This window comes from Haplochromis burtoni, unplaced genomic scaffold (genome assembly GCF_018398535.1).
Source record: "Haplochromis burtoni strain Fernald_Lab_line unplaced genomic scaffold, NCSU_Asbu1 Contig_337, whole genome shotgun sequence".
In the NCBI taxonomy this organism is placed as follows: Eukaryota; Metazoa; Chordata; class Actinopteri; order Cichliformes; family Cichlidae; genus Haplochromis; species Haplochromis burtoni.
This window is the reverse complement of record NW_024582698.1, coordinates 499,412-571,500: the sequence shown is the minus strand read 5'-3', so window position 1 is coordinate 571,500 and position 72,089 is coordinate 499,412. Positions and strand designations below refer to the sequence as shown.

At 40.4% G+C, this 72,089-nt stretch overlaps 1 protein-coding gene and 1 non-coding gene across 4 annotated transcripts; both read right to left on the bottom strand.

Moving 5' to 3' along the window:
* Positions 1–20,347: 20,347 nt before the first annotated feature.
* On the bottom strand, positions 20,348–70,730 carry LOC102294324 (SH3 domain-binding protein 4). 3 transcript variants are annotated; one of them, XM_005942348.3, is made up of 5 exons: positions 70,463–70,730; positions 46,131–46,352; positions 41,609–43,965; positions 23,479–23,667; positions 20,348–23,063 (listed from the first exon to the last, which is right to left on the bottom strand). In XM_005942348.3, exons 2-5 carry the CDS (start codon positions 46,252–46,254, stop codon positions 22,839–22,841), a joined length of 2,895 nt encoding a protein of 964 aa, XP_005942410.1. In that variant the 5' UTR covers positions 46,255–46,352; positions 70,463–70,730; the 3' UTR covers positions 20,348–22,838. The 3 variants fall into 3 exon arrangements, with proteins under 3 accessions (XP_005942410.1, XP_042084574.1, XP_005942412.1); XM_042228640.1 differs by lacking the exon at positions 70,463–70,730 and adding an exon at positions 64,529–66,086; XM_005942350.3 differs by lacking the exons at positions 20,348–23,063; positions 23,479–23,667 and adding an exon at positions 37,860–41,378 and having other exon boundaries at positions 70,463–70,729.
* On the bottom strand, positions 59,507–59,608 carry LOC121815866. The gene has a single exon (XR_006055429.1). It is a non-coding gene; the product is annotated as a U6 spliceosomal RNA (small nuclear RNA).
* Positions 70,731–72,089: the final 1,359 nt, after the last annotated feature.

The window sequence follows — 72,089 nt, the reverse complement described above, 5'->3', positions numbered from 1 at the left end:
TGAAAATCTGAATGAGCGCATACATTTTGGACGTTTAACTGTATGTGCATTGGGTTTTTAAAGCTTTTTGTATTGAATAGCTGGGTCCAGAGTGAGCTTTAGAGCTGTTGGTACGTGGGCTTTAAAGCCAATTACCTCCTGTCTCCTGCTGTAAGTGGATTTTCTCTGTGTAAGGGGGGGGAGGGGGTATGTTTATTTATGAATGCATTACATAATGTTTTACAAGAAAAAATTAAATCACCAAAAAATGTAAACTTTTATCAGGGATCTTTACCTTACAATGTAAAGTGATTTGAAGCAACTGTTGTTGTGGTTTGGCACTAGATAAATAAAGCTGAATTAAATGTTAGATTTTACTGATTAAAGACTAGAGCCTCTGAGTATTGTTCCTGAACAATGGAGAGTTTTCAGATCCAGGCTCTTTATTGTGCTGTTCGAGCCATTCCTTAGCAATTTTGTGGTTTTGATGTGGCAAAATGTTCTCCTAAGATAAGGTGCTGCTGTCAGTGAGTGTGGTTAGTAAAATGGGCTGTACTTACGTAGCACTTTTCTACTCTAATTTAACACTCAACGCGCTTTTTACCACAAGCATCACTGACCCAGTCACACGGTGCTTTAGTCTAAAAGTACTTTGCCTAACATTCATGCATATACTGGGGACAATTGGAGTTCACCGTTCTGCCCAAGGGCAAATGAACCTGCTTTGCCAAGCTGTGCTTGGTCTGCAGTGTTTAAGTAAGTAATGGTGACCAGTGTCAATAAATGTCATCATTCATAATTAAAACTGTCACATCCACACATTTATTAATTCTGTTTCAGTCACAAATATTCAGATTTCTACTGGTAGTTGTTTTCCTTATGCCAATTTAGGCTACTTTGTCACTATACATAAAAATAAGAAAAGCTAGTGTACTGTTCTGGCAGACTGAGGGAAATAGCTTCCTCCCTGCAGATATTTCCTACACAGTGTATATGTAGTAATGACAAGATTGCATTTAATCAAATAAGCTGCTGTGGGCAGGTCATTATCATCAATCAACCACCATTTCTAACTATGTAAAATGACCACATAAATCTGATTTTATCTAGTGGACATGTGCAGTATATTTCCTCTCCATCCATTACTGACTGAAGCCACACACTTGTTTCCTCAGTTAATTTTTAACAGAGTGAGAGGCAACAAGCAGGAAAACAGGTAAATGGATCTTTGTTCCTAGTTTTCCATCTGTGATAAGAGTACAAGACCTTGTGGTGCAAATGTACAAGTATATTTTTGTACCAGGCAGGCAGACTGCTGCTCAAACTCAGACAAGCCTACACTCGTTCATTTTAATGTTCTCTGTTTTGTTTCATTTAAAGATTGTTGATACATTTAATTGTTGCCAATTTGATTCATTTATCTGCTTTATCCACTTTCTACTTGCTTAATATAATTTAGAGGATATTATCTAATTCCTTCACTGTATGCCTCTCTGCTTTAATAAAAGTGCACAGCAAAATCTCCAGTGTTAAATTAACACTGGAGAGTGTTTATATGGGTCCACACCTCTGAGTCTTAAATACAACACTGTTGAGTGTTAAATTAACACTTTTGACAGTGTTATATGTTTAAAAGTAACCTAGTCAGTTTTGAAGATTAACAATGGCTAACACTGAGCAGTGCTGATTTTCTAACACTGGAATATTTCTAACATTTTGAGTTATTTTCCAGTGTTAGAAAATGTTTGCCTTTAGACAACAATTCTGATGACAAAAGAGCCAAACGGGACAGGCAAAGAAAAAAAAAGAAAAAAAAGCAGGAAGTTGGTGATGTTTTTTCCACAGTGAATGAATCATTTGGTAGTGAATATCTGGGGGGAAACGAAGGTGTCTTTGGGATTGGGTCAAAATATATTTATGTATATTTGGGTGTTTGGGCTAATAAAGGAACAGTCACCACATCCACTCAAATTATCCAGAGAAAGTAGGGCTGCTTAAACATCCATCTATCCATTTTCTTACTTATCCATTTCAGGGTGGAGGTGGCCTATCCCAGCTGTCAACTTAAACAAGTTAAACATAAATGAATAACAGATTTCAAAATATTATGAGAAAAATATATTTTAAAAATTGGAAGAATTTAGTATTACCTTTTATATTACTTAGCAAAAAGTTATGCATTACTGTCCAAAACTTTGGATGAACTCACAATTTGCACTGGCTTAGAGTAACATTTGCATTTCCTCTTACTCATGGAGAAGTGTCAGCGACAGCAGACGGTGGCTGGTTGTAACTACAGCAAGTGTCAGTGCACCCAAGTTGTGGTTCAACATGAATAGGTCTGCACCATCTCATTAAAGAAGAAATTTAGACCACAGGTACCGGTCAGTGAGTTGTTTGGTACTGCGAGAGTTGAGGCTCAGGTGTGAAATTTATGGTTTTCAGGGACTTCAAGGTTCCCTGGGTCTTTTCCCATGTGTCATGAATAAATCCTTCCTTTTTTGGTTGCTGTACTTGTTTTATTTTGTTGTATTTTTCTGCAGCACCTTAAAAAAGGCCGGTCCGTGAAAATATTGTCAGATATGGCGCCAAAAAGGTTAGGGGACTGCTGATCTAGAGGAACTAACTCTGAGAACTGGTGAGCTAGTTAATTCAAGACTACTTTTCATATATTAAAATAATTAGTTTCTTCTTTGTTTCTTCTTTTAAAACAGAAATGATATTGTACATTTCACTGCCCTTTCTGTGGTGTAGTGGGAGGAGAAACTGCCAAGAAGGTGTTGTGTATCATCTGGACAGAGGAAATAGGACAAGGAGACTTGGTGGTGGAATGACAAAATGCAGGAAAGCATTCAAAGGAGAAGGAGGCTAGGCTTGGAAGCTGGGCATACAACAAAGATAGAGGTGGCAAATCTAAAGAAAAAGACATAATGAATTACATGGGAGGCTAGATACTTAAGACAAAGAAAGGTACTTGTATCAATTTGTCAAATAGAGATATTAAGCTGGAAAGGATGTGCAACAGGTTAGGGTGATTTAGGAGTTGGAAATATGTAAACAAGTGAAGAGAGCGTACTGGGAAGATGAAAGGAGTATTTTGAGGAGTTCATGAGTGAATGAGGGAGAAAGGAGGACAGATGGAGGAAAGTTAGTGAATCATGAAATACCGAGGATTGTGGAAAGGCAGATGGTTCAGATGACATACCTGAGATGTCCAGGAGAGAGGGCAGTGGACTTTTTGGTCAGACTGTTTAACACAATCTTGTAGAGTCAGAGGATCCCTGAGAATTAGTATACTGACACCAATTTTTAAGGACAAAGATGATGTGCAGAACTGTAGTAACTATATGACATGAAGATTAAAAAAAAAAAAAGAGTTGTTGAAGCCAAGCTAAGAAGAGAGGTGGTGATCAGCGAGCAGCAGTATGGTTTCATGCTGAGAAAGAGAACTACAGATGCAGTATTTACTTTCAGTTTGTTAATAGAGAAGTATAGAGAACAGGTTGAACTGTGTTACAGAGATAATACAAGGTATAGTAACAAGAGAGGAACTGTGATAGTGCATGATGAAGTTCAGTGGCAGAGAAGTATGTCAGGGTGAGGACAGAGACAGTGGTGAGGTGCACAGCAAGATAACAGATGGAAGACAATGTGATGTGTATTTAGAGCAGGTAGAAGGGAGCCTGGAGAGGTGGAGATGGAGTCAGAGAGACTGGGGTATTGTGAGAGCGATTTCACACCTGTACTTTGTTTCCTCTGGTCCAAATCAGTTGATGAGTTTGTAAACTTGCAGCTTTTTCCCATGATTTGGTTTCTTTTCACACAGAGAAAAATCCAAGTGAACATTTTTTAATCCGTTGACTCTGTGAAGGCAACTTCTGTGACAATAATTAAGTCCACAACAAATTTTCCAAAGGGGACAATGAAGTATATTTATCATATCCAAGCGAACCAAAATGTGTCGCTACAAACCACGACGTGGGAATATTCAATCTGCTTATTAGCCAGGCAAAAGTAAATACAGGAAGAAGGAGCTGTTTTATGGACTATTGGAGAACACAGAGAATTTATGGCTAGTAGCCCATACAGACCTTTGCACATATATATAGTACCTTGCTGCATCCCAGAAGACAAAGCATAACTGACTACACAAAGTTATTTAGCTCTAATTTGCAACATTTTTCAGAATATTAAGCAGCATCCCAGGTCATAACCAAAAAAACCTTTAATATTTTCTTACAACTAGATTACCTATTGTGATCCGGGCATCCGATTCCATTCGATCTTTTAAATCACGGTTAAAAACCTATTTGTTTAATCTCGCCTTTCCTGCTTGTTAATGCTCGCACCTGACTCTTAGACTTACTCTATTTTTCCTTATACATATTTTTTATGGCTTGTGCTTTTATGATTTTATTTTAATATGCATTTTATATTACCCCTGTGTATTAGTGGCATTGACCTGTGAGTATATTTGATACTTTGCTAAGGCCTTATAATACTCGTGTTACTTCTCTGTCTCTTATGTTAAGCACTTTGGTATACCGCTGGTTTTTAAATGTGCTCTATAACTAAAGATTGTTGTTGTTGATTGTAGATTACAACAACATGGTACAGAAGCAGCTCCCTGATCTTGATCCAATTCCAGGCATTCCCACTGAAAAGAAAGAAAATAGGCCCAGCAAATTTTGAATTTCTTTTGGCATTAACAAGAAAGTGTCAATCACTGTCATCAGTCACCATGTGACTGTTAGGTGTGGCTGTGTGCAGACAGGAATAGGACCCAAGGTGCAGACTCCGGAGACAGTCGTGAACTCAAAAAGGCTTTAATTTGGTACTCAAAATACAACATAACTGAAAAAACTCAAAACAAACTTAAACTGAAGGAATGCCAGAACACACAGCTAGGAAAACGGTAGATCGCGACACAGACACAGAGAAACACTGGGCTTAAATACACAGAGGGAGCAATCAGGGAATGGGTAACAGGAGGGAAACACAGCTGGGGCAAATCAGGCCTAACGAGACAAGAGGAAGCAAAACCAGACACATTAACATCAGACATGGACTTTCAAAGTAAAACAGGAAACACATAACACAGACTGAACAAAGACACAGGCTCATATGCAGGCACTACAAAGGGAACAGAGACGTGGGAACAGGGCAGACACAAACACTGACTGAACACGGGTATATAGGAACTTAGGATACACATAGACGCGAACTAGACAAGGGGATGCAGGTGATAGGGGAGACAGAGCAACTAAAGAAGACAGAGACATAAGCCATAAGACAGAACTCAAAGAAACCAAAAACTAGAAAGTATAAATAATATCATAAACTCAAAAACCCTGGGTCGACGACCCAGGCATCCTAACAGTGACGGACCAATGCAAGCAATAAACCAGTGATTTGCAGATGCAACCTTCAGATTCTATCCAGCATGATTTCCTCCCAAAATAATTACTCGAACTTTCCCCCAGACAATGTTCAGTTTCCAAACCAGTCTAATTATAGACTGGTTCTCAAAAAGCACCAAGGAAGAACTGGCTCTGCAGAGGCGCCAGTGTTCTGAATCCGACCCTGGCTGTGCCCACTCAAGGCAATACTTGAGATTCTGCATCTCAGAGGCAGGGTGCTAAGAATAGTGTTGGGCTATATTTTTAAGAATACCGCAAAATGCTGCACAGAGCAGATGAGGGGGGCTAGAAGTCAGACATAGGAAGAGAATCTAGTAAAAGAACCCACACAGACTAATCTGTCTTCACAATGAAGACTTTGGGAGAACTCTCAAATTAAATACACACACCAAGGGCGATAGATAGTAAGGTCCAGGTGAATCAGGAAAATAATGGGGACGGGGAAAAGGAACAAAAGTGGGAAGTAAAAACACAGAAGGCTGCAGGAGGAGATAACGTTAACTACAAGATGGTCTAAGAACAGATCCAGATACATGATACAGAGAACAACAGGAAAAGACTATGGAACTGATGGCAATACCAAAAACACTGGCAGCCATCAGTGCTACCCCACAGTCTTCTAGTAGATCCTTCTCTCAACCCATCTGGTCACGGCAGATAGCCGCCCCTCCATGAGCCTGGTTCTGTCAAGGTTACTTCCTGTTAAAAGGGAGTTTTTCCTTCCCACTGTCCCAGAGTGCTTGTTCTTCGGGGGACATATGATTCAATTCAATTCAATTTTATTTATACTTTATACAGCACCAAATCACAACCACAGTCACATTAAGGCTATTGTAAGGTCTACCTTACAACAACAGTGAATAAAACTGAAATGAGTTGAATAGATGCACTAATGGTATAAGTGTGAAAATCCTAGGTGGCTTTCTTCTTGATTTCACAAAGAGTCACAAGATACTAGACCTCTGACCTTAACCATGATTTAAATCGTCTGAGACTTTTTGTAGATGCACCTATAATTTGAAAATCCAACATCATCATGTTCAAAAAGTTGGGTATCCACACCACCCACCTGTCAGGGTGATGACAAAAGCCTATCAGCCTTTCATGGCTGATAGGTAAAAAGTAAAGTTTAATTTCTTCAGTCATTTTCCTATGAAGCATAAAGTCCTTACGAAATTGAGTTCTATGCTTTGGCTGTAGTCCTTTATTACCTCGTAAACCTCACAGTGGATGAAAAGTGATGCGGCGATTAGATCTGTCAGAGATGTTTTCCATCAGGGAATTGTGTTGTGGTTGTTGTTTACCCCTCGTTGCCCTGAGGTTCTCACATTATTCATCTCCTGGATATTGCAGTCAGAGTTGTAGCATTAGCACATTGATAAATATATTTTCTGTTTGCTGACAATATAATCATTCGTCTTGAGGTCTTTCAATCATTGACTCCATTTCCCCCTTGCACACACACAAAGGTTGCCATGGAGATTTGCGTCCTGCGCTCTGGAGGTTGCCATGGCACCAATGTTTACCGGTGTTTTGTTGGCACGGTGATCTCTCTGCCTCCACCAGAATGAAGCAGTTTAAGTTTGCGGCTGTTGAACACTGCTGGATGTTTACAAACTCCTGAAATGGATCGCAATGACTGACATCGAAAGAGAGGAGGACGCGGGTGAGACTGATAGTGAGGGGAGAAAGGCGTGGGTTTATGGATATGATCTGCCTGTTGAAAGCATCATTGAAGTGGCTATGAGCGCCAATGAGGATACTCAAAGGAAAAGAGCAGCATTGTGCTGAGCTATAGCTGCATAATAAGGAATATATGATTTTTCAGTTTTATCACAACATCTTACCATTGGTCTCCCTTTTCAAAGCTGTATATTAAAAATTCTGCCCTCTGTGGTGCACATTAAAGGAGAGTCTGAAGAAGGGACACAGAGAACAGGCTAGTCATTCGAATCTATTTTAACACTCAACATGACTTCACATTTTTAGATAATAGCACCAAAAGATTTCCTCCCTGTTTTGGTGTAAGTTCAAAGAATAGTTTATTCTGTTTGCCGAGAGCCTGACTGTTCTTCATCCTGGTTTAAATACAAACAATCAGATACTAGAAACACACTCCCGACTCAAAGACTGGAGGGAAAAATAAGGTTAATATATGAAGACTGAAATGTTCAGCTCAGTTGCTGTCTGCTGATAAAAGGCAGTTTCTTGAACCTGGTCTCCGGTGCAATGTGATGAAATGCCTTTATCTCTGGCAAACGTATCCTCCTTGAAACCAAGTAGGTTTTTACACAGATGAGGTTTCCTAGGAGACGAGAAAAGAGAAAGTAAATGGCAAGAGAAAAAGGCAGGCTCCACTGAGCTGCTATAGTATACTGTCTGACACAGAGGTGATGCCTTTAACGAGTGATATTCTGACCATTATGTCAGAACTTTGACCTCTTTTACATTTTACCCTCACGAGTTTTAACAGCAAATCCTACCCCAAAAACAACAAGGGTTCAAACCTGTGGGTGAGACCTCCATCCAGTCAATACCCTCCAGCTCCGCAAAGCATTTCATGGACATAATTATCAGAAGTGATGTCAGTGTAATTTAATTAACGTGCTAAAGGCGAGAAGGAATAATAGGAAGACAAGGCATGTAACATAATACAAACTTAACTCATTTTGTATTCTGTTTAAGTCAATTTTTCTGTATGCTGTAGCAGCAAATCACAACAACAGAGCCTTCAGTAATTAAGAGAAAACCCAAAGAATCAGACAAAGCCCTATAAGCAAGCATTTGGTGACAGAGGGAAAGAAAAACTCCCTTTTAACAAGAAGAATTTATTCAACAGCGCCAGGCTCAGCGAGAGGCAGCCATCTAATGTGGGAGGGAGACCAGATAGACTGAAATGAGGTGAATGAAGAAGAAACACTCAGTGCATCGTGGGAATCGTCCAGCATCGTATCTAGGAGAGGCTAGCTGGTTCCACAGAAGAGGTGTCTGAAAGCTGAAGGCTCTGCCTCCCATTCTACCGTTAAACGTTCCCAGGATGTTTAAAAGTAGAATGGGAGGCTGCACTTCACAGCCAGCAGTCTGAGTGAAGTGCTGTATTGGGGTGATACGGTACTATGAGGTGTTTAAGATAAGGTGGTTTTAGTCAAAAGGAGATGGATTTGAAATTTGATTCTGGATTTAACAAGGAGCCAATGTGGGAGAAATATGTTCTGTGTTTCCGATCCCTATCAGTGATCTCATTACATCAACTTTTGAATTACAATAGTCCACCCTAGAAGTCTTAATTCTTCTTCTTATTTTTTTATTTTTTAGAGTGATAAACTGTTTCTATATTAAATGGCTGTTCCTCTGAATACACAGACTTTCAAAGATTTGTAGACTGGAGTAGTTCCAATAAACTTTCTTATGGAAACCAAACCCTGTAAGTGCGGCTGTAAATATATTTATGTTGCTGTAAAGCTGGGCTTAGCATAGCGTTGCCCTGAGGTAACAAACCACATTTTCATGCCTTACACTGGCCCTTCAAAAAAAAAAAACTTTTTTTTTTCAAATAATGCTACCAGACACATCTCTTTCCAATAAAATGATGAGTTGAAGGTGGTGTGCCTTTCATTTTGTGTGTGTGTGTGGGGGGGGGACGGACGACCCCTTTCTGCAAGCTACACTACATGAGGGACATCTCCATTAGGAGGCAAGATAAAGATCACTATTTTACATGTTTATAGTGAAATAAATGTATATTAAAAATACTTGTATGTGCATGAATATGTTAAGAAGCATATTTGATTGTTTGTTCTACTTTTTAAAATTTATTTATACAGTAAAACTGTTCATTTTCATTCGTTGCCTCAAGGCAACACTGCGCAGTTAGCCCAATTTTTTTCAGGCAATATAATGCATTTGCATATGAGTCTAGAGATGTGTTTGTGTGCATTTATATGATCATAGTCAATGTTTTTTACTTTACAATCTACTCATAATTACAGGACATGGATGTAAATACCTTTTATGGAAGGAAACCAAGGGAATGTGCACTTTCTGTCCTCAGAAAGTGAGGACAGTGAGCTTTCAGGGAGTGACAGTGAAGTAAAGGAGTGGATCCCTGAATGAGGTTTGAGGGACACTTAGGAGCTCAGGGGTCAGTTGGTAAAGTAACTGTGTCTGTGTGTGTGTTAGTGCCCACATAGCAAGCAGGTCTGGCCAGGATCTGGTATCAAGTCGGCACTGCTGGCAGACTTCTGGTATGATAAGACGTATGTCATCCAGATATGGGCCAGGCCTGGCATAGATGGCACTGTCTATGTGATGGCATGCCATATCTGGCTTGATTGTGGTTTGGTTTATGTGGCCCAGGCCTACAGAAAACAGGTCTGGCCCAGATCTGGCATCAAGGTGGCACTTCTGACTGACTGGTGTTTTGGCAGAGTGTATGTCAACCAGATGTGTGCCAGGTCTGGCAATGACGGCCACTGTTTATGCGATGGCATGCCATATCTCAGGTGGTAGAGCAGGTTACAAACTGATCGGAAGGTTAGCGGTTCGATCCCTGGCTCCTCCAGTCTGCATGTCAAGGGTGTGAATGTGTATGAATGTAGTTAGGAAGCACTCAGTTAAGCAAAAGTGGCATGTTGTATAGAGCAGTTTGAGTAATCTGGGAGAGTAGAAAAGCGCTATATAAAAATCAGTCCATTCACTGTCTGAACAGAGTTTCGGCATGTTACTTTTGCACTATTATGTTCCGGCGCATGTTGTTATTACATGGCTTGATTAAGGTACACATTAGGCTGACATCTGGGGCCAGAGCTGAAACCGTTCTGGGCCAGCACAGGGCCAGCAGTGTGTCTGCAACTGGCCCGTGGCTGCACACCACCTACAGATGGCCCACATACGGTAATGAATGACGGCCCTTTGGTGGCCTAGATCAGGTTTGCCAGATGTAATCCACACATGGGCCAGCACAGGACCACCAGTGTGTCTGAAACTGGCCTTGTACTGGCCCATGTGTGGGCCACCACTGGCAAACTAGGTCTGGGCCACCAAGGGGCTGTCATTCTTTGCGGTATGCGGGCTATGTGTAAGCACATTGTGTGGGCCAGATCCGTTCCATACCAGTTTTGCTGTGTGTGTGTGGACGTGTATTACTTATTGTTGTGGGGAAACAAATTTGTTTACACATTCCCATTGTGAGGTCTCGCCTACTTTATAGGGACAAATTGCAAGGTAAATCATTTAATTTTAGGCTGAAGGCTTGAGTCAGGGTTAGGGTAAGGTTCAGGCAGGGACTTGTGATGGGTAGAGTCAGGATAAGTCTCCAGGAAATGAATGTAAGTTAATGTAATGTCCCCAAAAGTGATGGAAACACAACGTGTGTGTGTGTGTGTGTGTGTGTGTGTGTGTGTGTGGTGTGTGTGTGTGCGTGTGTGTGTTGTGTGTGTGTGGGTGCTGTGAGGGGTTAGGGTCAAATGTTGGATGTATTTTGGTGTTTTATTGTTCTGTGAAATGTTTGCATTGTTTATTTGTTGTTTATTTATTTGTTCATCCTTGTTGTACTAATACAACTTATTATAGAATAACTTGGCATTTTACTACCCTTGTCGCACAGTGTTGCCTTGAAGCAACAAACCAATATCTGTTTGTTTGTTTGTTTGTTTGTTTGTTTTTTTGGGGGGACCCTAAAGCTCCCCCAAAATAGGGAGAAATATTTTTTTCTCAAAAAATTTAAAAGTCATGCAGTAGAGGGTTAACAAAGAGCTCAATCTGTTCAAAATCAATAGGTGGACCCCACAATAACAGTACTATATTCAGGGAAGACAATGCTTGGGTTTTGACTTCTGATAAGTAGCAGAGATAGTCACATGAAATTTAAGGGTTGAAGAGCCCATTTAAATTGTTTTAAAACTGCAAACAAATCAGTTTGAGATGTTTCTTGCTTTTGTCCAGCATAATAATTTTCTATAGCAGTACCAGTATTGCAGAATAGTTATATCATAGCTGCACCAATTTAATGTCCATAATGTAGAGTAACAGAAATGATACCCTGTATGTTTTATGTATCACACAGGAATATAATTTTTAAAAACTTACCCAAAATATATTTGGGGCACATAATAAAAAAAACATAAAAAGAAGTGACTTACCTTTAATTCTAAACTCTGATGCAGTCTAATCTGTCAGCATCTTTCTCTTTGCTCTCTTCCCTGTTTGTTGCTGCTCCCAATCTCCCTTCAAACTATAAAACCTGATTGTGTTTAGCGAGCACACACACACACGCACATAAGGATTGGGAGTGAACAGAAGAGGCTTTGGTTTGTGGAAGGGGCTGACGGGTGCCGAGCAAACAGAGCCTCGGCCTCCCTTCCAGGTTTCGATCTTACTCACCTTTCTCATCAGAGAGCTGCTATGAGAACAAACAGACTTCTGTTCTGTTCCTGCTGGCAAAGACACAAACTCCTGCTGCGGTACCGACGCTTGTGAACATGCTGGCCAACCTTTTATTTACGTATGAACCCTGAAATCTCCACCAAAAAACAGGGAAAAGTAGAGCAGGAAAAAGCAGTCCATGAGTGCACAACTTCAAGTCACATTTTGAAATCAGAATACTTTATTAATCCCTAAGGAAGTTATGTAATCAATTTAGTAAATGATTTTTCAGCTGTACTGGATTGTACCACCACAGGCCAGTGCTAATAAAAAGGAAAAATGACTTTTATTTTCCTAAAAAAGCCTTCATCCCTATCTGAGTGATATAAAGGCAGAGCATTAGGTCTCTGAAGTCAGAAATGATTTTCTCTACTTCAAGTTTGCTATCATAATAATAATAACAATCTAACTATGATGATCATAAAATATATCTGAATGGCTTTTCCCTAAATCCTCCTAGACACATTAATCTGGATGAAACTTAATTATATAAACTATTTTGGGTACCAGGACAACATCTGTATAGCTTTTGGGAAATATTTTATAACACTGAAATCCTTTCTTATTAAATATATTATGTCTGGTAAGTGATGTCAGAACGAACAGTGACGTTACATCTAAGTTACGTGTTCATGTGTAAAGAACAAGTCAGGGTGACTACATGTGTAAAAATCACAGTATACTAAATTATTTTTTCTTCTCAGTTTTTCACGTCCAGATAACCAAAATAGGCACGTCATTTTGTGGCATTCAATGTTCATGTCCTGACAACATCATAGATTATAGGTCCTGGTTTACAGAAGTCAAACCACAGAGCATGTCTAAGCTTCTGTGGCATCAAATGTGTTTTCAAATGCTTTTAGATGGAAACAATTTTTTTTGTTTTGTTTTGGTTGAAGGAAAAGAAAATGGATTCATCCTCAGGGCTAAAACGTGGGTACTGAACTGGTTGTGCAGATTTTAGTACTTCTTGCATGTATTTTTGTCAGTGATGGCAGCACGTGAGGAGGAAAAACAGGAGGCCATCATTATAGTTAGATGTAACTTATTCTGAACTAAGCTGACAATTAAAACCTAATTCATTGAATCTATTAGGACCTTGCATAGGCAAACAACCTAAATTTTCAGTAAACATACCTTTTTTGCCATTTTTACCTTTTTTGTACCATTTTTTAATCCATTATGATTTAAAATCTTGATTGATGTTTGCTATAACAGAGTCCCCCATAACCCACCCAGGACCCTAGGCCCGATGGTACAACTTTAATAAATCATGTAAGTAATTTTTTAGTTAAAATGACTGTGACACATCAAAACACTGAAACTAAAGTGGTGAAAGTATCAGTTCTGTACAGTCACTTTCTTGTGTACAGATCTGAGACAGCAGAACGTATCTAATCTCTATTCCCAGTATATTCACACGATTGTCACAATGAAATGCAAGAGGTTATACATCTGTCATTTGCTTTGGTATTTATTGCAAGACGGTAAAGGAAAGCGGAAAATCTAAACAAACAGTCTTTTACTTTGCATTGCGTGAAGGTTTGTCAGTTTAAGAAGCGTAGACAAACTTACCTCTAAAATAAGAGAAGAGAACTGTGGTTCATACAGCAGGACAAAACTAAAAGCTAACTCCTCATTTTCATGACTCAGTATGTAGATACACAAGAACAGAGATCCATCAAGCTTCTGTGAGAGCCTTGTTTGAGTGGCTCATTCAGACCTTGACCTTTCCTTGGTGCTCTTGATAGCTGCCACAGCAAAATGACAGCACAATGATAAAAAATGACTCGAATTACACTGAGCTCCTCTTCAACTGGCAGGAACGTCAAAGCCTTTGTCACAGACTCAGCTGTAGTTAAACTGACATTTGGCCGCTGCTGTTGACAGAAGGAGCCGTCGCACTTTATGGAAAGGCGAGAAAAAAAAAAGCACAATCGCTGTAGTCAGAGATGGCTGGACTCAGTCTTTGACTTCTTTGTTTACATTCAGCTGAGGAAAAAAAATTGTGACCGGTTAGAGAATCTAATGAAAATGTTTCTAAAGATTCAAAGGAAAACCCACCAACTTTCAAGTCTATCAAGAACTAGTAAGTCTCGACTGAGCTGTCTTGGTGCATTAGTAAGGGCAGGGCAGGGACAGCTCAGTAGGTAGAGTGGTGGCCCCATGATCGGAAGGTCGGGGGTTCGATTCCCCTGAGCAAGGTACCGTCCCTACACGCTGCTCCCCGGGCGCCCAATGGCTGCCCACTGCTTCACTGAGTGAATGGGTTAAATGCAGAGAGGGATTTCCCCACGGGGACCAATAAAGTACACTTTCTTTCTTTCTTCTAGTAAATAGGTGTTTCATGCTGTCTGAATTTCAATGTGCATTTTAAGAACATTCTCATTTCTTAAATAAGGCTGCAGTGTAAAGCTTTGGCATTAGGTTCATGTTATTAACTGGCTTTTCTAATGTTATATATGTTCCCTTTAGAAATACTTTGCAGAGAACAATACCTTGTGACAGATAGGCTGTTACATACCACTGAACACTGTATTTGGTATACCTTGCTGGTACTGGGCTGGACCCTCTTTTGCCTCCAACACTGCTTTGTTCTTGGCTTAGTTTCAACAAGGTGCTGGAAACATTGCTCAGAAATTTTGGTCCATATTGACTTGATAGCATCACATTGTTGCTGCACATCCATGAACAATTCTTCCATCACAACCTAAAAGTGCTCTATTTGATCGAGATCTGGTGAGTGTTGAGGCCATTTTGCCATTTTGTCATGTTCACAAAACTAGTTTGAGATGATTTCAGACATGTTATCCTGCTGGAAGAAGCCATCAAAAGATGGGTACACTGTGGTCACAAAGGGATGGACACAGGCTGCAACAATACCCAGGTACTCTGTTGCATTTAAACAATACTCAGCTGGTAATAAGTGGCCCAAAGTGAGCAAAGATAATATGACCAAGAAAGTTACAGCACCACTACCTGACTGAGCAATGGATACAAGGCAGGATGGATCCAGGTTTCCATGTTGTTTGTGCCTAATTCTAACCCTACCACCCAAATTCTGCAGTGGAAATAGAGAGTCATAAGACAAGGCAATGGTTTTCCATCTTCTATTGTCCAGTGTTGGTGAGCCTTTGTGAATTATAGCCTTAGTTTCCTGTTCTTCACGAGAATGGCACATGGTGTGGTCTTCTCCTGTAACACGTGGCTATTTTAAGTTACTGTTGCCTTCCTATCAGCTCAAAGCAGTCTTTCGATTCTCCTCTGACCTCTGACATCAACAAGGCATTTTTGCCTGGAGAACTGCTGCTCTCTGGATATTTTCTCCCTTTCAGACAATTCTCTCTAAATCCTAAGGATGGTTTTGTAAAAAAAAAGGATGTGTAGTAGATCAGCAGTTCTTGAAACACTTGGACCAGCCCATCTGGCACCAACAAACATACCATGTTCAAAGTCACTTAAATCATCTTTCTTCCTTCAGTTTGAACTTCAGGTCATTTTGACCTGCATGGCTAAACTAACTGAGTTGATACCATATGATTTGCTGATTCGATATTTAGGTTAACAATCGGTTGGCCAGGAACAGCTAATAAAATGTCTGAGGAGTGTGGTTTGGATGGACTTGAACTTGTTGGATTCATTCATTGGATTTTTAAATTAGTGTGTATTAGTGTATCATTCCTTTATCTGTGACAAATTCCATAATGTTATAATTATAGTTTTCAGTCTTTATTGTATAAGAAGGGGTTTAGAGATCACAGTTATGTCTTACTTTGTATAGAAGGAATGCATTGCCTGAAACTGAACCTGCCTCTGAATGCTACCAACTGTTCTTTCACATAGTTATGAGGCTGTTTGTCTATTTTCTGCCAATAAGTTGACCTTTAAGACCTTGGTGGACGTACACCAAATTGTAATAGATTGTTAACATGAGCCCACTCTACACAAAGTTTTATCAGTATTATCTCAAAACTTTTTGATCTGTCATGTTTACAGACCGAATGGCATGATCTCATTCCATTCATAGTAGTACACAGGAAACATATCAAATGATTAAGCTGAGAAAACGTACCATTTTAAGAATATTAGAAAGATTTCAAATTATTTAAATCTGCCTGTCTAATATACAAAGTTATACATGGTCTGGCGCCTCCACCAATGAGTGATTTTATTAAACAAAAGTCTAGCAGTGTTGCCGGGTCTCGACTGACTCGAGCCACTGTTAGAGGTGATTGTGAACTGACATTCAGGCGGACCACCTTTTCACAGAATGCTCTGTCATATCAGGGAGTGAGCTTCTGGAATAGTCTCCCACTGTCAGTGAGGGAAAGTACAAGTCTACCCATCTTTAAGAGTCACTTAAAAGGGCGGCTGAGGGACACACCAACATGTAATCATGTTTAATAATCATGTTTTATATTGGACGGGAAAAAGAGTAAGTGTATTACAAAAAGGGAAACAACTGTTAGTGCAATGGGTGAACGCAATATCACGATGGTCAGGGCATGTACAATACTGGGGTTTGTGCAATATAATTGATGTGTTTCCGTTATTGTTATCTATACTGTCCTCTGTGTCCACTCTCCTTGTCATTGTTTGTTCTAGTATAATGTGATCACTAGTTTTGTCCTTGTCACATGACCTGTAAATAGTGTCTCTGTATGTTTTTACTAACTTGTGTTTAACACCAACCTGCCAGAGGGTCTGCAGATGGAAATTAGCCCAAGGCTATAATCTGGCATATTTACATTTGTTAAAATGTTCATTAATATGTATTGCCCCTCTTTCTAAAAAATAAATAAATAAAATAAAAGAATTCTAAAATATTATGTGACTGAAAGATCATTAGCCCATTTTATGAATTTTGTGGCAGCCACGTCTGAATAAAGTTAGGACCAAGAATTGTCCAATTCTTTTCTGATATGGGATTCTAACTGCTTAACAGTTCTGGGTCACCTATGTTATATGTTTGGTGTCATGATGCTCCCAATATTATGATGAGACTCTTCTGCTACGAAGCCATGCTTTTGAAATAGATGCAGTAATCAGTTTAACATGGTCTTGTTGAAATACACAAGACAAAACAAAGTGTGGATAGGAGCACATGCTTCTCTGAAACCTGTACATACCTTTGGCGCTTTTAGACACATGCAAGCCGCCCATTCGAAAAGCTGTATTGAACTGGCAGCTTATAATCAGAGATGCAGGCTTTTGAAATAAGAGCTGATAGCGAGCCGCAAGTTTGTTAAAAGCTTTGCTCTGTAATCCGAAGCGCACAGAATCCATCTAAGTGTCGATTTGTCTGACCACAGAACAATTTTCCAGTTTGCTGCAGTCTATTTTAACTAACTAAGCTTTATCCGAGAGAACACAGCGTTGTTCCTGGATCATGTTCAAATACGGCTTCATCTTCATAGCTTTACGTCTCTGTTCGTGGCCAGTTACTTCAGATTTTTGGAACGTTTCCTGATTCCATGCAGTGATTTCCAATACAGAATCACGTCTGTTTTTAATGCAGTGCTGCCTGAAGACCTAAAAGATCTCAAACATCCACCACTGATTTCAGAAGACAGAGATTTCTCCAGCTTCTCAGAATCTTTTGATGACATTATGTTCTGTAGATCAGCGGTCCCCAACCTTTTTTGTGCCACGGACCGGTTTATGCCCAACAATATTTTCACGAAAAAAAAGAAGATTTATTCATAACACACGTGAAAAGACCCAGGAAAACCGAGTTAACGATAAAAACGATAACAAAATAACGCTGGAAACCGATAAAAACCCTGAAAACCACACATTTCACACCTGAGCCTCAACTCTTGCGGCCCGGTACCAAACGACTCACGGACCGGTACCGGTCCGAGACCCGGTGGTTGGGGACCGCTGCTGTAGATGATGAGATACTCAGTCTTTGTATATTTACATTGCTTTTTTTTTTTTTTTTAAATACCACTAACTTTTCCAGTTGTTTCTTTCCCTGCCTTCCAACCTGCATGAGATGTGTTGCTGGCCATCAAATTCAAAATGAGTTTTTTATGTTCTACTGTGTATAAGTTAATTAAATTTTTCACAGTGTCCCAACTTTTTGGTGGTAAAAAAGGGTTAGAGATTTCTGATTTTAGGCAATGGATGGCTTCTCTACATTTTTAGAGAACGTTGAGTTCCTGCATCATGTGCCACACCACAATGAGTCCAAATTTAGAAGCAGCATTATGGAAATGGAAATATCATTCAGCAAGCATGAGCAGAAAGAGAGGCAAGGACATAAAGACTCAAACCCCAGTGAAAATGTACAAAGTGTGCAAAAATTGAGCAGATCATTGCTTTTAACATGTCTTTTCTGGTTCGTACCTGTGCATACTGTGGAACCTGTAGGCATTTATGAGGCTTAGACTATAATCCACTTATTCAACAGTAGAATGTTTCTCTGGAAACCAAAGCTTTATGCCTATTGAGTGCAATGATTAAAAATGTTAAACCCCAGCGAACGAACATCTCGGACACGTCGGAAAAGACAATAAAAAAAGTCAACATGTCGAGTGAGTCGTCTCTTTGTACAGATTATCCCTGGATTTTGAAGCTAAGTACAGAGCTGTGTGCTGTTCTGTAAGCCCTGTCACCCTGGGGAGCTCATTACTGGCACTCCAGGCAGGGATTTGAAGCCTGTCAGCCCATACCCTACTGTAATTAATTCTACTCCTTTTGGCTCTTTTTTCTCCTCCATTAATTTGTGTATTTAATTAATGTCTGCTTGCTTTTACGGCACAGAGAGTGAGAGACAGAGAAAGGGGTAGAGAAAGGAATGGAAAGAGAAAATGAGATACAAAGTTACAGACCTTTTTTTTATATGGAAATCCTCTCAATTATCTGAGTAAAGAAGCAGAGACACTCATTTTTGCTCAGTCAAGATCTGGTGGCTCTTTGCTTATATGCTCTATAATTAGCTGTCTTAACTCAACATAACACTACTATACTACTATATATGACAAGTGATTAGTAACATATGACCTGTGAATTTTGGAGACACAGAAGCTGGTGGTCTAGAAAAGTATAGTGCCCAAGGCACATGATGTGCTTTGAAACTAAAACTAAAAGGCACTGCTTTATTTCTGTCTAATATTCTGCATAACATTATATTTTTGACAGCACATTTATGGCATCTGGGTCTAGCAAGGCAGCTGCAATTTCTTTGTCACCAATTCACAGAATTGATCAAACACCTTGGCACAATCACTCTTGCTGTTTCTGGGTTAAAGTCCATAAAGTTTCTCTCAAAGGAGATGCCAGTTTCCAAGAGACTCTTTAAGCCCAATCACACAGGCCTAGAGACTGGTTGGCAACTGCCTCGCTACCACCAGTTGCAAGGCAAAATTAAGTATTGCCTGAACAGATGTAGTGGTTGCTGATGGTTGCTATGAAATTAATTGCTAATTGAGTCATGCACCGATCAGTGACACTCCCCATATTCACCACGAGTTGCTAGGGGGGAAAAACTGCATTCCTCCAACTGGTTTGCAAGTGGTTTTGGAGGTTGTGTGCTGTCGCTGAATGAGATTGGTAACACAAAGATCTAGGCCTGACTGACTGAGAACTTAGCTTTGCCATGCACCATTTTAGCATTAGCCATCTTCTCCCAACTTTTTGCACACATGCTGTCAGGCCTGTCAGTTTTCTTCAAGACAAGAATCTTTCCATTCTTGGAAGACTGAGCAGTTTATCAAAATGAGCTTAAGTTTCAGATGTCAAAGAGACGTAAAACAGCAAAAGGCAGAAAAATCAAAAAACGTTACCTTTACCACCAAAGTAACTTTCCAGGAAGTTATACTTATAAAGTCTGTGTCATTCTAAAATTCCAGTATTCTCCAGTACATTTATGTTGAGGAATTTTTGAGTTCTATATGCCTCTCCTTTAAAGTCTCTAGTTAAAATCCTCAGTCCAGATAGTCTTTTATTTGGTGGGGACTACACTTGATTACCAAGACGGGCATGTCACTGCAGACTATGGTCTTTTCACAGATGGCTGCTAAAACTCACTCATCAACTGATGACAAAATTAATTTCATACTGACCCAAGTGGACCCCAGTAAATTTGCAGTTGTGGAAACTATAAAAGCCTTCCTGGTCATCTACACTGGTGATTTGCTCTATGCACGTGATCAAGAACCTCCAGCCCCCATCTTTAAGAAAATGGACAGTATAATGAGAGCAGTTCAACAATGAGAAAAGGGACTGGTACATATCATCGACCCTTTTTCATGCTACCTGAGCCTCCCTTCTAGTTTCTCTTGGTCTTGCAATGTATAGCCAGAAACTACCCAGAATCTCTCCTGCATCCCCACCACCTTCAACTGCACACTTTCTCAGCCATTGTTTTTTTTTCCACAAACAGAGCACTGATAACACCTGAAACATGACGGCCTGTCTCCCATGCTTCAGATAAGGAGTTTCCTGACTGTGGTGATGGTGGTGGGGGTGAGGGGGTTGTTTGCGCAGCCAGCAGCAAGTCAATTCTCACGAATGTCGTGTACAAATATTTACATTTTATTTAGAGTCTCTTCCGTAAAAGTATGCAGTCACAAAAAAGGTTTTCAACTCAACACTGGCTGTGTCACTAGCACATTATACAGTATGCAGCACTGGGACGAAAGCTAGAGAAGCTTTGATAGACAGTGTCATTACAACAGTGGTCTCAACATTGTACATGGTTATTTGTGTAGAGCTCTACTTATTTTTGGCAAGCTTTATAAAAAACACAGAAAGAAAAAAAAAACAGATTTTGCATAACAAAGATGAGAGAGTTCAGAACTACGAGGTGCGAGTTTGGTTACTATATGGAGGTACAGGCTCAAGGTAATCGTTAATCAAGACATAAATCCTTGATGGACCAATCCTAACACTCAGTCAGTGTTCTTGATTGTTTAGTTTACTGTGACCCATATTTCAGCCAGTCAGTTTAAGGTCCGCATTACGCAGGACACAGTGAATCATGCCCCATCTCCACTGTCTCCCTTCCATCTCTCTACTTTGTGCTTTTAGGGCTAAACATGCTTCACTTTTCTCCCCATAATTTCGCCAGTGCTCTTCTCCTCAACTTTACTTTATCCTGAAATAAAATTAGCATCTAAACCCCACTTGCAGAACCACATACTTCATCATGATACTACCGTTTAGTAGAACAAAAGCACTCTCCCAAAGCACAATGCAATGCAGCTCATTAAATCTATTCTGTTTTGAGTCATTCTGGAGCAAAGTTACAAAGTTTGCTCTCACAAACCTAGCAGTTTTTTAAGGTGAACCAATTATACTATTCCCTTTGAAAGTGGTCGTTACTAACAATGAACACGGCCAAGGTTTCAGATAATGAGGTCAGCATATGTAGAAGGGATCCCTGTGTGTCAAAAGCTCAGGCGTCATGCTACTCTAAATACTCTTTCAGACATTTTATTTTTACTTTTGGTGCTTTTTTAATGTCATATGCTCACATCTCAGGCTATGAGGATAGAAGCTCCACCTATCTGCTGTTCATGCTTTCTTTGCGAGGGGCAGCCAATCAGAGGAAAGTTGGCTTAAAGAGGTGAACAGAGAGCAAAAGTAGCTTGTTTCAGACAGAGGAGGAACTGAGGGGCTGCAGAAAGGCCATGTATGAACTCACGAAATGCTACTTGAAATTAAATGAGGTCCACTCTGAAACAGAGATTTTCAGATGCAAGTCACATGCATCCTGTCAAAGTTCCTTTAAAAGAGAGTCTCATAACTTAACAATTCATTTGAAATGCCTCCAGGCACTTATTTGGGTGAGATAGAGGCAAAAGACCTGCTGTGGTGATCCATAAGATTTGAGTGGATTATCTAAATTAACTTAGATTTCAATGATCTGCAGGGAATAAACACTACACTACCCACTTGATTTAAAAAATGATTCTGTCTGATTCTGTCCGAAAATAATGTTTTAAACAGCCCGCCACAGTTTGACTTCTACTACCATCTTGTCTGCTGCACAATTTTTGCACAGATTTTAATTCAGGACTCTTTGAGAGACCTTTCTCTCCCACAGGCGGGCACGATGCATTCACACTCCTCACACAAACTGGACTGTGGCGGGTTAAGCATGCTCAAATTGCCTAACGGGAGTGCATTCTAAGTCAAACATGGACTGTGGATGTCCATGTCTGACATTCTGAGTTTTGGAAAGGTTGGGACAAGTTGAGTGAACTAGAACAAAGTGAGTATGGCTCAGGTCGAGGGTGATTTATCAATTGATGTTTAGAAGGTCAAGTTTGTTACAATAAATTTAATCAGAAAACAATATAACATTTTTTAGGAGGCCAAAACTCATAAGATGATTTAAAACTGACACAAGAGTTTTAAATTTTGCTGAAACTAAATTATCAGTTTAAATCTAATAAATCCATTGATTCATGTTCTACAAAAACACTGCGCGTTTCAGTGTAAAACTGAGTGTACAATCTTCAGTCTCAGATCTTCGAAAATAGAGGACACCAAAATATTTGGATCACTGAAATTTGAAGGACTGCAGTGTGGGAGAAGCTGAAGACAGACCAAAGGTGATGCTTCTTCTTCTTAATGTATAAATAAATAGAACAGATCTGACACGTGAGGATACGAGGATACAATATCTAAAAATGTCTTTTCTTAATAAAAATGTCGGTCTTGGCATTCAATCCACAGATCTTAACCAAATGGTTGCTTAAAAAACTGCTGTGCCATAATAAGAGTACAAAAATACATAACTGTGCAAGACTGAAGCTATTAAAAGAGTCTCTGTGAATACTGCAAGCTCCATAGAGCACTGTATTGTTTGCTGGGGACGTGGGGCCTGTCTGGTGATGTTGCCCTGGGCACGAAGAGCTGAAGGCAACGCTGCAGGAACGACAGCAGTAGTGGCATTCAGAGTGAGCAAACAGCTGATATGCAGCATTTCAAACGTTGCAATTTCAAAAAAAAAAAAATTGCTCCTGAAGAGCAAGGTGTGCTGGTGTGGGGCAATGCTTGGGTTCAGATGGCATAGTCATCCTGAGCAGAGGGGCTGAAGGCGGAGCTCCGCAGGACATCCAAGCAGTTGACCAGGATGAGCGTGCCGGTCAGGTGCTTCCAGCGTTTGGTGATGGGGTTCTTCATCTTGTCCAGGCCCATGTGAAGCTCTTGGATCACATCCCTGTAGCTATCGCCAATCTGAGCTGCCCACGTGACCAGGAAGTCGTATGCCGGCTTCCACATGGCCTGCAGACAAGAAGAGAAACAAACGTGTCATGATCTCCTGGGACACTGACATGTCGGAAAACTGTCACCGGCTAACAGAATGATACAGATGCACTCGGTCCACTTGTGATTTTGACAGAAGGGAAAAGTGAAACATTTGTATTTCTCAAGATGTGTCACTGTTCCTTTAAAACACAATAATCAGGTCAGGAATCACCTACACTTTCAGCTGCTTAGGTCAGCTGATTTCATCCTCTGAGAAACATGAATGTCTTAATGTTACAGATTCAAACAGACAAGCAAATAACTGAGTGTTCAGTCCTAAAACATAATAAAGCTGATCAGGCTTGTACAGAATGGATTTGTTGTTTTTGCCAGTTGCAACTGAAGTTGTTGTTGTGTGAAATCTTTTTTTGGGATGTTAGGACACGCATACCTCGCTGTCCACCACCCCGTTCTTGTCACGGTGTGGTGCCTCGTAAGCATCCATTTGTTGGCGCGAAATCTTGACGAGCCTCTCGGCCATCTCCCTCCAGCGGCCGGCTACCTCCACGGCAGTGGTGAGCAGGACAAAGTCCATCACCAGTCGGGCTACAAGACCCTGACAGTCCATCTTCAACAGGGCCTGCAGAGAAAGGAGAGGGAGAAGATTTCAGATATGGGTTCTAAATAAATTATTCACCTTTGAGTGATGGAGGTCGATTCAGAATCAATTCCTGAATCTGAAGAATTCTGGTTTGGAATCAGTGTTTAATTTCATTTCATTTCATTTCAATTCAATTCAAATTTATTTATATAGTGCCAAATCACAACAACAGTTGCCTTAAGGCGCTTTATATTGTAAGGTAGACCCTACAATAATACACACAACATGAACATACATACAGTGTGTTCACAAAAAGTCTGTTTAAGGTGCAAAGTGACCAGACGCCAGACAGAAGTCACCCTTTACAAAGATACAATTAATAAATAAATGCACATCTAGAGGTTTCAGTTTTTTCCACAGCTGGCCTCTCTAAACCACTGCAAATCTCAGCTTTGTGCATTTTTTACGAACTTCGTGTTGGATGTAGAAGTAAGAACCTTGTGTTGCTTCAGTAGCATATTTATGACATGAGGAATGCAGCAGCTCAACACTGATACACACAGGATCCAATATGAGGTCCAGTACACAACAATGACATGTCTGATGTCCAAAGTGTCCCAACATTTTCTTACAAAATTCCCCAGTCTGGTCAAAAATGTCTCTGGTCTTTTACCACGTTCATGATGTAGTTGGGTCTAAATAAACAGTAATTATCTGACTTTCTTCTAACCAAAAATAGGACAACTGAGGACAGAGAGAATAAAAACTAGGAAAGAAAAATGCATGATGCTAAAGTGACTCCTGTTTGTTTGAATTTAACTGGTTTGGACAGGAGCCCGGCCCCTCCCATCAGCCCCTGCAACCTCTCTGTCTCTGTCAATTCTGCCCAGATGACTGGTGATTGTGGGAAAACTAAAGACTGCGGAGACTCGCTGTGTTCCTACGGCGGAGAGGACCTGCAGCACGTCAGAGCAGATTTGCAAATCAAAATGAATCTCATGCAAATAAGTGCATTTCCACTAATGTGTGCTGACTTTATGAGTACACTTGTGAAGACAGTGTATTCTAGAGGCTTATATCCATTTATGGAGAAATTTTCATAAAATGAGTTGCAAAGTGTTTTTTCAGCTTTAATTTGATAGATACAGTGAAGAAGGGTCAGGAAAACAGGGGAAGACATGTGGTAGAAGGCCACGGGTTGGACTCGAACCCGGGCTGGCTGCTCTCAGCAGTGTGGCATGTGGTCGCCACATGGGGGGGGGGGGGTTACACCTGGAGTGCTAATCTTCAAGCAGTGCAAGTTAAGAACTAAGTCTGAACTAAGTCTGAATCCTGCCCTTTACAGAAGCTAGAAGGCCCAACAGCACTGATATTAACTTTAGGCCCAACAGTTTGATGTTGCCGTGCTGGTTCCAGGTTTGTGCCAACAACACTGATTTCTTTTTGATAGAAATGCATGGAAACTGTTTCAGATTGTATCACCAAATGAGGAACGAAAACTTTCTATTCCGAGTGTCCTCACAAAGACAGAAGTGCCAGCACACACTCGGATGCAGCCTTTGACTTGCAGGCTCAACAGAGCGTAGGTGAGTTTAAAGCTCCACTTTGGACCTCAGCTGGATGTGCAGGAATGTGTGGAACGACAGGATATTGGGGGGGGGGGGGGGGGGAGACTGGGGGAGGGGGTAAGGAATGCAGATGTCATGCTCCAGCAGCCCCTCTCGCTCTGAGAGAAAACCAGAGGATGAGATAGCGGCAGCTGGGGGCCAATCAGACGGCGTTTTGCTGTTCTGCTGGAATGCTGATCTGTCGCCACATTACATCAAAGACAGAGACGCAAACTGAGTCGATCAGACACTTCTGGACAAAATCTGCAGCTGAAGTTTGATTTGGACTTTGAGTGACAGACAGAATCACACAATGTTTGTTTGGTATTTTTCTGGATATCTTTGTGAATGTTAAGGGGAAGAGGATTTTAGCAATACAAGCACCTGTTTCCTTGCTAGATAACAACAGGAAATTCCTGCCAAAATAAAGGAGAACACTTCCTGTCTCAACACAACTTTAAGTCTCTAACAATATTACAATTTGTTTACTGCAGCAGAAACTGTTGGACTGACAAAGTCCAGCAAACATTAGGAAAATAAACACATATTTATTGTATTTCGTAGGTTCAGAGTTTTGGATTTTATTAACAAGGCGAGTTTAACTGAGATGTTATTATTTTGCTGTATACTGGTATTTTAATGTTTAACCCCTTAGCAGTCCTATTAGTCCCCTAAACCATCCAATGTCCCGTGGGCGGTACGTCCGACTGCTAACAGTTTAACTTTTTAACGTATTTCCAATAAAAGAGAATAAGCATTCCCACTCTGGACAAGGAACTTTATGAAAGCACACAAGAACAGAAAAGAAACACATGACACAATAAATATAAAAAGAAGTGAGTGGTCACTATAAAGATAAAAATGCAACAGCACAAAAACCAAGAACAATGAGCTAACACACCACCCTGTGTCCTGCCGCAGAGCACACAGCCATGCGGTGACCAGGGACCGAGGAATTCCAATGAAGGCTCACGAGTTAGACGAATCTCAGCTTTGAGGTTGCAAGCTTGAAGCAACTACCAGTACAACAGGGTCACCAACAGCCACTTTATTACCAAATATAAGCTACACAGTAATGGCTAATAAGAAAATGACTTTACTTGTGGGGAAAGGGTTAAAGGGGCGCTCACACAGGATGACTTGATGCAGTGACGTGGTGACCACACACCATACAAGTCAGCGACATTTAAGCCCCTTTTCAATTAGAACCTACTCAGATCAACTCGCCACGGTTTTCAGGGTTTTCCATTAGGTCACAGTACCTGGGACGAGGTCGTTTTTTTAGTACCTGCTCGGCTAGGGTTCCAAGCAATCCAAATAGGTACTAAATTCTGACGTCGTCAGACTGCATGCCACTGATTGGCTGGTCAGTAGTGTCACTCGATGAGTCTTGAAAATCATGAAAATCAAAACTGCCAATTTTGAAACTCGACAAGGGAAATGGCTACAAAAAACAACGCTGTGGTCCCTGAGTCTGACGAAAAGCAACAGACTGAGCAGCAGGTATATATTCGCTTCGATATCCACCTTTGTTGTAGCGTTCATCTTGCACATTTATTGTGTCGTGGGATGCACAGACAAGCATGCAAACAGGTACTCCTGGGTTGTAATGGAAAACCAGTCGATCCGAGTCGAGTAGGTACTAATGGAAAAGAGGCTTTAGCAACTTCAGGGAATGAAATAACTGCTGTCAGCGCAAAGTGGGCGGCTCCAGAATTAATGTTTTCATAGCTTGAAGTCAAGTAATTGAAGCAACTACCAACAAGAGTAAAGGATAGTCCTGATTGACATATGAAAGGTTGGTATATAGATTAGGGGGTTACCTAGGCTGCTTATAGCTGGATTGTCCCCTAGCAACCACATATCAGCTACAAAGCAATGCTGAGTGAGCTAATCACTTGCTGTTCCACAGGGGCATCTGAACTGAATGTGAATGACTGAAGCAGCCTACCTGCTGGTGCTACCTTCCCTAACATTGGCGACCCAGTATGTGTTAGGGTTGGAGGTAGGGTTTCTTTAACAACCACCCCTTTTTAAAAGTCAGAAACTTCATTGAAAATGCAACATCTTCTAGTTTCTGAAAATGTGCCTATTTAGCATGTTGCTAAAACAAAACCCAATAAAACCCTTAATCTAACACTAGACAGGTTACTGGCCACCTGGTAGACCTTATCACACTTTTCTAGAGTAGTAGCACAGTGGTGTAATAACTGTCGGCTGTAGCAATGGTCCTTATAATGATCACCCGGTCCATTACAGGCATAATGCCTGTAATGGACTGAGAGGTCAGTAATCCTTCAGTCTGTTAGGATTTTCTGCTTTACATTTTAAACATTATTATGTGTTATTTTAAGAATTTTGCTGCTTCAAAGTTTTATGTTGGTAAGCCAAAAACCAGCATTTTAAGTAAACATGCTACAAACCCTATCTTACATGTGATCTGTAATGCTGGAGCAGCTCCAGACACAGTACAGGTTCTATGAATGTTTTTTCCCTGCAGTAATGAGGTCTATTTCACTGTTTGAGTTTAAAGAAGATGTTCTGTGGATCCGCACTTTGGTCTCTTTTTGGAGCGTCTTGGTGGTTGGAAATCTTCTCCTTGCTGTAAATCTTTGATGGCATGTTGTAAAGTATTTATCACAGAGCGTGGCTCCCTCACGAGTCACCGAGTCTGATTCTAAACTAATAATTGCACTGCAGAAGGCCGAGCTGGGCACACTGTCATTATTGCCATTTAAAAAGCTTCTATGCAGTGGGATAATACTCTGCCTCTATAGAGGAATCAACTACTGTGCTGCGTTTTTCCAAAATGTCAGCTGCTTTATGTGTTATAGGACTCTCTGAATGTTTGTGTGTGTGTTTGTTAAATGCCACCGAGTTTGTTTCACTAGCTCAGCAATCAGTGCGCTGAAGCCCTGCAGCTCTCCCTGCTGCATAAATCATCTGCTTGTCAAAATGAGAAGAAAATTCCTCCAGACATATTTTCAGAGATAACGGCGGTGTGGAAACGAACGAAGCGGGTGGTTTCGGTGTCTGTTGTTACACACCAAAACACACACACAAACAGAGAGAGAGAGAGGGTGCCTTTAGACCTGTAGAAAACAACCAAACTAAAGCAATGACAATTTTGATAAATGATTTGTTTCTTCCATTGTCCTGTTGCAGTTCTTTTCCCCTCACCTAGAAAACTGACAGTCAATCTCTCCACTTCAATCTCCTCTTTATTATTTTTCTATCCCATCTTCATTTTCCATCTGACTTCCTCCACCTCACCCATTTGCAGCCTCTGTGCTCTATCTTTGGCACACTTCTTTCTTTCTTGTCTGTTCTTTCTCATCTCTTTACCACTTTGCGAGCAGTGGTATCAGCCTCAAAAACTAAAACATTGGAGAGATTGGAGAGCCCAGGTGCTGGTTTTTACCCTGCATCTGAACTCTCCTAATTCTTAAGTAACTCCCCCAAAAAGGCAGAATCTCCTAAGCGAGCTGTTGTTCAGACAGTTATTCCAGAAGCAGCAACTCACCACACCCAACCACTGAAGGAGGGGGAGGAAGAGGAAGTGGAGGGAGGAAAAAAAAGAGGAAGGAGGCCAGGGATGGGGAAAAAAAAAACCTAGATTGATCTGTGTACAAAAATGGCATAGCAAAGCGCAAATTGCATATAATGGGCCTCGCCATTTTTCAGAGCCTTCCTCCAGAAATAGGATGTTATTATTATTCCCAAGCTCGATTTGCTCCACTGATCTCACTGCAAGTAATTCAGTGGGGTCAGATGTTCAGCTGCAGAGCTGAGTGAGAGCTTTGAAATGAAAATCCCCTTTTAGCTCTGAGATACAACAGAGGTCCCCCGCCCCCCATGTGGTCCCACGCCTCAAGATCTTGTGGAATTTCTACACCGGCATCTGACTGAAAGGAAGAACAGGACGTGGGGTTTCTTTGGTGCTGAACAGAAGACATTCAGCTGAAAGAGCAAAGCTCACAGTCTTTTTTTAAGGGTGACAGAAGGAAATGTGTTTATTACATACTAAACTTAGTGAGCCAATACAAAATTCTCTTTGTATTTGATGCTTTATGTTGAAACAATGGAAATTTTTCTTTTGATTTTCCTGTTGTTGGGTCAGAATTAGAGCTTAAACGATTAAACCTATGACCTCTAAGTGACCGTAACCCTCATGGTCTTCCAAAGTCTGGAAATAAGGGGGCAAGCAAAGTAATCATTCAAACTGACATGCATCATAATTTAATTATTTTACAAAAGTCCTTGTTGCTTTACATAGAGTTTCAGAGATCAGGTTGATCAGTGATTAATTGCACAGCAGACGGTTCATCTAGTCCAGGGATCCCCAACTCCAGGCCTTGAGGGCAGGTGTCCTGCAGTTATTAGATGTGTCTGTGATCCAACACAGCTGATTCAAATGGCTACGTTACCTCCTCAACATGTCTTGCACTTCTCCAGAGGCCTAGTAATGAACTAATCATTTGATTCAGGTGTGTAGACCCAGGGTGAGATCTAAAACCTGCAGGACACCGGCCCTCAAGGCCTGGAGTTGGGGACCCCTGATCTAGTCCTTTGACTTTTTGGGGACTTACCTAAGCTGTACTTGGCCTTTTACCAAGAGTCAGGTGGGATAGACTTCATCCCCACTGGACTAGTTAACAATAGAGACTGATGGATGTTTAGAATATTAATATTATGAGTGACATACTAATAATAATAATAATGGATTGGATTTATATAGCACTTTTCAAGGCACCCAAAGCGCTTTACAATACCACTATTCATTCACTCTCACATTCATACACTGGTGGAGGCAAGCTACGGTTGAAGCCACAGCTGCCCTGGGGCAGACTGACAGAAGCGAGGCTGCCATATCGCGCCATCGGCCCCTCTGGCCAACACATGAAATCATAAAGGACTGATTGTGGTGGGAATTCAGTATTTTTGTGTACTGTGTGAAAGGAATGAAAGCTAGAAGATGTGTGTGGCATCAAAGACCTTTCGCATACCATAAATTGTTTTGAGCAGCCACCTATCCCACATGCTCTCATAAGCCATGAAATTCAGAATCACAATACTTAAATTTTCGACTTTTTGATCATTTCTCCCACCACAGTACGGACGTTGGTTTCTGTTACTCTATGTCAAACAGTAATAGAAACCAGTGTCATGTTTTTGTTATTGAAACTATGATATATCTCTTGACAATGTTGCTGTGAATGGATGTAGAAAAAAAAAGACCTGAAAAAATCTCTAGATTACCGATAATATTACCATATTGTGATACTTGAATTTTTTTCAATACTTGAATTTTTTACTTGAATTCAAAACTTATTTGGTTGTACAGCTTTAATATGTTTTTCAGCCATTATAATTTTACAGTATTAAGAATAACATTTTGCATGGCTTCATTAAATATACTGAAGCCTCTTCACTATAACTGATTCTGAATAGTTTTGTACTCTTTCCATTTTTAGATTTGCCTGAGTTTGTATGGAAGTACCCTACTCATCTATGAGGCATTTATCTTGACCAGACTGATATGGTCCAGAGACCTCAATTACTTTGAGCAGGCACAGAGCAACCCTGAATCCTAATATCAGAGATGCATTTGAAAGTCCTGCATATCCACTGACAAGAAAAGCAAACTAACATCAGTGTTACTGAGGAAGCCAGCACTGACCTGCCACCATCGAGATGGAACCACAGAGATCGAAACACAAAAGCCTAATCAGACTTAAATGATGCTCAGAGGATATCTGGAGAAACCTCAAAAAATGTTACACATCATACTGGGAATACCTCACAAAGTTGCAAGGAGATTATTTTTTTTTCACTCTTTCAATGAAAATGAACAAGCTGCCACAGAAAATCAGAATCAGAATCAGAATCAGAATGGGGTTTATTGCCAGATGTTGAGGTTTACAACATTAGGAAATTGTTGCGGTGCTTCAGTGCAAACAATAAGAATTAAAGTGCTATGTAGAAAGAAAGATATGTGCATGAGATATACATGAGATATATACATGAGAATAAGAATTATGAGTGCTACGTAGAAAGGTATATACATGAGTGCAGGTGGTGATCAGTGCCAAACATGAAATGATGCAGTGACACAGCGTAGGGTCATGTGTTAGTGGTGGGAACAGTCATGTGGTTATTGTTCATGTGTCCAACAGCAGAGGGGAAGAAACTGTTCTTATGGCGAGAGGTTCTGGTGCGAATGGACCGGAGCCTCCTGCCTGAGGGGAGCAGGTCAAACAGACTGTGTCCAGGGTGAGAAGGGTCAGCTGAGATCCGAGCTGCACGCCGCAGTGTCCTGGAGGTGTACAGGTCCTGCAGAGATGGGAGTCTGCAGCCAATCACCTTCTCAGCAGAGCGCACAACACGCTGCAGTCTCTGTTTGTCCCTGATAGTGGCTCCAGCGTACCACACGGTGATGGAGGAGGTGAGGATGGACTCGATGATTGCAGTGTAGAACTGCATCATCGTCCGTGTTGGCAGGTTGAATTTCTTCAGCTGCCTCAGGAAGTACATCCTCTGCTGGGCTTTCTTGATGACGGAGGTGATGGTGGGCTCCCACTTCAGGTCCTGGGTGATGGTGGTACCCAGGAAGCGGAATGAGTCCACAGAGGAGCCACAGCACACTCACATCAGTGTCCACACTGAAAGAGTCTGTGGAGTTGGTCTTTTCAGTCATTTAAAGACCCATTTTAAGAGCACCACAGGAGGTCCATCACACTCCACTACTTTCTTCAAAGTGATCACTGATGATAACGGCATGTAACACTGTTACATTTACTGTTGCATTACTACTGCAAATGACCATCAACAGAAGGTACTTTCAGCTGATCCCCTATTTCCCAAGAGGCCACCACAGTGGATGTATCCACATGTTGACTTGCCACATGTTTTTGCTCTTCCTCACATTTTACTCAGGCTTGGGAGAAGGACTAGGACTACAGCAATGTGAGACCCAGTCAGGCTGGGTTTGTTTGTACCCCTCGGAATCGAGCCAGGGGTCTTTCAGACGTAAGGTTAATGTGTTTAAGTAATAGACTTAGGTGTCTATACATTTCCCTTTAACCATCCAATCCTTGTCATAACATAAAATGACTGCATTTGCAAAAGAATTTTAATAGTTGTAATAATACATGTTTTGTCATTGTCATTTATATTTCTAACACAAATGCTGGCAAATTATCATAAAAATTGGATGTAATCAGTTTCCATCTCTGTGTGCAAGAGAAAGACAGAAAGGTTATGACACTGACTTGTCAGAAAAACATTAAACATTTACAAGTTTATTCCCTGAGACTTTTATGATTTAGCTGCAGAGAGATTTTCCTAATATTTCTACTGCTTTAGCCATTTTCCATTAAAATGAACACTATTACTGCAAAGGCAAATCAATGTTGGCGAGTGAGTAAGCATCTAGCAGGCAGGTTTACAGTTTAGTGTAAAAACCTGAACGTGCCCAAACATCATGTTGAGGTTACAACAGGCCATGAGCAGATAAGGGGAGAGGAATGGAGTGAGTTAAAAAGAAACTTCAGGGGGAGTGCAGGACCGAGAGAGCCTGTTAAAACTTGTCCAGAATTTCTCAATCACACAGCACTCGGTTTAGGGCAACATAGTGTTGAAATCATGTAATTTTCTTATAACATCAATAAATATTGTTCAATTTTTTGACATGGGTGGGTCTCTACTAACCCCTGAGGGAGATGTCTCGCTCTTTGATATAAGTGTACTGTTATCAGGAAACCTTAATGTGTCTGAAGTATGTGAATCCCTTGCAACGCCCTAGAAAAGTAGCATTGCAACTTTAAAAAATAAAATGATTTAGGTTATATGTTAAAACTCAACTTTTCTGCTCTTTTTCTTAGGCTCACAGCAGTAGTATCTCCCAAAACATTAAATCTGAATGCTTGCATGGCATCTACAGCATTTTATTGAACATTAAGAAGTGCTGCTTGATAATAGCTTTGTACAATTTGAAACAAAGCATGAAAAATTAATAGAAACAACTACAGTTTATGACAAGACTGAAACTCTCAAGCTGCTGAAATTCCTTTTTAATCTAATTTCTTCGTGAACAGAATGCAACCAAATGACACTGAATGAATTTGGTGTCCAGCCCGACACTATGAAATCGTCTGCTGAGGTTTTCCTGCTGCTGTGGGTGAAGCACAGGAAAACACCAGCAGAATCAACACTGAGCTGAAAATGAAACCACGTCACATCATTTTCTCTCTTTGCTTTTCCATAACAGTTTCACAGGGAGGGTCTCACATGCTCCGACATGCACACACAGATTAGCTACCAAAACATATAATAAAAAAATCTCAGATTACAACACACACACACACACACACACACACACACACACACACACACACACACACACACACACACAGAGTGACTTCATTCTCTGCTCCTGTATATATTTTCATAGGAAAAAACTATCTGCCGCTACATTATATCAGGCTTCTAATTCTCACTTATAGAACCTTTAACAGAAACTTGATTATACTTGGACCTAATTGCAGATTTCATGAAATAAAATCAGAAAAGTTAGAAATCTGTGATTTTACACTGTGTCAGACATTTTTCATTCTACATCTCAATTTTCCCCCCGACATATCTTTGTCACAAAACCCTTACTGTCACGCTCTCTTGCTCTGGAGAGTGTTCTCGTGTGTGTGCAGGTTGCCGCCCTGGTGCATGGAAGTTAATAAGATTGTGAAGCAGCTGGATGCACACACCTCATGCCCATTCTTTATCACACTTCTGTGCTTTTAAAGGCAGGTTTCTCCCATCCACCTTCCCCAGCAAGTTCAGCTTCAGTAGCTGTAACGTTAGACTCTTCTTTTCATGCTTTGGTTTTTTCACAAATACATACCCGCTGTTTTCATCTTTAGGAAACTCTTAGTGTGTGCTTCATACCCATGTGGCCCCCAAGAAGAATTCACAACTGACTTCCAAGCTAAACTGGAATTGGACTTTGATTATCAACCTACCTGCCTGCTTATCAGTTAGTTACCCTGCTTTCCTGCAGCAGAACAACAGCAGAACTCTGGCTCCTCTAGCTATGCTCACCACACCAACTCTCTCCTTTCTCTGGTCTCCAGAAGCCGATACAGACTTCCAAACCTGTCTATTCCCCCAGGTTTTTAGATTATTGATGTAGATGCCTCCCTTACTCAATCAATCTCCCAGAACATTGGCTCAGATGGTAAGCTACATCCTGTCTATCTTCATCTGAAAAGAACGACGATGTTGCCATTAAGCTAGCCCCAGAGGGAGTGGAAACACTGGTTCCTTCTTATTGGCAAAGCACACCTGATCCAGGTAACCAGCAGCAGGTAGGGCAGGGATATCTCAAAAACAAGCAGGATGCTGGCCTTCAAAGACTGGAGCTTGACACCCCAGCTCTAAGAGGTCGAGTCCTTGTCATGCTGTGTAGGGACTGTTTGTGGGTGTTCTAAATTTCCTTTTACCTATTGCTTGAAATCCAGGGATATAATACCAAATACAGATTCCCAAAGAATGTCCCGATGCTCCTCCGATAAATATGGGTGAACTAACATGGAGAGACTGACATGAAGCCACAGTCAACCAAGACCAGACAACATGATCCAGACATAGGAGGAGGCCCTCCCAACTGTCTTTATGTTCCCTCCTCCATACACTCTCAAGTAATCCAATGGGCTCAATGCTGTGAGATTTGCATGCCAGCCTCGCGTGAGTTGAACCAGAAACTTTATTAAACAAACATTCTGATGGTCTGCTCTGGAAAGGGAGGTTTATTCTTATGTGTCAGCCTGCTCGGTCTATGCCTTAAATAAATCTTTCCTACAACCCCCATCAGATCAATTATAACCTCTGGACCCTACTAGAGCAGGGCAATATGACCAAAAATATTTATTACAATATACATTTGAAAATTTGTGATAACGATATAACTGACGATATAATTGACACTAGACAAAATACTTTACAACTCCACAATTTTATCAATGCAAAAAAAAATCACTGCATTTTCACTTAAACAAGAAGCTGTTTTTTACGTGCATTAAAGTTATATAAAAAATTTAACAGTGCAAATGCAAATTCCTTGCTGACAGTTTAACCAAAAGGCATTTCCAGTGGAAATTAGCCGACATATCCTCAGCATAACCACGTATAATATCCACAAAACTTAAAAATACGGTAATATTATGTTGTATCACTCCGCGAAGTTCCTGCCTACGATAGACTTTCGAGCACCGTGTACCACATAAAATAGTTTCGAGGTCAGTAAACACAACCAGAATTCATACATAAGGCACACGGGATTATAAGGGGCACTGTCTATTTTCAGAAAAATCTAAATATTGATTTTAATAAACAATAAAAGGTGAATCAAATGGACCATTATGGCAAGGCTGGGATGGTCAATTTGGTAAAGTAAATCCGTTGGGCATCTTTCTTTGCCTTTAGACAACAATTTGATGGCAAAAGAGCCAAACGGGACAGGCAAAAAAAAAAAAAAAGATTTTAAGTGTGCCATATTTTCCAAAAAACACGGTAATAACCACGGCCCGCTAGCATGCTCTACCAAAAATAGTGCTTTGTTCTGTATCTGACGGACGAAAGCTAAACCAGTTCCACACCACTGAAGTTGCAGCATTTTTACAAACCAATTCTGGTTCATCCGTTTCATTCAACGATCCTGTCATGGTCCTGGGTCGGTGACCCAGCGCTTTTAGTTTGTTATCATTTTCTAGATGATGATTGTTTAAGTTCTGTGTTATTTTCGATCTGCCTCTGAGTCTGCGTCTGTATCTGTCTGTCTATGGTGTCTCCCCATCTGTTTGTGAATCTGTCTGTTTAGTTCAATGTCTTGTCTGGTTCCATGTATCTGAGTTTCCTGTTTTATTGTGAAGGTCCGTGTCGTATGTGAGTGTGATCAGTTTACGTTTCCCCTGTCCCGTCAGCCCAGATTCCTCCCAGCTGTGTTGCCCTCCTGTCTCTCATCCCCTGATTACTGGTGTGTGTATTTAAGCCCTGTGTGTTCTCCTGCCTGTTGCCGGTTCGTCTGTGTACTCCGTGTCAGTCTGTGTAACTCCGTGTCAGTCTGTGTAACTCCGTGTCAGTCTGTGTAACTCCGTGTCAGTCTGTTACCCTGTGTTCCACGGTGTCCTGTTCCTCGTCTGCGTCTCTCTGCTATTCATCATCCGTTGTCATATGCTCCCAGGTCTGTTATTTTTAGTTCTCCCAGTTTAGGTGTCTTTAGTTGTTTGTTATGCCCCACTGTTTGTTTGCCACTACACCTCTGTAAATAAAACCACCGGTATCTCATCCACTGCCTGCATCTTGGGTCCTCCTTCTAAATCCACACGGCTCGCCTCGGCAGCCGTGACAGATCCGCTTTCGCCCTTCTCATTCTGTGTCGCCGCCATGCTTTTTCCGCCATTTGCGCATGAAAACAAAGGCACTGCGCATGCACGTTTTACCCATATTCTATCGCAATATTTCATTTTATTATCATTGCCCAACATTATACCAGTATTACCATGAACGGTATGATATGGCCCAGCCTCCCTACCAACAAACCCTTACATTGGAATAGGTTTTGTTACTGTCCTTCTGAAGGGAATACAGTAATCCTTGAAGTCTAAGATTTTCTAAATCTTTCCACTTCAAAGCACCTTCTAAATTGCTCACCAGCTTAGAGATAGGTAATTTATTGATCCACCATGATTTTCACCTTCCCAGCATTCCTAATGACACCAATTCAGACTGTGAGGGTCAGTCATTTAAGGTGTGCAAGGATTTTTGTAAAATGCCGGGTGCTTAGGTTAGCCTTTCCTTTTGGTTTCACCCCAAAGAAATATATATATATATATATACATATTAGGGGTGCAAAGATACTCGTATCGATATTGAACCGTTCGATACAGTACTTTCGGTTCGGTACACATTTGTATCGAACAATACAAAATTTTGAATTTATTTTATCAACTGCTGTCTGTGTTGAGAGCTCAGTGGATCTGCGTTCGACTACTCTGCCTAGGCTGCACTGTCGAGCGCGGATCCACTGAGCGCAGTGCAAGCTAGCAAGACAGAAGCTAAGCTCATTACAACATGGCAAATTAAACCTCCCCCACCCGCATTCAGATCTGGCCTTTGGAACTATTTTGGTCTTCATGTGACGTATGACCCTGAAGGTAAGCGCGTCATGGACAAAAGTAAAACAGTATGTCGGATGTGCCACGCAATGCTCAATTACATGGTGGGAACTACTGCGTTAGCGCAGTTAGCTCGTTAACGTGTTGGCCGTCCAGCCCCACGCACGGGGCGATCCGCGGTAGCTCGTTAACGGAGATTTGCCGTGTTGTGGCGTTAACATCATTTCAGATTAATGCTGACAGCACTAGTGGGAACACAACGAATATGATTTCACATTTACACCGACATCATCCTAGTGCAAAGACAAGTGGAAGCAGACAAAAACAACAAGCACGCATGCAACAAACTTTACCCGAGTCATTTAGACAGCCGTTAGCACATGATTCTCCTTATGGGGACCTGATATGTTTAATATGCTTCTGAGAATATAGCCCAGAAGAAGCATATAGTATAGCTTTTATTTTGGAAAGAGCCATTTCTCTGTAATAAACTCTCTTTTCCAAAGATGAGTGATTTCTCATAGTTGCTCATTTTTACTGTTAAAATATCAATCTGTTCATAGACATCATCCACCTGCCTCAGACAAGTTCAAATTGGTCCTATGTGCAGGGTCTGGGTCAAGGAAGACAATGGGGTCGCATGGATTGCAGGCGCCTACTAGTCCACAACTGCATCTTCTGTTTAGTTTGGGAACAATGAGGCAGGAAACATCTGCAGGTTTGAGATCCAACAGACATAACTTGGATCATTTCCATTATCCACAACAACAACAAAACTCTCTTTACATACCAACAAAACTCACATCTGACTGTCCTACAGGGCCAAACTATTACGTGTGCGATGGAAGCTATATTCACACCACTATTTGTATTTACGCACTGAAACAATTCCACAAAAGATGTATTAAATGAAATAACAGTCTAGCACTTTTTAGAATTTAAAACTTCCCTAAAGCTCAAAGCAGCATCTGAAAGGGTGAAATTGAGCATAATAATAAACACACCCCATTAACATCAAGTTTAAGCGTGGTGAGATTTAACCTGTGAGTTTGCCTCATGATGGTGTTTTTACCGTCTACTGGTGGAGTATAAACTGCTCCACAAATAAATGGTTTGTAGACAAGGTAAAGGGAAAGTACATTAATGGTGTAAATGCTTTTCTTTCTTTTTTTTAACATAATGCCACTTTATTTTTCTGTTGCCAACTGAGCTGTCCATAAATCTGAAATCACTCCCCATTTATTACACTGTTTAGGATGCTAAATGTTCATGTAGTCCACAGCATGTCTCCCCTTTACTTCCTTTAAAACATCTACCATCTATGGCTGTGTTATTATGAGAAATAAAATGCTTATTTTGTTTAGATGAGACATTTTTACAGCATTATAACACAGATTTTTTTTTTCATAATGACTGAAAAAAATCACAGACTCCAGTTAGTCACACAGAGACAGCTGAAATAAATCTCCAGCTGTACTCCCAAGGTATCGACAGAGAAGTCAAGCTTGTCCCTGCCTGTTGATATAAACAAACCTTATGGAAAAAAAAACACTAGAATGCACTGTATTGCTCTTTGAAAATCACTCTCAGCAAACCAAAAAAAATTCACTTTAATCCTAGTTTAGTATTCTGACTACTGTTAAAAAAAACAAAAACAACAAAAAACGTAGCTACACTAAGTTAGTTAGTGTAAGAACACCCTGACCTGATGGTGGCGCCAGAAAATACCCGCGGTTGTCGTAATATTAGAAATAATATTTTAAATTGAAACCAGCTAATTGGTTTGAAGTGTAATAAACACTCAGATAATCCAACATGTTGTGGAAATTAAAAAATGTAAGAAAAGAATTGATGGATTTATATGAATATAAGCACAGCAGTACAGCCCTACTGATTTTACTCCTGAATAAAACATCATGCAGATGTATGGGGAATTAGTCTGAGTGACAGACTTCCCTGCTGTTCTGCCTTCCTGTTACGGTTTATAAAAGATCTGCAAGTTACTCACATGGCAGAAGTAAGTCTCAAATCGTTGTCTTGTTTCTGCCTCTCCAGTGTGAAGATTTGCTCAGTTTCTGTTCTAAACTACAGGAAAATTAGTTCTGGACGGTTGGTGGACCAAAACATGGCTTATAAAAATGTCACCTTAAGCACAGACTCTGGAACACAGCATACATCAGTGGCCAAGTTACAATATAAGCACATAACATAATCATCTCATAACATAATACCTTTTGTGCCTCTGCAATACAGGTGCAGCTTAAACCGAAGCTCATAATCGTTGCAAAGGAAGATGTATTGCAGGACTGGATGTGTGCATATATACATACAATGTTCCTTTTCTCTACTAATAATCAAAGCACACTAAAAGAGCATCATACATTTTAACACAAAGACTGCTCTTTGGTGCAGCCACAGTGCTTTTGATTTGGTTCTCTTTCGTCTAAAAATAGATTTCAAAATGGCACGTCAAATGGCACACAGGCGAATCGTTGGAGAATGTCCCCCCGACACAGAAAATAGCTCAATTTCCAGAGGAGGGAAGATTTGATCACGCAAATGATTCTGCTTTCGGGGGTGGGGGGGAGCAGTGTTTGCACATTGGTCAAACGAGAATATGTACGCTGGTAAAACAACCGTTCGTGATACCGAATCTGAGTGATCATTGTGTGCTTTGATTGTCCTGAGAGTAACCAGTAGTTTATGTGTAATCCAGACAGGAATAACATAAAAACAGGCCTATGTTCAAACTACCCAGCAGGGCATATTTTCAGTCACCACCTTTTATTATGTTCTTTTCCATACTGCAGTTTCTCTGTCTATAAATGTTTCTAACTAGTGTTTACAACCCTGTGCAAATTACAGTGTTTCTGCTCGGCATTACTTCAGCTGTAAGATGTCTGTGACCTCCGAGAAACTCTCAGCAGGATAATGTACTGATACAGAAACAAAGCGTAGAAACAGTGCCTCAAGTCAAAAGGGGACACAGCGCACTAAAAAGTAATATTTCAGGGGCACACAGACATGTAAAATGTAAGTCGTAAAATGAAAAATGCCAAATTTTACAGAGCACAGTTCCACAAACAGTGTGTTTAGGCATGTAAGGATGAGGCTCGATATCCAGACAGCCTGAGGCGCTGAGGCGAAAATCCACATTTCCATGACAGAAGATGTATAACTGAGTGCCAGACAGAGCTGGTTTGCACATTTACAGTGAGCACAGCTCAGCATTTTGGCCTTTCCCCCTCCGAGAAAAAAAAAAGGCTGAATGCACTGAAAAGAAAAAAACACAATACATAAGCATAATGACCAGGCTTCAGACACATCTGTTCACTTTAGAAGAAAAGCCCCAGTAAAATCCCTAAAAATGTTAAACTTCGCTAAAGCGTTCCACATTTGATATTCTACTTAAAGCCCAACTGAAAAAAGAGACGTAAAGAAAAGGGTTTTTGTTATGAGCTGACAAGCACCTGTGTTTCTTTCTAACTGGCTGAGCTGTATCGCTATTCCTAACCCCTAATGATAACCTAAGAATACGGGATTTGTTTCCCAAGTTGTCACAACCACTAGTCAAAATCATAGTAATTGGAACTGACACAAATGAAAAACATGCATTTTTCACCAAAAAATAGAGTTTGGGTTACTTCTCATCATCAATCACAATTCAGTATCATTGTTTCCATTCCTGAAATGTCTTAGTGTACATACCAGAGTAAGAGCCAGTTTCATTAAGCTCTCAACACTTTTTTTTCTTTCCTGGTATTTGATTTATTTGCACATAAAGTAAAAAAATTACAAGTGCAGTCTATGCTATCTATTGGATTTGTAGGATCAGCATACTCATGGGGACAAAGTATTCTGCTGCTCTGCATAGCTCCTCGGTCCTGATTAGACCCCGATGCCTACACAGCAGTTATTGACTGCACTCCCAGCAGAATCAGTAGACTGGACCACAGCCTAAATCCTAAGGCAGCTGTGGGAAGATAACACAGCAGAGGGATAATTTTGCTTTAAGAAACAAGTGTCCAACCAAGGGGATAAAGAACAAATAATGCCTCTAATTGGACCAATGAAGGCCATAATGTATCGACATGAAACTGAAAAGTTAAAACAGAAAAGAACAATTTTCATTTCTTCAAATCGGTTGCTCAAAGAAAACGCTATGTCACTGCTACAGAGGAGGATGCCAAGGTAGTAACTTACTGTCAGGAGTTCTTTCTGGAAGGACTTCCTCTCTTTGCTCTCGGCATTGTTGCAGTCTTCCTTCAGCCTCTCCAACACTGATGCAACCCTCTCTGGTTCGCTGTCCAGCTCAGCGCGGCAAAAATGCGTTAAGGGTAGGTTGACATATCCAAGTGCATCTGCGAATGCTCGCCAGTTGCCAATGTTCTCCATCAATATAGTTCTTACAGAGGCGTAAATATATGTGAGGAACTTGCAGGGCTTCAGTATCTGCTCAAGTAACAATGAGGTTGTGAGGTCAGGCCCAGTGAAGTAAATTGGCTTAACTTTGCCGACCACCAGCACATTCTTACAATGAACAAGTCCCATTCTGCCCTGATAATATCCAATGTACCATTCTTTTGTCCACAACTGGCCCTTCAGCTTGATCTTCTCCTCACTTAACAGAGCTACAAAATCTCCTTTCCTATATTCAAGCAAGTACTGATTTTTTGTTTGTCGTATGACAGTTTTGATTAACTTTCCAAACTTCAGGTTGTTTATTCTCCTGTCCTGAAAAACAGGATACTTAGTGGCAATGGCAAGAGGAGACAAGACAATCTTACCAACTTCCTTCTTCTTCAGGAATCGCCGTTGCGCTGATGTCTTTGGGCCTGCTTTGGGTGGCGGTGTTGGTGTCTGGACACAAAACTGGGCCAGTATACAATCTTGGTCATCTTTGACCTGGATTCTTAGGGTGAAATCCGACACATCGTCTGCGCGTGATGCAATGACATAGACAAGCCTGCTGACTTTGCCTAGCTTAACTTGGAATCCTCGAACTACCCTGGCCTGCTCACTAGCCTTTACCTCATAATTGGCCATGTTGGAATAAACTCCTACACGAAGGTCCTGCGGTCGTGACAGGATAAACTGGTGTTTGCCCCAGAGCTGGAGAGCAACTGGTGGTGCAGACTGGGCCTGCTTGCCAACCTCACTCACCAACAGTGTCTTTGGCGCACAATCATGGCCGAACATAGCCACCACTGTTTTGAAGGATGGATGGATGTGTTTGGGACCATACACTCCCAAAGTTATCTTCTTAACCACATGCTCCCAAACTGTGGAATTTGGAGATAAGGATTGAGCCTGAGCCACGACACACACGTACATACATGGCTCAAGGTTATCCAGGCACACCTGGACTGTGTCTCCATACATGTATGCCTGAGGAACAGGAGTGTAAGGTCCCTCTTTACAATCACTTCGTACACACAAGACTTCAGTAGTCTGCCTGCTCTCCATTTTTACCACAACAGACACTTTCATCTCCAGGGTAACAGTGGTTTTGGTTTCCATGTTGCTGAGTTTAATCTCCACCACAGGGCTGACAGTGGTACAGCGGTCACTGTTGAGCTCTAGCGGCGGGTCTAGCAAAGCTTTAATTGAGATCTGCTGTGTATCCCCAGGGGCGACATGGCCCTCTGGTACATGGATGCTGATGCTGGTTTCCGGAAGCTGGACAGCTCCACCTGAGCTGTCTAGTCGACATACGATGTTAGTCTCCACCGGCTGCGTTTGGCCCCAGCCTGGGTTCTGGCCAAGGGAATCCAAATCATGGCAGGACCTGGCCAACTTGCGGTGTGTAAGCCATGCAGTCCGGAAATCCTCCCTGCTCTGAAACTGCTCTGGTGCTGGTGCTTTAAGGCCTCCAAAGAAACTAGCAGAGGCCTGAGGAGCATCGGACTGTGCCTGCAGGATGGATAACTCCGACAGACTGTAGGAACGTTTGCTTCTAAAAAACGGGTTGTCTCTGCGCATAACCTGACCGACCCCCACAGGACTTACAGGGTTCAAACTGATAACACCGCTGCCAAAACCATTAATGTCAGCAGTGCTGCTGGTGGACTTGGGCAACGATGGAGTGACGGTATCAAACAGAAGAAGATCAACTGATTTTTCATTACTGTTTTGATCAAGTGAGCTCTGGGGACCCCCGTTTAGAAAGGGATTTGTAGAGGTATGGTTAGTTGCAAAAGGATTTCCATTTTGGAAGGTGGTTGGTTTAAGAATCACTCCTGCCCACTCGCCTAGAAGGTCCATTTCTTTGGCTGCCTCCTCATTACAGTCTCCCACAGTGTCAATCATCCCACTGTCGCTGAAGGACGAGTCTCTGTAGTTAATGGGCTCCACATATGCTGCAGGAATGTAACCCATCTCTTTGTTATTGTGGGCATACCACCACTCTCCTCCTGACGAGTCCAGAACATAGAGGCGATCTCCTTTAGAGAACTTCAGGGTGGTGAAGCTAGACGGGCAGTAGTCCTTAATGGCAACAACCTCCCTGGCAGTGCCAAAGGAGGCAGTTGTGTCCAGTCGTAAGGCACTGGGAGAAGGCACTGGAAAAAAATAAATAAATAAAACATGAAAGTGTGATATTTTTGTGGTGAAATACATCATTATGTATATAAGGCAAGTGCTAGTCATCAACTTTTCAGTGTTTCTATAGAGAAGTAGGGTTAACTTCTAAAATTCTAGAAATAGGGCTTTAACAAATTTTTATTTATTACAAATTATTTCAAGAACTAAATATTTTTTGTCTACATATGCAGAACCTGGGCCATTTATATTCAGCTATGGAGTGTCACTACTAGAGATGGACCGATCCGATATTACGTATCGGTATCGGTCCGATACTGACCTAAATTACTGGATCGGATATCGGAGAAAAATAAAAAATGTAATCCGATCCATTAAATATCACGAAAACACCTCACAAAACTTGCAACACGCCGTAACTCACCTCAGAACGTTAGCACGTCGGAGCAGTATGCATCAGGTGATAGAGCGGCTGTGGCATGCGGGACCTGTCGTGGTCTGGATAGCATTTGGAGCTTCGCTAGCAACCCGGCATTTCATCTCCGACAAAGTTATCCCCGAGAGAAGTAAAGCAAGTGTGTAAGTCCATCTCTGAATGTTTGTAAAGCATTCCTGCGTTAAGCTTAACAAGATATATGGAGCGACTGCCTCTTCTTGCTGCTACTTCAATCATGAAACTGCTTAATGATCAGCTGATCGGCTTTTCTGTCGCGAGTCCGTCTCTCTTGTTTGTTTTTGGCCCACTTTGCACCAGAAAGAGGAAACCAGCGGCTGAACAACAGCAGCACGTTTAAGCTTGATCAGCTGTTGTTAGAATTTATTTATTATTACTTTCTACTCGAGGATCTTTTTCTACGTAGCTGACGGCTGGTAACTGTGCAGGGGCGGATCTAGCAAAGTTTAGCCAGGGGGGCCGATAGGGCATGAACAGGGAAAAGGGGGCACAAAGACATACTTTTCTTTCTTATTCTCATTTAAAATGTCTAGCTTTTAATAAATAATTATCTGACACCCAAAGTTTTAATTTGATGTAAAATGAATAGAAGTCAATTACTGTATATAGTGACTATTAAGTCTAATATATATACCCTAGTAAGCTATAGTACTTTTTCCTTTGGGAAGGTACCATCTGTGCAGTCTGCAATTTTGTTGAAGAAAGATGTTGAATCTATTTAATATTTCTTGAAAAATAATTGATTTCTGTGCATTTTTTTCACACTGCATCAAATTAAGGTTGATTACGTCGATTAAGCATCATGAGGTGGAGCGTGAGGGGTGGTTCCCTATTTTTTATTTATTTATTTTTGTTGTTGCTGGGAGTTGGAACCCTATTAGTTAGGTTGCTTAATATTTACGCTAAGTACTCTTTAAAATACCAGAATAGGGAGGATGGTGTAGGTTTAAGTTTATTAGATTGATCAGTATTGCTGAACTATGAAATTTTTTTTTTGCATACAGGTATAACAGAATAGCTTTAGTGTAGTTGTTGTTTTAAACTTGAGTATGAACTTATACAAAATGCAGCAAGATATTTTAAAAAAAAGTTTTGTTGATTAAAAAACACTATATCGATTCATATCGGTATTGGCAGATATCCAAATTCATGATATCGGTATCGGTATCGGACATAAAAAAGTGGTATCGTGCCATCTCTAGTCACTACCAGATGTGCAGACATGGAAGGAAAGCTCTCTCACTATTTCATGCCCCTGTTTTGGTTTTTTTGTTGTTGTTGTTTTGGGGTTTTTTTTTTTTTGGGGGGGGGGGGGGGGGATTTGGTTCCTGTGTATCTTACCTACACTTAACAACAATATGTATGGCAGAATGATGGCTCAATGCGGAATGAGTTAGATTGTTCTTTGTGGAGTTGTTTACACAGGATTTTACAGAGAGCTCTACAATTATCAAAGATAGTACCTATAATCCCCATAAACACAACTACAAAACAGAGTCTGCATCTAAAGAAGTTCATTGCTGAGTCTGGGGTTTATATAAACTTTATTCCTAGTTTTAACAATACTGAAAAATTTACCCTAAAAAGTACTTAAAAGTAGTATTTATCAAAGTTTATCTCTGAAAAATTGTAATCAGCTTATTTAAAGTAAAGTACTTCAAACCTGAGAGAAAAACAGAAAAAAATGACTCTTGTGTCATTAATTTCAATACGCTTTTCAGGCCTGCTGACCTTTGACATCGGTGAGACTGGCTTCTGACACTCCTTCGGTGAGATCGATGAGCGTTCCCTCTGATTTGCAGCGAGGCAGGGAAGCGTTGTTGTTCGTCGTGGCTCTGATTCGATGGGCAGCCATGTTTGGACCAGTGACTGCACACCCGGCGGTGTTTTCGAGCTACTCTAGCGTCCTCTGAGCTAACGGGGAGATCAGATGTCAACAGCCTCCCATGATCACTGTAAGACAGAGAATATATTGAGTCAGCAGTTATTAATTATAATTTAGAATATACCAACGCGTCCTCTCAAAGTAAGATTTTTAATCTTTTAATCTGAATGTTTTTGGTTTTCTGTCTTCTTTAAGACAAACTAAACACCAGTGTGTATAGCTATAGTGGATGTTCAAAATTATTTGGATGATTAAAGTCTCCTAAACTCTTTGATGCTCCTTCAGGAGTTCAGGATATTCATGTACAGATTCAGCCCAGAAAAGAAACATCAGTAGAATACAAAATTAAGCACACGCATGAGTTTTGGCTGCCTGGGCGATGATAGCAATTAATCTTCATAAATGTTATCTTATTTATTCAGACTAATCTTCTCCTTAGTGATAAGACTATTTCTGTAATAATTAACATACTCGAAAGAAAAAAAGAGATTATCTTTTTTTTTGAGCTTCTAAAATCTAAAACGCAGAAGGGTTATATTCAGGGGACAAGTCAGCTGCCAGATATGATCAAGTTAAAACACAAAATATTCCCTCATCTTTGGTCAACAGAAGGCAAACTCACACTGCTGTCCCCTCTTAGCTGTTGGATTCAAATTAACTAAAAGACATAAATATAACACAGGATCAGTGTTTCCTCCAAAGTGATTACTATCACACTGATAAAGGTTAAGATTAGTAGTCTGTATTTTTTCCTTCTATCAATAAATCCTCCAAAAATACCAAAACAAATAAATGTTAGTTTCTCAGCCCCAGGCTGTCTGGTTCCTGCTGAAGACACAAATCTTTAAAAAGTTGTTACAAATATAGTTTCATCTTAAAACTGAAACTATTCTGTAAACAGCATTTCTATACAGGTGGAAACAACAGCAACTGATTCATTCACCTTTGATGCTCCAGCTTGTCTGTGGTGCTTCAAAAAAAAAACCTTTTAAGAGCTCAGTTGCTGTAGTAACTGTGTGTCTGTCTGTGAAGCAGTTTAAACTTTCACACAGGAAAATGTGAACGATACAACATAGCTTGTGTTCAACATCCTTTAGTGCAATACCAAATATTGAATGAAATGTCTCTTGATATAGTTTTAGGATAGAATAATTGGACTTTTATTTTCTCTTTGTGAGTTACACGTGGCACATATTTCCACACATTGTAATATTTCTTGTTTTTTGTAGATGCATCATGCGACGTTTAGTATAACTTTCTGTCTGCTCTTGCAGTCCTTGCCAGGAATCAGACAAGACTTTAAACCCACTGCAGTCAATATAAACACAAGGCTTAAAGAACAGGAGCGTGAAGAAATGCAAACAGCAGATATGGGTCAGTGGAACATAGCAGTTTGAGAGACACGAGGCATTTCACTGTAATCCATAATTTATAACACAGTCAGCTCAAAGATGGCATAAAGCGCAAGGAGGAAGAGGCCGAGGAAGACTTGCAGCTGTACTGCACTATACAAGCAAACATCCAGTCTTTCACTGGGCTGTAGCTCAGGAGTTTTAGCAGGTCATCTACTAATCTGAAGGTTAGTGGTTCAATCCATGGCTGCTCCTGTCTGTATGCCAAAGAATCCTGATACTGAACTTGCTCTGATGTGTTCATCTGTGTGAGAATGTTAAATAGAAAGCACTTAGGTGTAGCTTGTGTAAAGTGCTTCGATTGCTCAAGTACAAAAGCACCATATATGAACCATTTCAGTATTCTGGCTTCAGCTAACTTTGGCAGATGTCAGACACACTTTGTCTATCATTAACATCAATACGATGTTAATATTCACCTTCATAAAATCTGGTAAAGCCAATTTCCTGTTCTCTGCTTTGTTAACAGTTATCTTAGTTTGAACTATTTTGATTGATCTACTGAATTAAATCAGAATTTCTAATGGAAAAACAAATACAGTTTATGGAAACCTATACAATGTGCAATGAAAAAGGTGACTGAGGGTATTTCATCACATAACAGCAAGAGATCCTCTTAGACAGCTGCATGCAACCCTGGTGTGCTTCTAACTCACACACGTACACCAAACATTAGATCAAAAACACTGCAGCCAAAGTTTTACAGGCTTCTTTGAATCTTATGTGCACCACGTGTGTAACTGCTTAATTAAACTGGGACTCTAAAGTTTGAGCGCTCCAGTTTAAATTTGTTCAATCAGGACATGTATGTTCTTTGTTTCACATCACATTCATTGAAGCATTTAAAGATTCAAGTTCAGTTCATTCTGTTGCTTCACATAAAACACAGATATACAGACTGTTTCAGACACAAAGGGGATAGGAAGAGGTTCAAACAAACAGCTGTTCTGCTTTAGGTTCTGCTTTTAAAGTTTGATTTTAGCTCCAAAACAAGAAGTCACAGCTTTACAGCTTCCCACTGTCAGCTGTTGACATTTAGAACATCAGGGGAAATTACTGTCTTATGCTTTGGAAACCATTAACAGCCCATTCACTGAAGCAAAATTATTAATTTGGTATATAAAAGCTGCAACATCAGCTACTTTATAGTATCCCCATAAAACCACATGCAGGGTTTCTGAGTCCTAACAGGCTCAACAAATACCAGCTTATGATTAATCTCTATCCTGCTGGGAGACAAAGATTCACTTTATAGCTGTAGCAATGCATAAAGGTGTGCGTGATTAACCTTCATTACTCTCTAGCACATTAAGTATGGTTTTGTTTTGTGCTATGACCCTTAAAACTGTATCTGTGTGCCATGTTCTCAGTATTAGCACAGGCTGGGCAATGGAATCTAAGGCACATTAGCAACAAAGGCCATTATCACTACTGTCATAAAAATTACTTTATTGTCTTTAGTTTAAACACTGACACGTTCTTGTGGAGCTACTGTTTAGTTAGTGTTTTCAACAAGATAAATTACTTGTCAAACAATATGGCCAGTTTGCTGTGGGAAGGTTGTACATGTAAATTCTGAGCATATAGAGCTGCAAATACAGGTAAGCATATCTACTGACTGTAAGTTAATTTAGGATAGATTTTTTACTTCTTTTTTTTTTTAAACTAGAATTTTTAACCTCTTTTAGTTGTCTGGCCCACAAATGCTATATTCTTTGTTAGCTTAGGCCTCATTTACAATGGTTGGAAACTCCCTAGCAGTCTCTGGAAAAAATGTGCATTCTCCAACCAGTTGGTGAGTGGTTGCTAGAAGCTGTTGGTCATCGCTGAGTCACAATCAGAATTAAAATGCTGCACCAAAACCCTCCCTGAGATTGTTTAAGTCACTAGCAGACTGCATGGAAGATATTGACTTGTTTGCAAACACTCGCTACATACCTAACCTAAGTGAAACTCGAAAAAGTGTGACACAAACTAGAAACAGAGACACTTCACTGGTGCAGCAGATACATTTTAAATGTGCAACTTTTAATGAACGGTCTCTGTTCAAATCAGTATTAAGGTCAAGCATATAATAGATACATCGGTCCACTGTGCCTATTTATAACACAGTCACGCATGCAGAAGCTGAGTAAGCTCAGTAACAGCAGAGGGAAATATTTCATTTCAAACCAAAATGAAAATCATCAAGGGAAAGCGCTTAAACAGACATTATTAACACATTTACATATAAATACACATTAGCCGCCTAGCTTAATCGTTACTAGCATAGAAGGATTGTACTTCATACTATCTTTGGTCGCTAGGAGCTTCTTGGCTTTAAATATATGATCTCCCCTGCTGGTACTGCAGCTTATACATGCATGTTCACTTCATGATTCAGAGAGGCACAGCACGAAATGGAGTGTTTGGAGATATCTTCCATCTAAAGAAATGGCCTCCAACTAAAGATTATTTTGGTAGTTGACTAATCTGCCAATTTTTCTTCAATTAGTCAATTAGTCAACGATCATTTCAATAACTCTCATCCTGTGGGCAAACCTCCTGTTCTAGGCTCCAGTGCCTCACATGTTCAGTTCTGCCCACCTGTGAATATCACCCTGTTGTCTCGTCTCACAGCAAATTAAATTAATGACTTAGGAAACATATGAATGTGGAAAATAATCAAATGTGTTTTTAACAATACTCAATAGGATCATCAGAAAAAAAAAATATTAACTACTATATACTAATACATTTACGTGGTAATAGTATATGACGTGTCGACAGTAAAATTTCACGTCGACTAATTTTCATAGTCGACATCATCGATATTGGCAACGAACTGCTGCAGCCCTACTGGTGACCACTTCACCAAGTGACAGCAAGCAACATCCCACAAACATTTACCGAGGAATACACATTTTTCACTAATGAATGGTAGTTACTGGGGGATTGACTAGTTTCTAGTCCTGTGTGACTGGAACTTAACAACTGATTTCACGGCAACTGCCAGCAAGCAGTTGAGGAATACTTACGACCCTACCAGGTACACGCCAGCCAGTCTCTAGAATTGTGTGAATGGAGCCTTACGCAGGTCTAGCACATTCATTTTTGGCCTCTGCTGGCCAGAATTTTTTAAAAGACATTTTTCAGGTGAACTGCCAGTAGACCAGTTAAACACTTCAGTATTTTCAGTATTGGAGGTAACCAAATGAAGTGAGTATCAGATTCCCATTCATGAGCATTTTTGCCACCAGTAAAGGTGATATAATATTGCTATCATAATTCACTTCTGCTGCCCACAAGTGGCCAAAATAACAGCTCTGAGGCAATTTTAATTAAGATGATTACTCATGTACATTACACCAATATTAAAGCTGTAGCACTGGTTGTAATTGTATCAGCTATAAGAATGCCTCTTATGACTTTACACAAGACTACATGCTCATGTGCCAAAATATAGTCCATGTCTGAGTTTTTTGCTGGATGAAGCAAGTGGGTCCCTTGGGTCATCTGCACGAGCCGTTTTTAGGTTTTCCAACGTTCAGGCCAAAATCCTCTGGTGGGGCACATTTTTGCTTGGCAGCTCTGAGCTGCTGAAACAGCCTGATGAGGCTCTGAGAGGAGCAGAGTGTAGTGACAGTTTTATACATATTTTAAATCCACTCTTTTAGTACAGCTTCATGTTTTTGACCATTAATTTGTTATTGTTTTATCTGATGTCTTATTGGATTTCCAGCCATCCTTAAAGCTCCTTTCTGAATATAAACTGCTGCACAAACAGGTTTATGAAGAAAAAAATTAGCTTTAATCCAAAAATATCACTATAATCCACATTAGTCCAGCCCAAAAGACAGTTTTCTCACTATTAACTCAAAACCAATGTTAGTATGCTCTGCTCAATGGCATATTGTCTGGATCTCATCTGAAATGAGTGGGAAGACCTGGGTGAGGTGAGGTCAGATGTAAACTTTGGGTGGTCTGCAGCAGCAGCTATCCAAACCTCAGCCTGACCACCCTGCACTGTTTAACACTGTAAAACAATGGTGGGCGAGGTCCTTCTGGCATGTATATCTGAGAAAGCGCAGCAAGAAGACTCTATTCATGCAAATCACAACATGCTGCCTGGTAATAAGGCGCTTGGAGAGGCCATAATGAGGCTCAGCCAGCTTCTTTGCTAACAACATGTCAAAAACTCTCCCTCCAGACTTTTTCTAATAACATTTCTGCAAAGTGTAACTGCTTTAACTGACTTCCATAACAGTTTCACACAATTTCATGTTTCTCATTGGGAGGATTGTGTCAAAAAGGAAAGCTGTGGCTGGTAATAATAATAATGGATTGAATTTATATAGCGCTTTTCAAGGTACCCAAAGCGCTTTACAATACTACTATTCATTCACACACTGGTGGAGGCAAGCTACAGTTGTAGCCACAGCTGCCCTGGGGCAGACTGACAGAAGCGAGGCTGCCATATCGCGCCATCGGCCCCTCTGGCCAACACCAGTAGGGAAAAGTGTCTTGCCCAAGGACACAACGACCAGGCCAGAGAGCCCAGGGATCGAACCGGCGACCTTCCGGTTACAGATGCGATTCCCAACCCCCTGAGCCACGGTTACCCTATTCTCTGGTATTCTCCTCTAAGCCACAGTAGAACAAACACAGATGAATGCAGAACAAGTGACCAGAGAACACACAGTAACAGTCTTTTATTTTCATCGATTGTGAAGAATTTTATGTAAAGACCTAAAGCCTGACTGTGGAGGCAGTTCAGCTAAATAAGGCTCTCTGAAAAGAGTAATGCACACAAACCAAGTGTGTGGACAGAAACACTTGAGCAAATAAAGACTTGATGAAGATGTACAGTATATGAGCAGAAAGCTGCATGAGTGCAAGCTAATAGAGTTAGTAGAACTGAAATAGGAAAAAGTGGGAGACAGTTTCCAAGAAAATATCAAGAGTATCTGGATCCAGGGACTAATTCATGCTTAGAGTGGAGGTTATTTCCAGCCTTGGTGGGGGTATACAGTCTCAGGCTGTTCTTGACTTTCAACAAATTTGGCAACTTTGTTCATCTAATTGACATTTAAAAATACATTTTCCATTATTGTCTAAAGTTACAGCAAGTATTACATCATCTATGAAATACATGTGAGAACATTCAGTTTTCAATGTATTTTCTAATTTCTGGAACCTTTTTTAACTTTCATTTACCTGAAAAGTTTAAACTCCTGACATGAACTTCAGATTGTGTCCTGGGACAAGACAGACAGCATTAACTTACCATGTTTTTAAAGGTGAAAGAAACCAGAGCTCCCTGAGAAAAAACATGCTAAAAACCCATACTCCACACACAGAAGGGCCCTGCAAGGGTTTAAAAAAAACTCTAGCTTTTTGGAATTTAAGAAATTGTGATTGCACAGACCAAATAACCAAAAGAAAAGTTTATCAGGAATACAATGAAACTTTAGTAGCAACTCCAGTTTGGAGTTGAAGAACCTCCTTCATTCTGCTAGAACACTTAAGATAGGTCATTGGGGGATCTTCCAGTATGACAATGACCCAAAATATATTTCCGAGGAAACAAAAGAGTGGCTAACGCAAAAAAATACTTTATGAGTGGCCTAGCCAGTCTACACACTTCAGTTTTATAGAAAGTCTGTTGAGAGAACTGAAGCTTTAAATTGACTGATATTCTGAATATTATATTATTCTGTCTCTCTCCATTAGAATGAAGCTACCATAAAAATAAGAGACTATTCGTTTCTTTGAAAGTGAGCAGACTTACAAACTCAGCAAGGGATCAACTAATTATTTCCCCCAGTGTAAATGTCCAAAAAGAGACTTCTTGTCGCCTTTAACTACTGTTTAGCTTCTAGCTTTAAAATGTACATCCTTAAAATACATCTTTACAGAGCAACAAGCAATAAACTCTAAATTATTTACACATCCCATTTAACAGGTTCAAAATCATCCAATAAACTCTGGTGCAGTGGACTGTACTGCAGGCAGCGAGGAGAGATAATTTGGTCATATCTTTTGTTTTGCTGTCTTTCTCTGCGTACTTGTTTAATGGTACTGATCCACTGTCAGCCCAGTTAAAGCCCAGCCGCCCTCAGGCTGTCTGCTGCTCTGTCTTTTAAACTGTCTGCAGAAGGAGGGCTAAGAGGAGGAGAAGGGGGAGTGGGAGAAGGAAGTGTTAACTGCGTTGCAGCGTGAGACGATTTCTTCCAATGCAAACCAAGGCCATGAATATAGAATAATAATCACATCCGTCATTCTCCAACCTCTGCTCTCATTTCCTGTCAGGGCAGTGAGGTGGTCAATTTAGGCAGGCAGCAGGAACGGCAGATAGTTGACCCTGCTGAGGCGCCTTAAGCCGATTTCCACACTTCAGTTCACTGCAGCGGCCGTGGGAGAACATCTCAGCTTGAAGAAAAAGTCAAGTCACTCAGCCTTTCCTTCACGGTCCCTGCAGAGGAAGTGCTCTGCAAAGCTGTCAACCGTGCCACTCCTTTTATTCAGCCGTTCACTTCCTGTAGGGTGGATGTCCCTCAGGAAAATGCTGGTGCCAACTGGTTTTTATTACAGATTCACAAGGAAATCACAAAGAGCCTTTGAACAGCTTATAAGGCACAGTGGGCATCTTCATTATAGAAAAACCCACAGTTTAGAAATAATGTGCTCTCCCTGTGACTCTTAGTTATGAAATGTTTTGTTTTTCCCAGACTCTCTAACTTTAATGTCCGTATGAGGTTTGTAGCATAAAAAAAAACAACACAACAACTTTTTTAATGTCAGCATCCATTTCCTGCACAGCAGTTGGGGTGGAGTTATCATATGCTGTTAAGCAAGCGTCTGTACTGCAACATAAACTAATTTCAATCCTGTACAGTTTGCCTTTATAAATGACCATGCCAGTATGCTAATTATGCATGTGTAATTTTAAATTAGTTTCCTAGATTAGTAGAGCTGTCAGAAATGACAAAGAAATGCAGCAAGTGTTAATGATAACAGTCGAATCAACCACTGGATAAGAGGACAGGTACATTAACTAATATCAACTCCAACACTGCCTGTTTTACTTGGAAACATATAAGTTGGTTCCAAAGGCACCTTCACGTTCACTAGCAACAAAATATCTGCTTCAAAACCATGACAACGAGTGCGTGAGTGACTTTATGAGTGGACTCAACCTTAAGTAGGCTGATGTTTGTTAATTAGCACTAAATGTTAAGCAGAACCAAGGCTAAAGAGACAGGGCTGATTATTGCTTTGATGTTTACTGTCACAAAATATGAATATTTCAGAACGTCTGGGTGCACATATTTACAAGTACCACTGGTAACAGGATCTTCTGTGTTGGGTTTTAAAATCCCAACATCAGCCTGTGCACGGTGAGCTAATTAAACACGACTTCGCCTTGGGCACAAAGCCTGCTAATAAATTAAACTTATGACAGATTGTGATTTTACATTAATGACACATTTATTTTATTTTTCAAGTACAAAACCGTAGGAAATTGTTTTTCTGGCCCCACGTTTTTGGGTGGATTTGAACAGTTACCAATCAATTCATATTACAGATGAAATGTGTCATTGGACTGGTGAAATGTCTGTATTGTGTACTACTCTGTGACTCTTTAATTCCAGCTTCATAAAAAAAATCAAATCTGGTTTTGCTGTTACTAACAGTGAGATTGGATTTAGCATTTTGAATATACTTGGATCACAGATTGTGGCTTGAAACAGACCCTGCCTTCCTGCTTGCTCATCATTTTTTTCCTTTTATGCTGTTACTTTAAAAAGGAGAGTACACCATTTGTAAAGAACAGGACTGCAGTGGATAGCCACTAATGATGCTTTGGGCTATAAAACCACCTACTGTACAAGGTTAAAGATGTTTTCCTCACAGCAATAAAAGGAGCCCGATGACCAAATGACAGGCCTCATATTGGCCGTCAGCGTAGCCTGGGCCTCTGCTGTGATTTTAAGGGCGACTGCTCCTTAGCAGGAAGTGGCTGAGGAGGAAATGCCTTTGTGATGAGAGGCGGCCAGATCTCTGCTTACTCTCCCTGCCTGTTGCATTTCCTTCAAAGAGCCGCCTTCAATACATTGATAGCATCTGCTTACTTGCAATCATAGATCCTCAGGACATACCAACAAAGAAGATGGCAGAAAAAAGGGCATCATATTATGGTTTTCCTAACACAAAGCTTTTTCTTATTTCGAAATGTTAACAAAACATTCTTGTATAAGTTACTTTCTGACTAAAGACGGACTGAACAGAAACAACAGTGACTCCACCATTGCGTCACATTTAAACCCACTAACACGCACAGCCATCTGAGTGTGTCTCCAGCAAGGGAGGATGAGGCAGCTGACGAGCGCTGGCTGTTAAACAAGCTCTCAGACCTTGAATTAACTTGTGAATTCATGAGATAATGAGAGAAACCCAGCTGCTGTGTTTGCAGGCAGCAGCCCTGCGAGAGATGCAAGAACACAAACACTCTCATACTGAGTCAACACTGCCGAGGCCTTGAGTGTGCGGAAACAAAGTTCCGGTATTTCATGTCCCGCAGCGAGGCAGAGCTCTGGCGCAGGGTATACACAACTGTCAGGGAGACCTGTTTCTGTGCATTTGGAGAGTCATGCTTCGCCGTCACAACTACACCTTAAAAATATTCAAACTAGGTACTGGAAAACAAGTGCAAAAAAAAAAAAAGGGGGGGGGCGCTAAAAAACGATAAATATAGTGGAGGACATGGGATGCTCTGGTATGGAGTTAACGCCAGTGTTTGCCACCATGGGACATCATACACATTAGAGCTGGGCGATATGAGATTTTTTCATATCACGATATGTTTTTTTCATTTCAGGCGATAACGATATCTATCACGATATAAGCCAAATAACTATATTTGTAAGATTTAAATGTGCCGTTGCTCACAAGTAAAATGTGAAATAATCAGCAGCTTGTTTTTATTTAAATATTTATTTCCCATAATAAGTTCAACAGGGTAGATGTACTTAAGGAACATGAGACTTTTTCAGATAAATAAAGGCAAATATTGCAAACTACACAAAAGGCAGCCGCTAAAGCGTTTAAGTTTCAAAATAGAACAAACGAAACAGACTACTAAATTGTCAATTCCACTTAGAAACAAAATATTAATTCTAAAAATAAATCTTAGTTTGTTTTACAGAAGAACAGACAAAACTGACTAACTTTTGTCAATATCAAATAAACTGAGAACTAAAAGGAAATTCTCAATCTCTCCTTGTTGTATAGCTGAGCTTTTCAAACAGTTTTAACAGTTACTTTAGTCTGACAAAAGCCGAATGACGAATTAGCGCTTCCAGTCAGAGACTGAGGCTACGTCCACACGTACACGGGTATTTTTGAAAACGGAGATTTTCCGTTTTCGTTTTAAAAAATAATCCCGTCCACACATAAAGGCAGAAATGAAGGAAAACGCTGCTATGAACATGCCAAAGCAGCAGGTGGCGCTAGATTCCTAACCGTATGAACATGCCAAAGCAGCAGGTGGCGCTAGATTCCTAACCGTGCAGAAATGTTGGCCAATCAGAAGTCTAGAAGCCTCGGTGGGAAAAAGTAAACAAAGCTGGGGCATAGAAGCAGAACCGAGTCGTATGTGTGGAGGGACAGTAACTGTGTGTATATGTAAGCATTTAAACACTGCAGAGAGTAGAATTAACAGTAACAGTATTGTAGAAATTCATTTCACCGAAACAATAACGTGGCGCACAGTGTGACGCATGCACCAGTTTATTGTATTTCCAGACTTGCTTTCGGCACAATTTACAGTGCACGCTACTCTGTTTTTTGTCAGACTTGAAATAGCCGAAATACCTTCACACTACGGAACTTCTATGGCTCTTCCGTTCGACAATCTCTCCGGCATTGGAACCGTCATCTGTTTTCTCTTCGGTCACGCTCGGTTGATTTTTCTAGTCGGCACACTCATTTCCTCCATTACGCGCTGGCTCCATTACCGGCTGGCTGCTTCCCAAACAAACACATGTGCGGCTTGGCACTTGTGCTGTACGTAACAAGTCACGCGACGTGACGCTGCGGCTGTGATTGGTTCGGCTCTGCGCTACTTAATTTGGATTGGCTGACCTTTTTTTTTATTTTTATTTTTTTTAAGAGGACAAGAACGGCGAGGTCTATCGCGATAGCTTAATTTCTCTATCGAGTAAAAGTTATATCGCGATACATATCGTTATCGTTATATCGCCCAGCTCTAATACACACACAACAATAAAAAGCAGAGAGTCAAACAACAACTCAACCCTAATTTGTGGCGATTGCATTGGTTGTGTCTCAAGATACTCATGACATCACTATAGCCCATTTATGCTGGCATTTGAAGGCATGCATGACTCATCGAAACAGGAGGCAAAGAAATCGCTGAGTTTGTTTCTCTGAGATTTTCTCCAGTAAAGTCTCCAGAAAAGTGAGCATACAAAACCAGAACCAGTGGGAGATGCTCATTAATCCCAAGACAAAAGAAAGGGCATCTTGGTTCCAGCTGAAATAAACACTGTGTAGCTCTCAATCAACACAGAAGCTAAGAAGCGTTGTCCATTGAGTCGAATGTTGAATGGTGAGTGGTTAAAAACATTTCTTTAACAGAAAAGGGAAAATAATAATAATAATAATACTTTATTGATCCCCATGGGGAAATTACTCTCTCTGCATTTAACCCATTAACTCAGTTAAGCAGTGGGCAGCCACTAATCAGGCACCCGGGGAGCAGTGTGTAGGGACGGTACCTTGCTCAGGGGTACCTCAGAGTAGGGCTAGGCTATATCATACTGTTCACGGTAATACCGGAGTAATTTTGGGCAATGAAAGGAAAATGAAATATCGCGACAGAATATGGGTAAAACGCGCATGCGCAGTGCCTTTGTTTACATAAGCACATGGCGGCGACGCAGAATGAGAAGGGCGAAAGTGGATCGTTGAATGAAACGGATGAACCAGAATTGGTTTGTAAAAATGCTGCAACTTCAGTGGTGTGGAACTGGTTTAGCTTTCGTCCATCAGATACACAACAAAGCACTATTTTTGGTAGAGCATGCTAGCGGCCGTGGTTATTACCGTGTTGTTTGGAAAATACGGCACACTTAAAATCAATCCTTTGATTTTTCTGAAAATCGTCAGCGCCCCTTATAATCCCGTGTGCCTTATATATGAATTCTGGTTGTGTTTACTGAACTCGAAACGATTTTAGGAACACGGCGCTCGAAAATCTGTCCAATGTTTTAGTACAACTTTGCTAAGCTACAAAGCCGCACCGCTTGATGGATTGTCGGAGCATTACAGCTATCGTAGGCAGGAGCCTCGCGGAGTGATACGTACTGTGCTTCAACATAATATTAACGTATTGTGTAGGTATAACCATTTTTTAAGTTTTGTGGATATTACACATGGTTATGCTGAGGATATGTCGGCCAGTTTCCACTGGAAATGCCTTTTGGTTAAACTGTCAGCAAGGAATTTGCACTGTTACATTTTTATATAACTTTAATGCACATAAAAAAACAGCTTCTTGTTTAAGTGAAAATACATTGATGGGTTTTTTTGCACTAATAAAGTTGTGGAGTTGTAAAGTATTTTGTCTAGTGTCAATTATATCGTCAGTTATATCATTATCGCAAATTTTCAAATGTATATCGTAATAAATATTTTTGGTCATATCGCCCTGCTCTACCTCAGAGTAACCATTCAGTGGATTCGAACCCCCAACCTTCCCATCATGGGGCCACCATGCTACCTACTGAGCTATCCCTGCCAAAAAAAAAAAAGAGGAACGCTTCACAAATTTGCGTGTCATCCTTGCGCAGGGGCCATGCTAATCTTCTCTGTATCGTACGAATAAGGACACGTGCTACTGAAGTAACATGTGTCCTTATTTTTTCTCCTTATTTTTAACACAGTTTCACTCAAGTACAGAGTTCTTTGTAGATATGTTATAATTTCCATACTCTCTAAAGAAGAGAAAAAAGAAAAAGAAAAATATGTGCGACATTGTTCACAAGTGGCAATAGATAGTAGCCACAAGGTGATAAAATGTCCAGGCAACCAACCATCAACCATTAAAACAGGATTAAATTCACTCTGAATGAAAACAAATGCAGTTGTCAAATGAATGAAAGAGTAATGCTAAATAGAAAATAGAAACAAGTAAAAAAAGAAGGACAGTTGTTACAAAAACTTTTTTCTCTAATGATTGGCAACCTGTGCAATTAACATTTTACACCTCAATGACAGGCTAAAGTTGCTGACATGGGAAGGCCCAAAGCAAGAGAAAACACCCAGATAGGTGTGGATACCTAGGACAGATGTTTGTTCATGTACAACTTTTTAGTCCATTACGTGTCACCGTTGCATTGGTACCTTTCAGTGTAGTAGTAAAAAAGTAAATGACCACTAGAATTTACATCACACCAAGAAATCTGCTTAAAGATACAGTAATAACACTAGTGTAAGCAGTGCTCTGTGCTATTGAAATTAGGACAAAGTGCTGCTATATAGGTAGGGATGGGTTCTGACATAAAGCAGAGCTACAGATTAAAAATGCCCAAGGCGTAGTGGTCAAAAGTCTGGCTGTACTTCACAGCAAAAGATGCCAACTCAGCAGCCTGCAACAAGTGCTTTAAGCTGATACTGTGCAAAGGAGATAACACCTCGAATCTGATGAAACACCTGGCAATGCATAGCATTTTTAAAAAAGCCGAGAAATGCACCGTATTTGATAGCTTGCTGCAAGACCTCACACCGAGCACATCTACTGTGGGTGTGGTGCCTGTTTTCTGACCCGGAGTTAGCAACATCCCCCAAGAACCCGAAGAGGAGAGTCGTGGCCCCTAGCCCTGCCAGTGTAGCAGAAATTATGATAATTTACGTTGAGTAGGCTAACCATGTTATTAAATTAATGCATGTAAGGCGAACTAGCAAACATCGTCGTAGTTAGATGAGGCTGTCTTCTTGTTTGATGGCAGATACTCCCTTCACCCTGGCCAAAAAGGCTAAAATGACCAAAGGAAAAGTGGAAAACACCTAAACATGAGAGGTTTTTGGACAAAGTTTGTGTTTATTCCATTGTTTAAGCACTGCTTCCAGCCAAGAGTGATACCTTATATGCCCTATAGCTACAGAAAAGGCTAACATTGTTATCTTTTTACAAAAAAACAGCTGAACATGAGAGGTTTTTGGACAAAGTTTGTGTTTTCCATTCTTTAAGCAACGGTTCGAGCACCATTTCAAAAGTACCGGTTTCGCTCCGGTAATGGATAAAGCCTAAATGACACCCATTCCTATATATAGGGCTGTGCGATATGACCAAAATCTAATATCCCGATATAAGACATTTCCCGACAATGATATATATCACAAAAATTTTACATTTTCGGTAAATTCTGTGAATCTCAGGCAACTCAACTTGCGTGAAGTGTTTTAAGCTGGGCGTTGTGTACCTAGAGTCGAGTGTTACATAAGTTGAAATGGCCGCAAATTTCTTTGTGAGTATTTATTACATGGCGTGCTGTGGGGAAAAGCCTGTTCTAAGGTTTATTTTTTAGCACCTGACGGCTCTTTTTAGCTTCTCGTCCGTAAACACTCTGCATACTATTTCACGTGATTCGGTTTATTTTGAAAAATCTCAACAGGCTCTTGAGCTTTATTGTGAAAGGTTTATGTGGAAAATAAACAAGCAAACGGTGGAGCCACACGATGGTTTTATCGTCGCTGCTGCTAACGACAATGCATAAAACCAGTGGCTTGTCAGTCCGTAGTGTGGTTATATAAAATAAGAGAAAGAGAGAACTTTAAGGAATTCTACAGTGACCATCAAAACGATGAAAAAATATTGCCAGAAACAGTTTATTTTACAACACCACGAAACAAACGATAGCATAATATGAAGTAATAGACTTTTTTCATATCGTCATCCGATATATATTGTTGTATCGAACAGCCGTACTGCTATCTATAGCAATAGTTATAGAAAAAAATTTATGTATGCTGAAAAGGAGAAAAAGGAAAGCATGAGCAACAAGGAAAAAGAACGGGTGAAGTTAAAGCATTGAAAAGAGGAAATAAGTTATGTTCCATTGCAGTAATGTTCATTAGCAGATACTGCACAAGCCAACAGTAAACAGTCTGCTTTTGTTTTATTCATTATTCAAAGGCATCAGACACCACAGAGGAAAAACCATAATGATTCTGGTTCCTGATGTGAAAATTGCTGGTGTCTAATTTGCCTACGGATTTTCAGGTGGAGCAGAAATGGAAACGGAAATGGAAATACCTGACATTCACTTGTTTTAGTTTAAATTTGTATACGCAATTCCTGGAACCAGGAAGATGACCAAATTACTAGTAAAGAAATAGCTGTCAATGGATTTCCTGTTAACCAGCGGCTTAATGATCTAATCAGCACTCAGACTTTAGAACCATCCCTGGTTCAGACTTCTCATCTTGCCGATGCTCCACCACTCCACCAGGTTGAAAGAAATTCAGCCTGGTAGTTTTCTTTCAATCTTGCTGATTAACAGACAAACTGCAGTAAAGCGCTTGTCTGGAAACAGTTTTAGCTATCACCTAAAAACCAAAGAAGGAATCTGCTCAACTCATTGAGCCTGCACTGAGTTAGGTGTCTCACACCGTCATTACTCTTGTTTTATGAACTCTATTAGTTATTTCTGTTTTTTGACTAACAGAACTCTCCAAGCCAGAACTCCTGATTGCCTGATTGTGCTGGCTCACAGACTTTCCTTAGAGTATTGCGATGATGACCAGGGGCAATAAACCGTGCATGTTTGAATATTTTGACTCCAAACTCCTCTGTCTCTGGCAGTCCCGGGTGCATTCTCTTAAGTACATATTTACGGATAAAGATTAGTTGTAGATACCAGTTCAGTTTATATCTGACACCACAAAAGTATTCTGTGTGATGTGTCACTGCTGCAGCAGATGCCTCTATCATCCAGTCTTTCACTTCACTATATAAACACACCAAGGTGGAATGGAGCTGCAGGAAAGAAAAGTATGGAGGAATGCGAGGAATGCCAAGCTTCAAATGAAATCATGCACTATTCTACTGAAGGAGGAGGGAGAAAAAGAGGAAAATGTATTCTTCTGACGACAAAGATGAGGTTAGAGATCACGCTTTAACTGTCACTCTCTGCCTTTACCAGCAAATTCACTGGGCTGTTTTCAGTGTTACCAGTCTTGTCACGATCCTGAATACAATGGCAGCACACACACAGACACAAACCCATATACCCTAGCCCCAACACACACCCCCACACACACACACTTCATTCCCTTTTGCTTTCTTTAACAAGTCCACAGACTGAAGCCAATGATATGTAAGCTGTGAAGCTTGAATCTATATTACACATCCTAAAAATAACACTGATGGACACGTCAAACAGTCCATCAGTCCACCATGATCGTTTATTAGTTTGGTCATGTTTCCCACTCACAGTATTAATTGATGAACTGAACAGATCGATCACAATACTAGCAGGCTGCGACAGTTACATTCTACACTGTAGGTTGTGTTGTAGGGTTTCATAGGGGGTTGTGGTTATGATGGAGCTAAAGTGTAGATTTCCCACTTATTCCATGGTCCCTGGAGAGGTGATACTTTAAGAATTTCAGCTAGAAAACAATGACAAGGAAACTTGCTATTTTCTAACTCTGTTAACTGGCCAGACTGTGTAAAACAGCAGGCTAAGGTAACACAATAACTAATGTTATGGATGTAGCTTAAAAATAGTTGTAAAAGTGCATGTTAAATAAAAAGTGCTGCTTAGCTGTAGCAGCGGGTCAACTTGTAAACTGCAAAATGGGTGGCTATTAGAATTTCCTTTAACTAAAAAGGAATTCAACCAAAATATTGCAAATACTGTATGGTAATTTCTATATTTTTTTTTACAGTATTTGTACTATACAGTATAAATACTAAATGTATATATGGTCATTTGATATTAAAAGATATATATGTGTAAATACAATATATACACATACAAATGAAAACAATATGTGGTCATGATGAGGGACAGTGGCGTGCCCTCATTATGAGGCGTTTCTGACCATCTAGCCCACCTCACGTGTCCCTGCAGGTCTGCAAGTGTATATCAGGAAGAAAAGAGGACATACCAGGGAAGCTCTGCCATAGGGCCACAGGTCTCTGGTCACTAAATCGTTGCTAGTCAATTCTTGTGTGAAGTCCCATTAAGCCAACAGCAAATGTTTATTGTGAAAAACATTTGTTCATGTTATCCCCTACAAAAAAGAACAGTTTCCAAAACTTTTACAGTCTTAATAACCACTCAGGAAGGCTAGAAAATCAACAAGCCACACAGAATTTGTCACTCTAATGAGGCCCAATTAGCATCTCATCAGACAAAGTACTGTGTAATCTAAACAGATTTACAGGGTGTTTTAGATCTCTGTACACTCGCCATGTACCTCACATGTTGTTGAATTCCTGTCAGAAATGTCACACTCCTCTCAGAACTAACACAAATGTCTGACCATCAGACACTGCCATCCTTGGAGTCACCTCTAATGTGCTGCAATTCTGAATACCAAACAATATTGCAGGGACACTGATGTTCACACAGACTGTCATACAGCACGGTTTAAAAACCTTGAAGAAAATCAATCTGATAAACACTGTGTTTCCTTCTTGATAACAGGTGGCGATGACTCTCGTGCAGCAGTAGAACACTCACTCTAAGCGCCAGCTGATGCTGAGCGTGAAAAGAGGGGAGGTAGTTAGGAAAAGACCGAGCTCCAGTATGACTCACCCCTGATATAAAGGCTGGCTTCAATCCCTGACAAGTAAAGCTGATGATGGTGGCCCTGTGCTGCTGGGTGGGGGATGGAGGTGAGGACCAGCTGCCTGTCTGATGCCAACAGCAGCAGTGCCCATGCTGTCATAACTCATGCTGTAATCAGCTGGAACTGAGCTAGAGCGACACCAGGACACGCACGTTCACCCCTGGAAGGGAGAGGGAAGGAGGGGAGGGGTGGGGGTGACGCTTATCTGGAATCACATGTATTCATTCACACAATGAAGTCCGTTCAAGTCCAGCTGAAATGCAAGACCGGGCCTCCCAGTGACAGAAAGACGAAGTAAGTTTTGCTCCGGGTGAAATGTCCAGAACAAACAAAACGACATTGAGCCGCGTTAACCTCAGTCACGCACCACAAATCAAATTTACACTGCAATCAGCCATATGACTGTTGGTGTATCTGCAGTGTGGCTCACAGACATGTCTGAGACAAGGAAGGGTAACCTGGAATGAAATAATAACACACGTGGTATGGTCGCTTCGGATTCAGAAGCTGCTGTAGAGGATGCTGTTTACTTAGTTTTGCGTAAGCCGCACACTTCAAATACATTACAGAAATATTTAGAGTTTTTCAGTAATGTCCTTTTTAATTCATAGATTTGTTTTCCACCTCTCAAACTTCTGGTAATATTCTAAATGTCTCTTTTTATACTTAAATATTGTGCATGCATATCTTATTTCTCTGTGTAACAGACCTCCACTACCATCCAAAAACTATTAAAAATACATTAGTGAGCCATAATGTTGCACTGGGTGACAAGTTCATTAATTACGATGAACACACACACACACACACACACACACACACACAGAGAGTAGTTATTCTGACTTAATCACACATACCCCATCGTGTTGTCACAAAGATGCATTAATCCCTCACTCAAAATAGTCCCCAGTAAAATGGTAGATATTCTCATCAAAGCAACAAAGATCATTTGGCTTTATATATTTATAAAGGCTTTATATTGTGCTCTGAGAAATGTGTATAAGGGGAAAGTGGTAAGCTTGGAGTGGAAAGTTACAGACAGGGCAGTGTAGTCAGTGACTATTTAAAGATGGACTGATACGCTGTTGGATTCTGTGCTTTCATTGTACTTGTTAACTATGGAGAAAAAAAAAGAAAACTTCAAACATTGTAGCAGTCTGAATAATTCAATTCAATTTTATTTATATAGCACCAAATCACAACAACAGCTGCCTCAAAGCACTTTATTTTGTAACATAAAGAGCCTACAATAATACTGAGAAACCCATAACAATGAAACAATCCACTGTGAGCAACCACTTTGGCGACCGTGGGGAAGAAAAAAAACCCTTTTAGCAGGAAGAAACCTCCAGCAGATCCCAGTTCAGGGAGGGGCACCCATCTGCCCCAATGAACACTGTCTCGTAAACTAACAGCAGTCCTAAAAAAAGTTCATATTTTTGGGCAATTTTTGTTTTAATGCAATATGTAATGCACTTGTAAATAGGGCTGCCACAAACAATTACTTTGATAGTCGACTAGTCACCGATTACTTTTGCGATTAGTCGACTAATCAGGTCATGCATCCATTGGACGTACAGCGTACAGCTTATTGCACCAGCAGCATCTGCTCTTATATAACTATCATTAGCTTACAGCTTTAAGTGTCTAAGGTATGTGCTAACTAAAAATAAAGACAAGATGATAGTTTATTAAATTTTAATGAAATTTGCAGATTGTTTCGGTTTAATAAACTCCTTGCTATCTAAAATATAACAGGACACCGGAGTATATTCTCGAGCATCTCACACTTCTGATAATCAGTTGTCTGCTTGACGTTTATTCAGCTGTGTAAAAACTATAACTTGTAACCTTACTTGTAAATAAACTTACCCTCTTCCCTTCCTTACAGAGAGAACATTACAGCAGGAGACAGGAGGCAACTGGCTTTAAAATCCATGTACTAGCAGCTCACCGATTAACCAAATATGTAAAAAAGAAAACAAGCTTTCGTAACAGAGCTATTCTGCAGACTTCTTTTAATCTGTTGATCTTTTCATGCTCTATTTTTATATCAACTTATCAGCAGGTATGACGCTCAAAGCAATAGAGATGTGAATGAAATTTGACTATATTTTCATGATGTCAACAGATGACAAGGAAATCACACTCAGAGTAAAACACTATTTGCGCTTTGAGACGTGACGTACAAGTGATTACAAAAGAACATTAGAAAGATTGCTCTGAAGTGTTATTTAAATCCAAAGTGGGCGTTAATTCATTTGTAGCGATTTTTCAACCCAGTAAAAGAATCATCTGATTTCATTTGAAACATGACTCACTGACAAAAAAAACAGCCTTCCTATTGACAAAAAGGGAAAAGCACTAAAGATGCAAAAAAAAAAAAAGAGAGTGATTCTACAAAGTGGCATTTGTTAAGAACGTCAAGGAGCCACCACCAGTACACCACACAGACAAAGTGACTCTGGAAATGTAAATAGCTGATCGGACTCTCAGCACAGAGAAGTAAATAGCACACTGTGCCACATCAACCCATTACACACCAGGTGTGCTTAAATAATCAGCTCAGAGAGCTCAATATTTACACACTCAGTGCATTTATATATGTACACATCACACACCATGCCACCTTATATGCTCTCATATACTGTGTATACACAGAGAAAATGACAAAAACAAAAATAATTTTCTACAGAGACTTTTGGGATGCATATTTGCCAAAGTTAAATTATTTTATTAACTATTAAAGTATGAGCTAGTAAACTGTAGTTGCTTATTTTTTAGCGCTGAATCTATTTTTCATGTAATTGTCTAAGCTGTCAGAAACAGATCTCTTATTTTTGTGACAATTAAGTCTGTTCAGCTGTCTTGAGTGAGTGATGATCAGTCTGGCTTGCAAATACGTGTTCACTGTCAGCTGACATTTGGCAGTCATTTATTTTAAATATTATTGGGAGTAAACAACTCTTAAATCTGCAGTTAAGATTCATGTCTTCTGAAACAGTTTGTTATAGCTTTCTTCAAATTTCCTTAAACCCAACTCTCTTCTGATTGGCTGCCCTTCATGAATCGAAAGTTTGAACAGCGGGTGGGTGGGGCTTATGTGCTTACAGCAAAAGCTGTGTGCCTGATGTGTCCCTATCAACTTTCACTAATACTATACAGATTCGAGATCAGAAAAAGCTAGCATGCTGTTTTTGTTGGCATATTAAATTATCTCAAGATTCTTTACATATTTCTCAAGATTAAGATTAGGCTACTTTTACCTGGGGTGGTAAGGGCTGGGTTCCAGATAACAAATGCCCCAATGTAGCAAAGAGATCATAAAATATGTTTAAAGTTAGCAATTATTCTACCAGTTATGATCACAAAGTCACCTGTGATGCTAAATAACTTAAGCTAACCTTGGACCCCCCGAGAAGCATTTTATTCGAACTGCATTTTTGAAAGAACAAGATGACTCCCAAACAAGTGATGCTCAACAAGTGTTGACACATTTTATTTAAGATGATCGGAAATAATGGTGACCACAAAAAATGAGGTTACGCGAGTCAGGGCTGAGGTCCATCATAGAGACGCATAGAGAACTAAAACAACCACAGCCCATGGCCCGGCTGGCAATTAAAAAGGCACTTTCATATTGTTTTTACTTTTAATACCCAGAAACTACACCCATCCTTTATACTGTACATATATGAATGAACTCCAGTTATTTTCTGTTTTGTTATTACTGCTGTAATACTTCAGTCAAACTGTTTTTACTTGTGTAGGATCCACTGCAGGATGGACTTGCATTACTGTATAAATAAAGTACTTTATGAAACACAAGTGGGGAATTCAGCACTATGTTATCTAAATTCTGTTGGAATTCAGATAACATAACTCTGCTTTTCACCTAATGTTTTTGTGGATTGTTCATTTTTGTTCCATTGGACATCAGACTGAGATTTGCACAGGACATATTTTGCCTGTATGTGTCCTAGAACCTACTGGCTTCACTAGATGCAGATAACAAAAGAGTGACAACATTGAGCAAGTATCTAGAAACTGCCACAGCTTTAAAACCTGTACAAATGCTACAAAAGAGCATTGAAAATATTAGATAAAAAACCTTTTTCATATCACCATTGTCAAATTTTAGAAAAATACAAGTTTTTAAATTTTACTAATTTCAAATTATTTAAATCTGCCTGTCTAATATACAAAGTTATACATGGTCTGGCGCCTCCACCAATGAGTGATTTTATTAAACAAAAGTCTAGCAGTGTTGCCGGGTCTCGACTGACTCGAGCCACTGTTAGAGGTGATTGTGAACTGACATTCAGGCGGACCACCTTTTCACAGAATGCTCTGTCATATCAGGGAGTGAGCTTCTGGAATAGTCTCCCACTGTCAGTGAGGGAAAGTACAAGTCTACCCATCTTTAAGAGTCACTTAAAAGGGCGGCTGAGGGACACACCAACATGTAATCATGTTTAATAATCATGTTTTATATTGGACGGGAAAAAGTGTATTACAAAAAGGGAAACAACTGTTAGTGCAATGGGTGAACGCAATATCACGATGGTCAGGGCATGTACAATACTGGGGTTTGTGCAATATAATTGATGTGTTTCCGTTATTGTTATCTATACTGTCCTATGTGTCCACTCTCCTTGTCATTGTTTGTTCTAGTATAATGTGATCACTAGTTTTGTCCTTGTCACATGACCTGTAAATAGTGTCTCTGTATGTTTTTACTAACTTGTGTTTAACACCAACCTGCCAGAGGGTCTGCAGATGGAAATTAGCCCAAGGCTATAATGTGGCATATTTACATTTGTTAAAATGTTCATTAATATGTATTGCCCCTCTTTCTAAAAATTAAATAAATAAATAAAATGAATCCTATGGTGATGAGCTTTTCTTAAACGCAGCATTTTTACATTTTATACAACAAAATTATACAAACAAAAGAGTTTCTAATGACCCATGTGAGCTCTAGAGTGGGGCTAGTGCTAGGACTGCATTACAGTCAAATGTTTTCTGTAGTGATGGGGTGGATTTTTCTCCCCTTGGGCCAGTGAAAATTAAGGGGGCCAGTAAAGCTCTGATCTACTGGTCCAGGTGGTGAGTGGGTGGAGGAATGATACATGGGGCACGTAGGGCCCTGGAGGTCAGGGACGCCAATGCAGGAGCAAGGCTGATGACCCAGTGCGCATTGTGTGAAAGCTCTGACCCAGAAAACTGCAGCTTGTAGTTATTGTGAGGATGATGATTGTGGTGGAGGTGCTGGTGTCAAATCTTCAGTCGCAATCAGTGTTGTGGTTAATGTGTTGTCATGGAAACCAGTGTGACCCCCTCACCACCACCACCACCCACAGTACACGCACCCACAGCCCTATTTGAGCTAGGAACTAAACATTAGCATACAGTGAGACTATCAGGTTGTAACACTGCTACAGCTCACTATCCGACCGTTATTACAGCTTACAGAGGCTTTAGCTGTGTTTCAGACGGATTTTACACTTGAAGAAGAGTCACACATGACTTTTAGCAGCGCAAACGAGGCAAAAGAACCGCTACATGAACGGCGGAAAGACCCGTTACTGTAGTTATTAGGCAGGTATGATAGAGTTGCACTCACAGATAGGAAACAGCGAGACGGGGAGAACAAGCCAAATAAAGCCGTGTAACTGTTTAAGTGAGAACATTTTGGAATTAAAACCCAGCTAGAAAGTGCCGTTTTCTCCCCTAACAGCCCAAATGTAAGCACCACTCTCCACGCTGAGGTTCATAAAAAAGAAGAAAAAGTTGCTGCTTTTAAACTGCCGCCCTCAGGTAGAGAATAATTGTCTCTTAAAAAATCATTTCTAACTGACGCGGAGGCAAACGAAGACGAAAGAAAGATGGAAGCTTACCTGGCGGGGGAGTATTAATATTGTTTTGTCCCATGAAGAAAAGCGGTTAGAAAAGCCGAGCAGGCGCCCTTTCCGTCGAGCTCTCCCGGTGGCAGCGCTGGATGTGTATGTGCGGTTACACCGAGGACTCCTGGAGGAAAGCAGCCGAGCTCCGGCTGATGTCACCCGGACAGGGAGGGGCCTCACCGGGAGACATTTCCATAAGGACATGATGTCACGATGTTGCTGCTTTAAATGACTCTTCTAGAGCAGCAAGAAGCAACAATGACATCTACAGCCACATTCAGCATTCAGTGTTAGAGTCAATAAACGGCTAAGCCCAAGTGCTTTTTTAACTGTTGTTAAAAAACTGTTGTGACTGTTGTGTCACTTTATGCTTTTATCTTCATGTATATGTAGTGTTGATATTATATGCTTGTTGCTTACTTTTAGCGTCACTGATGCTGTCTTTAACTCGGAGTTAGTATTGTTACATCAAACTATGACGTTGTCTGTCTTTGAATATTTTAAAATGACTTTTAGATTATTATAGCTGACTTAAGCCAAACTTAACACATAAAGATACTCAGTGTCTCCATCACCTGGAAAAATTCCTGCCTCTTTATTATTCACTGACAATATCTGTGGTTTCCCCCATTTTCAGATGGAGGTGATAAATATAATGTGTGAAGAGGACTGGAAGAGTAGTTTGATGCACTCTAGAACATTTGTCTGATTATGGCTGCAATGACACATCGTGACCAGGAAATATTTTGCATATCTAAGAATTGTGTGATATTCACATTGTGACTAATATACTCTTCTGTCTGTGACATTTCAGAGTATTACTGTTCAGCAACAGCATTGAATTTGATTTCTTGCTGTTCTGAATTTAAAACTGTGCCCAGAAAAAATGTTTGATTTATACACAGGTGTTTATTTTTTTCTGCTTAAGTGTTTGGCCAGTTTTTTTTACAAAGTGCTGTTGCCAAAAACATCCTAAATGAAAAACGAAAAGCTGCATCTCTAGATGTGGATTCCAACCACAAAAGCTTCTAAGCCAGTTAGAGTTGAAGGATCACTATTAAATCCAAAGTTGCACTGAGGATTTTTGGGACAACTTCTCTCAGTTTGGGTCACAAACATTCTCTTTTACATCGCAGGCACTGTTTTTCTTTTTTCCCTAGTTTGATGTGCTTTGCTACTGTGGCAACAAGTGCCTCAGTTTCATCTCTTGGGTGTGATCTCTGCTGTCTCTCTGCGTAGCTTTGCCTCTCTTCTTTGCAGTATTGTCTTTCTCTGCAACATCCAAAACAAAACAAACCAAAACAGATTGCCGTTAACGACAGCACAATCAAATTTGTGCAACAGTTTCTGATAATGTATCAATACTCTTATTAGTTACAGTATTCAGATTAGTTTTGGCGTTCACACAGTCGATATGGCGAAAAAAGAATTCTAACTCTTGAGCTTTGACTTCCTGTTTACTTTCTTTCAATTAAGTGTGTATCCAGCCACCTCTGGTCAGCCACACATAGACTGTATTAAACCAGATTGTAACATGCAATCTGATAATAAATAAAGCAAACAAGTATTTGTGTATTGAAAGCAAAAGTACAGTGGCTTGCAAAAGTATTCGGCCCCCTTG

Coding starts and splice junctions, on each gene's coding strand:
- LOC102294324 (XM_005942348.3), bottom strand. CDS start 46,254: ATGGCTGCCCATCGAATCAGAGCCACGACGAACAACAACGCTTCCCTG. Junction 43,966..46,130: donor CAGTCTCACCGATGTCAAAG/GTCAGCAGGCCT, acceptor ATTTTTTTCCAG/TGCCTTCTCCCAGTGCCTTA. Junction 23,064..23,478: donor ACGGGGTGGTGGACAGCGAG/GTATGCGTGTCC, acceptor TCTTGTCTGCAG/GCCATGTGGAAGCCGGCATA.